General features: G+C 46.6%; 2 protein-coding genes across 2 annotated transcripts; one reads left to right on the top strand and one right to left on the bottom strand.

Annotated features, from left to right (window-relative positions):
• Positions 1-33,885: 33,885 nt before the first annotated feature.
• LOC123347790 (ribonuclease-like) lies at positions 33,886-34,344 on the top strand. The gene has a single exon (XM_044984984.1). The coding sequence runs from the start codon at positions 33,886-33,888 to the stop codon at positions 34,342-34,344; it is 459 nt and encodes a 152-aa protein (XP_044840919.1).
• A 26,203-nt stretch (positions 34,345-60,547) lies between these two features.
• On the bottom strand, positions 60,548-60,982 carry LOC123348031 (ribonuclease-like). The gene has a single exon (XM_044985271.1). It carries the CDS (start codon positions 60,980-60,982, stop codon positions 60,548-60,550), a length of 435 nt encoding a protein of 144 aa, XP_044841206.1.
• Between the last annotated feature and the right edge of the window lie 11,107 nt (positions 60,983-72,089).

The raw sequence follows: 72,089 nt of genomic DNA, 5'->3' as shown, positions 1-72,089 counted from the left end.
ACAGGGCCTAACCAGATCAGCCACACCATCACTGGTTCATTCACCTGCACATCCACCAATGTAATATTCGCCATCATATGCCAGCAATGCCCCTCTGCTATGTACATCGGCCAAACTGGACAGTCTCTAAGGAAAAGGATAAATGGACACAAATCAGATATTAGGAATGGCAATATACAAAAAGCTGTAGGAGAACACTTCAACCTCCCTGGCCACACAATAGCAGATCTTAAGGTAGCCATCCTACAGCAAAAAAACTTCAGGACCAGACTTCAAAGAGAAACTGCTGAGCTTCAGTTCATCTGCAAATTTGACACCATCAGTTTAGGGCTAAACAAAGACTGTGAATGGCTTGCCAACTACAGAACCAGTTTCTCCTCCCTTGGTTTTCACACCTCTACTGCTAAAACAGGGCCTCATCCTCCCTGATTGAACTAACCTCGTTATCTCTAGCTTGCTTCTTGCTTGCATATATATACCTGCCCCTGGAAATTTCCACTACTTGCATCCGAAGAAGTGGGTATTCACCCACGAAAGCTCATGCTGCAAAACATCTGTTAGTCTATAAGGTGCCACAGGATTCTTTGCTGCTGTATTTACAAAACACTCCAAATAAAAAACACTCTGTGCTCTTAAAACATGACTTTTCTTGCTTTAAATTTTGAAACTTCAGTCACTAGTTCTTTTAGATCCAGTTTTCCAGCTATTTCATTCTCTATTGACATTGTGACAAGTCCAACAAGTCTCTCTTGCACCATTGTTGAATGCAGATATGTTATTATCAAATTTAACTTTGAGAAGCTACATTCCCTACTAGCTACGGAAACTGGCAAAGTTAAAAGAATGTGTGGAGCTATAAAAATGTTTGGAAAACTGTCTGTGAGTTTATTTTCACACACAAGTTTCAGTACTTCTGGAGGAGTGGAATGTTTCTTAAGTCGTCTTGAAAAAGCCTGAAGCTCACTACATAAATCTGTAGCGTCAATGTTTTCTGAATTTTCGTGAGTCAATGCCAACTCCAGTTTTATACAAAATTATCTCATTTGTTTTGCTGTTTTCTTTTGCAAGTTGTGGATCTCATATAGAAAGCCAAATACTGACTCTAGCTGCTGCATCTGTTGAAATCTTTCGTCAACCGAGTGAATAGCAGTATCAAGGAGTAAGAAGTAAAAATTCACTTTGAACCTTTGTTTTGGGTTCTGAATGGGTGTGTCTCATCCTTCATACAAAAACTGCTGTTTCTTTTGCAGAATGCAACCTTGCTCTCGTTCAACTTCTGTCGGAAAGTTTATTTCTTCAGCAAGCTCGAGAGAATCTACCAGTGTTCTTTTGAATCCTTCATCACTTCTGAATTCCTCCAGAATATTTTTAAGTTTGCTGCAGTTTGTAAATAGCACAATATATGTTCAAGTTCTTTTCCTGAAACTGCTTACTAGTGAGAAGAACAGGAGTACTTGTGGCACCTTAGAGACTGACAAATTTATTTCAGCATAAGCTTTCATGGGCTACAGCTCACTTCTTCAGATGCATAGAAGGGAACACACAGACAGGAGATATTTATACATACAGAGAACATGAAAAGGTGGAAGTATGCATACCAACTGGAAGAGTCCAATCAATTGAGATGAGCTATCATCAGCAGGAGAAAAAAACCTTTGAAGTGATAATTGAGATGACCCATAGAAGGTGTGAGGAGAACTTAACATAGGGAAATAGATTCAATTAGTGTAATGACCCAACCATTCCCAGTCTCTGTTTAAACCTAAGTTAATTGTATCCAATTTGCATATTAATTTGAGTTCAGCAGTCTCTCTTTGGAGTCTGTTTTTTAAGTTTTTTTGTTGCAAAATTACCACCTTCAAGTCTGTCACTGAGTGGTTAGAGAGGTTGAAGTGTTCTCCCACTGGTTTTTGAATGTTATGATTCCTGATGTCAGATTTGTGTCCATTTATTCTTTTGTGTAGAGACTGTTCGGTTTGGCCAATGTACATGGCAGAGGGGCATTGCTGACACATGATGGCATATATCACATGATGGCATATATCACGTTGGTAACCACTCAGTGACAGACTTCAAGGTGGCACTGTAATGACATTGATGGTCTTTCTTTCTATGCCCAACAAACTCATCTCTCTCTGTCAGCCATTGCTGCTGAGCACTGCAGCATCTGACTACAAGCCTCCTGCCCCACTGCCCATTATACAGTATAGCCCCCTTTCCCCACCCTCACCCTCTGCTGCCTCTAGTGCCCATTATACAGTATAGCCGCCCCTTCCCCACACCCACCTTCTGCTGCCCCTAATGCCCATTATACAGTATACCTGACCTTTACCTATCTTGTACTCCCTGATGTCATCTAAAGGCTACCTGAAAACTAGTCCTTTAATTAAGAAATATCCATCATTTTTTCACCCTTCTGATATTGTGTATTCAGTCTGATAATGGCAAATCCTCATATTCATCACAATTAACTTTTATTTCTCATTGTTCTCTTCATCATATTTAACTATTTCCCCTCTTTCTGAAATTTTCTGTCTTCCCTTAACTCCATAAAACCTGATACCTTCTAAGCTATCACTGGCTTGTTGTGTCACAGTGGGGATAGAAAGAACATCAGCCATTGAACACTTACAGAGCATGCTGGAAACATATTGTGGTTTTCCAGTGAGGTTCTCTATACCTTTAAGCCCAGTATTGACCTTTTCCTATGGATGGGAATTGAACACAGACATCTTAGATTCTGCATTGGGTCCTGCTCTAACTCACTAGAGCCCATATTTCTCCAACATCTGATCAAAGAACTGATAAGTCCTGAAACTTCATCTACTATCTTCTAAGCTACTGGACCCCACTTCCCTCTCATAAAAGCAATACCCCAATGTATGTGCTTGAGCTGCTCTGCCACCTTGCTTTAGAACATTTCAGGAGCACAGGTAATAACGAAAGTTGATCTCTGAAAGCAATAAGTCCCATATGGTGTAAGGAATTTAGTTAGTTGTGCATGCTCTTTGCTTTAAGGAATTTGCCTGACACATCTTGAAGCACCTATTTTGAAGTTCCTGCTCCTTTAGGAAGGAAGGCTTCTAGTTTTGGGGAGAATACATTTTCCTCTTGCTACTGCTTCTTTAATTATTTTTAAGATCCACACAAATTTGTATTTTCCCATTCTGCTTTATAACAGGTACCATCAGTACACACCTTGGCTCAGACATTTTCTCAGTTATGCCATTCTTCTCCATTCTCTTTAACTCAAGTTTCTACTTTGGGAAGTAGCAGGATAGGAATTCTGTGGGCTGTATGTACATTACATGGTTCAAAATTGTGTCTTAAGACTATTTCTACTGGAGCACCTTCTAAAAGTCCAGTATCACCAAATGTCCCATCATCTTTATCCACCTCTCTCACTAGACCCACCAGGCAATCACACTGCAACCAAGGAGACTGGTGGTCTCCCATCCTCTAATCACATATACTTTAAAATTAAAGCCATGCAGTTCAAAATACTTCCGAGGCAATTTAGGACAGTATCTGCTGATTTCAGCTCCAGGAGGGGTTGAAGGTGATTATAAGTCCCTACTGAAATGACTGTTACCTCTGCACCCGAATCTAGTTGAAAGTTAACAGTCTTTCCTCCCTCCACGCCTGCTCTGCTGCATTACACATGATTGAGCCCAGAAAAAACCTCTCTTGACACTCAGTGGTCACTTCACGTACTGCCTTTGCATGGCAGGCAGCAGCAAAATGTCTTATTTTTGTGCATTTATGACATTTGGCTCCTTTCACTGGGCAATCACCTCTTGGACCATGAGCTTTCCTATATTTGTGCACCTAGTTGGAAAAGTGCTCTCTTTTGCCTGGGGCTTACCCCACATTGCCTTTGAGGATTTATTACAATTGTTTTTTTGTAGCTGGGCTATATCCCCTAGTGTGACTCTCTTTATACGTCACTTCCTCTGTGTTTCTGCTTGGCAGCCACTTGTCTCTGTTTTGACTTATAATCATCTCCGATTCTCATGCCATTTCTCCTGCTGTGGGAGGGGTAAAAATCCCTCTTGGTCTGCAGTTTCTTGGACAGTCCTTCCCTAAAATGCCCATCACTACTCTGTATGTAATGTGCACTTCCTTTTTGTCTTCAAAATCACAGTTTTCTGATGTGCCTCACAAACTTCTTATAAAAGATTCCATAGACTCCCCAGGCATTTGGATGTGCTGGTAAAAACACACTTGGTCATAAACCACATTACAACATGGTATAAATTGCTCATCAAATTTAGCCAGCCCCACAGCAAAATTGTTCTTGTGGCTCGCCTTTCCAAAGGATTTCAATATACGTTCAGTATCCCTGCCCATGGCATAGACCAGGGAACTATCTTGCATCTCCCCATTCTCCTTGTGGAGTTTAGTTGCAATGGGAAAAATGTGCAAACTGCTCCTTCCACACAGGCATGTCTGTGGTCTGTTAAAGCTGAAGCTCTCTGGGCTGGGGCATGAAACTTTGGCATTTTGATGAAATTCTGACATTTCTATTCTTTTTCTTCTGATGCTCTGTCAAGTTAGTCACAGAGACAGAGCCAAAATGGGCACCAGTTACAACCACCACTGTAGTGTAAGAAGGAATATAGACTGTATCCACCATATAGTAGAGATGTGCTGTGGTTTTCTTTGCACAGAGTTGCCTATTGCAACTTAAGCTTTCCATCACAGCTCCAGTTTGCAGGCTAAGGGCTCTGGAGGGAAATGTTCAATCTGGTTCTTCTGCAGTCTGTCTGCAGAGAGCCATCCTAGAGTAAGATGGGGTGAGTTGTGCCTTCAGGAGCAGCCTGACTTTAATCTCTGTGGTTTGAGACTCTTGTGTGTTAGGATTCTGGATTGTAAGAAGTAAAGTCATGCATGTTCCATTGCACCTTTCCAGCAAAAGCAACGTATGTTCTTTACGTCAACTTTCTATGTTGTCAACATAACAGAAAGAAAGCACAGTTTCCCCCTGCACTTCCTTTAAATTAACCTGGGCAACCAAAAACCTAAGCAGGTCAGTTGTTATATTCTCCAAGCATCCTGGATAAAAATAATTGTGAGAATCTCTTAAATTCAGTAAAGGAACAGGCAAACTTGTTATGAGTTAACATTCTAACCGAACCCATCATTTTATTGATAGCCCTTTTTGCCTTAGTATTGAAGTTTACACCCTACACTTCCCTACTTCAACTTGATATTCCTGCTGGGGTTGGGTTCAGAGGGAATTTTGCTGCTCTGGCTGCAATCAAAGATTTTACTGCAATTGCAAACTCAGTGAGTGTGTGTCTGGTGCCCTGGTGTGCAGGGTGTGGGTATCTCTGTCTGTCACACACATACCCTGGACAGGCCTAGGATCAGGGCAAGTCTGGCACTCAGAACAGGTCACCTCCTGCTTTCTTGCAGAGCTTTAGAGGAACGATTCACATCTCCAGACAGGGAAGTGTGGATGGGAGCAGGGGCACTCTGATAGGGTTAGCTTACTCAGGAAACCCAGGGACCTAGTACACAGACACTGCAATGGCTGAGCACTACAAATCCCTCCGATTAGATAGGTAGACAGACAGATATAGAGACAGACTATAGCAGAGTGACAGCTCACCTACAGTTGAGACCAATTTTCTATTTTAAACGTGACAATTTTAAGTGCTCTAAAATCTACATTGGGACTCCAATAGCCTTGAAATGTGGTGCACCTAGCAGGGGATATGGGTTTCTATAAGTGGTCCAAATTTGGGGCCATTTACCCAACAGCTTCTTGAGATACAGCCCTTGGAAGAAAAAAAAACCCAAACCTTTTCTTAAGTTCACAGATTCCAGAAGCCTACTTTTGCTCCCAGATTGAGCTCAAACCAGGGGGCGCTGTGCTGCAGAGAGGGAGTTCTAACTTCACAGTCTCGGCTGACCCCAGTGTGGCACCAGGGGGCACAGTGCTGCAGGGAGCAGTGTGCAGCAGGACTGGGGTTGGGACCTGGTGGGGTTTGTTGAGTGTTGACAGGTACTTTACAAGGTATGCCTTGAGAGATATTGTTTGAATATTCATAATCCACTGATCATCATTGTCATGGTAAAATATATGTAACAACATTGTAGGAAGAGTTGTAAGGTTTTACTGCATTACATTGCTGATGACATATTCCAAGTGTAGAAAAGCTGGCACAAACCACTTCCTCAGAGACAAAGGTAGCCAACACCTCAGCCAGGTGTCTACGAGATTACCTGGATTATTACTTAAACAGCCATTCTCTGGCAGGAAAGAGTGTGTGCGTGAAAAATCTACATCCTGACTGGGAGTTTCCCCCTCACTCAGATGCAGGGCCAGCTCTACTGTTTTTGTCGCCCCAAGCAGCGCGCCAAATTGCTGCCGCGGATGGTGGGGGCAGTCCGTGCACCGTTAGGGCGGCATGCGCATTTCCGTGGCGGCGGTAATTTGGCGGCAATTCGGCGGCAGCTTCTGTCTTCAACTAGAAGACAGAAGCTGCGCCGCCGTGGACAGCTGAACATAGAAGCTGCCGCTGAATTGCCGCTGCCGTGGGAACGCGTGAGCCACCCTAACACACACGGACTGCCCCCGCCGTCCGCAGTGGCAATTCAGCGTGCTGCTTGGCGGCAAAAACACACGGACTGCCACCCCTTGCAGATTGCCGCCCCAAGCACCCACTTGGGATGCTGGTGCCTGGAGCTGGCCCTGCTCCGATGGCTTTTACACAGCAGCAGCTGGTACTGACTCTTGCACAAGAGAGAGGGCTCTAAAGGCAGAAAGCAGTGGTCCCAAAGGCCTTCTTCTCCCCCTTTCTATCTGCTCAAAACATCACCAAAGCCTGGAGCACTGGGAGGGGTAATGCATTAAACAGTTGTGTCAGCTCAATCCTGCAACAGCTGATTATTAAAAGCAGGGGCCCAGCAGGCAGGGTGTTGGAGGGAAACAAACAGCACGTGTCCTGACAGAGGCTCCACAGAAACATCAGTAGGTGTGTTTCCCTGCAAGCAAGTGAAGGTGCAATTGTAGCACAGGTGGGCGGTGTCACCAGCTTTCATCTGACAAGTGTGGGTAATAACAGCCAACAGCGCAGACTTCACCGCAGGCTAGCTGGCCCAGTACCAGCCTTCCAGGAACTCTGGGTACCTACCCTGGTTGCCCTCTGTGCTGCTGTCCAGGCCAACATGTCCCCACTGGTGTTGTTTCCTGTGCTAGCAAGATTAAAGCTCACATGGGAACACTCACCCATGCTGCTATCACATCTTTGTTTGCTGTGTGGATGGACCCTGAGTCCTGACTCACTGGCACCTTCCTAATCCAGTCCTAGCCTGGAAACTCACAGCTCTGCCGGTGTCATTCCCGGTTCCCGCCCCCCAGCTGCCTACTATCCCGGGCTGGGCTCTGTTGCAGTCATTTATATGACATATATAGACCCAGAGAGTCAGTGCAGCTAATGTGACCCTGTCCCTGACCAAGTCTGAACCATGTTAAACAAGGTCCGGGATTTGGTATCCAGAAGCTTCGGCCTGCTCAGTCCCCTGGCAAACACATCCTTTCATGGGTTTATTAAGGGTAAAGAAAAGAAGGACAAACAGGTCAATCCTTTTTAATATATTAAGGTTTTTATTTTAACTACATCCCTTGTTCCCTTTTCCTGTAGTTGGGCAGAGGTTTCAGAAGGACGATCTCCCTGTCGGACAGTCTCACAAAAGGTATTAAAGATGCTGGTAACTGTCCCTTGGGGACAAAGAGAAGTAGTTAGTTGTGATGGGCTGGCGCTGTCATTGTTGCTGTTGTATTTACAGTCCAGTCCTGTTTCCTAGAAGACAAAACACGACAGACACACACACGAGAGGGGAAAGAGAAGAACGTCAAAGAGAAAATACAGCTTCTGTCTCTGGTGTGACTCTCCTTCGCAGCCTCACAGCTGGAGTAACCCAGGTCTGGCCACTGATCTTACCAGCCACTCAAGAGATTTGGCAATTTGTAGTAGCCTGGGGTGTTCAGGGCATTGCTTTTGCCTGCCTCTTTGATCACAGGTTTACAGCCATGTTGCAAAATATGCAGACTTGACCGGCTAAGAAACTCTTATTAGATAGAAGGAGAAAAGGAGAGAGAGAGACGAGGAAAAAATCAGGTGAGGAAGGGAAATGACATCCTTGGGGCAGGGGAGGTGTCATAGGTCTTCTCCCCCACTTGGAGCTTTTGGGTTCCAAGATGGGGACCTGCATGGGCTCCTCTAAACTAATCCTAGTCTAGATCCGGTTTTGCTGCCACCAGTTAAGTTTAAAGTGGGTAACACACTGCCTGTCCCCCAAACTTCCCCTGGGGAACCCAGATTCAAACCCCTTGAATCTCACCAGAGAGAGAGAAACAGCCAGTTCCCCTCCCCCCCTTCCCTTTCTCCAGCCTGCTCCAGAGAGATACACACTGAGGCCTGGTCTACACTAGGATCTTAAATCGAATTTAGCAGCGTTAATTCGAACTAATCGCTCAACCGTCCACACCAGGAAGCCATTTAATTCGAACTAGGGGGCTCCTTAGTTCGAATTTGGTACTCCACCCCGACAGGTGGAGTAACGCTAAATTCGCACTTGCTAGCTCGAATTAGGCTAGGTGTGGATGCAAATCGAACTTAGTAGCTCCGGGAGCTATCCCACAGTGCACCACTCTGTTGACGCTCTGGACAGCAGTCGGAGCTTGGATTCTCTGACCAGCCACACAGGAAATGACCCGGGAAAATTTGAATTCATTTTCCTGTCTGGGCACTTTGAATCTGACGTCCTGGCTGGACATCGGGGCGAGCTCCGCAGCACCTGCAACGATGCAGAGCTCTCCAGCAGAGGAGTCAGCCCAATGCAAGAATAGAAAGAGATCCCCAGCATGGACAGACCGGGAAGTCCAGGATCTGATCGCTGTGTGGGGCGAGGAGTCTGTGCTGTCGGAGCTGCGCTCCAACAAGCGTAATGCAAAGACCTTCGAGAAGGTCTCCCAAGCCATGACACAGAAAGGATACAGCCGGGATGCGATGCAGTGCCGCGTGAAAGTCAAGGACCTGAGGCAAGGCTATCAAAAAGTCAGAGCGGCAAACGGACGCTCCGGAGCACAGCCCCAGACATGCCGCTTCTACGAGGCACTGCATGCCATTCTCGGTGGGTCTGCCACCACTGTCCCACCACTGACCGTGGACTCAGTGGATGGCATAGTGAGCCAGGACAGTTCCTACTCGATGTTCGCCGATGGGCAAGACGACGAAGGGTCCGTGGAGGAAGGCGCAGGCGACAGCGAACACAATGCCGCTTTCCCTGACAGCCAGGATCTGTTCCTCACCCTCACAGAGATCCCCTACCAACCCTCACCGGCCGTGAACCCGGACTCAGAGTCAGGGGAAGGATCAGGCGGTAAGTCGTATAAACAAGAAAATATTTATTTGCTCGAAAACATGTATACCAAAAATATAAATTCTATCTATAAATACTATATCTAAAACTTTTTAAAGGGAAACTAAATGAACAGTAGGTCTACACAGATTGGGATGGAACAATAGTCCTCCATGGACAATTCCACAAATGCGTCAAACAGTTCCTCAAATACCCTCCGCAGGAGGTTTCGAGGAAGAGGTGCCCTATTTGGTCCTCCGGTGAAGCTCACTCTTCCACGCCACGACATCCTCAGATACAGGGGAACCATCGCCTCTACCAGCATGGCCGCGTAGGGTCCCGGTCGGTGAAGTGCTTCCCTTAACATCCTTTCTTTCTGCACTCGAGAGACACGCCTCAGGGTAATCTCGTTACTGAAGTGCTGCATCTAATTAGGGCAATTAGCGAATAGTTACTGTTCTTAATGGTTTACTTATACTTTGCATAACAAAGCCCCGCGCTTAGCAGCCACGTGCTGTAGGCCACACAGGAAAAGCATACATTGATCTTTCCCCTGCAGTGTCGGGAGTGGCTGCAAAAGGGTCATAGTATCTGATTTCCAGATTGCCGTTAGCACGACGGCACAGCTATCCGTTAACTGATAAGCATAATGTACTGTAAGGCTTACCAGGACTCTCTGCTAGAGGGATTCTGCTCTCTCTCCCGACTTCTCCGCTCTCCTGTGCAATGGCGCAGCCAATCAGAGCGTAGGCCAAAATGTTGTGCTTCTCTGGAGACCACGTGACACTTGTTGTCCGGTACGGTCTTCTTCATGGAAATTGACTAGACGGTGTTCACTGTTCGCGAAAATGTATCTGTACAAGGAAATCACTAACTTTCCCCATCACACAGCTTCGGGTCCTTCCCGGACTGCCCAGGCATCCCCCTCGCAGAGACTGGCAATGATTAGACGGCGAAAGAAGAAGACTAGGGACGACATGTTCGCTGAACTGATGGTCTGCTCCCGAGCAGAGGCTGCAGAGCAGAAACACTGGAGGGAGACCCTATGTGAGCAGCATCGCACACTCATGGAACGTGAGGATAGGTGGCGGCAGGAAGACCAGCAGACCACCCAAACGCTACTTGGTCTCATGAAGGAACAAACGGACACGCTTCGTCGCCTTGTTGATGTCCTGCAGGACCACAGGCTGGAGGACAGGGCCCCCCTGCAGTGTCTCTGCAATCGCCCTCACCAGCCAAGAAGTCCTGGCCCCCCCTCACCCAAAAGTACAAGACGGAGGGGTGGTAGAGGACGTGAGAACTGTCACTGAACCAGAGCAGAGCGGCCGTGTACCCCGCACTTCTCACGTTAGAAATTTGTAGAAGTGCTTCCCTTATAGGCTCAGCCAGTCCCAAATCCAAGGTTCATCCCCCCACTGTTTATTAGATTAATAAAAGCTGTTTGCTGTTAATCACTGTTTCCGTCATGTCTTTCCTGTCAGAGGATTTTTCGGTGTATGGGGTGGACAGGGGTTTCATACTTGCACGGTATAGCCTACAGTACCAGGGTACAGACTTGGGGAAAGGATCAACTGCGGGGCACACACACACTGCAGTCAGTAGGCACCAGGGTCATTCTGTGTTGTGTATGCTGCCCCTGTTCATTTCGTAATGTGTATAATTGTCCAGGGTCCTAGCGCCTGTCACGCCATTACTGTGAAGGCAGGCTGCCCTTACGATGCACTTGCAACGGATCCACGAGCCTATCCGCTGCCCTGAGCCCCAACAAGAGCCCTCATCCACGGACAGATAGTCACCCTTCTCCCACACCCATCACCCCTTCCCACGCAGAAACCCGCAGCCCACTGCCGTCATCCAAACCCCTATGCAAAGAAGGCACCACTCGCCCCTTCCTGCAAACCCTCCCCTTCATGCAGAACCACTGTCATCCGTCCCCCACCCCAGAGACCTATGTAGGAGCAGGAGGATGTCAGTCCTCTATGGAGGAAGCGGTCTGTACGTCAGTGCACACCGTGCCCAGCACAGTATGCGTCCATGTCTCAACACCAGAACAGAAATGCAAAGTAAAAGAAAGATTTATTAATAATGAGTGTAACAATTACTTTGGTTAAAAACGTGCTTTGGAAGTGGGGGAAACTTGGAGAACAAGGCATGTAGCCGCAGATCCAAATCGACACAAACTGACACAGGCCCAGGGTCAGTTTCTCTTGAAAGCAAGTGGAGAGTCATAGGTTACCCTGATCTCCGAGGAAACTTGCTTTCAAAGCCTCCCGGATACAGAGCGCTTCCCGCTGGGATATTCTCTCGGCACGGGTGTCTGGCTGAGCGTAAACTGCAGCCAGGCGATTTGCCTCAACCTCCCATCCGGACAAAAAGGCCTCGCCCTTGCTCTCACACAGATTGTGCAGCACACAGCAAGCAGCAATAACTACGGGGATATTCTTTTCGCTGATGTCCGAGCGAGTGAGTAAGCTCCGCCATCTCCCCTTGAGACGTCCGAAAGCACACTCCACCACCATTCTGCACTTGCTTAGCCGGTAGTTGAAGAGTTCCTTCTCACTGTCCAGGGCGCCTGTATAGGGCTTCATGAGCCAGGGCATTAGCGGGTAGGCTGGGTCCCCGAGGATCACTGTAGGCATCTGCACATCCCCAACCGTTATTTTGTGGTCCGGGAAGAAAGTACCTGCCTGGAGGAGTCTAAAGAGACCAGAGCTCCTGAACACACGCGCGTCATGAACCTTGCCCGCCCACCCGACGTTGATGTTGGTAAAACGTCCCCTATGGTCCACTAGTCCTTGCAGCACCATGGAAAAGTAGCCCTTTCGGTTAATGTACTCGCTGGCCTGGTGGGCCGGTGCCAGGATAGGGATGTGAGTCCCATCTATAGCCCCACCGCAGTTTGGGAATCCCATCGCGGCGAAGCCGTCTATGATGACCTGAACGTTTCCCAGGTTCACTACCTTTGAGAGCAGTTGCTCAACGATTGCGTGGGCTACTTGCATCACAGCAACCCCCACGGTAGATTTGCCCACGCCAAAGTGGTTCGCTACTGACCGGTAGCTGTCTGGCGTGGCAAGTTTCCAGAGGGCTATGGCCACTCGCTTCTGCACACTCAGGGCTGCTCGCATCCGGGTGTCCTGGCGCTTCAGGGCAGGGGCCAGCAAGTCACAGAGTTCAAGGAAAGTGCCCTTACGCATCCTGAAGTTTCGCAGCCACTGTGATTCATCCCAGACCTGCAGCACTATGCGGTCCCACCAGTCTGTGCTTGTTTCCCGGGCCCAGAATCGCCGTTCCACACCATGAACTTGACCCATTGCCACCATGATCTCCACTGCCCGGCGTACCCTGCTTTCTGAGAGGTCTGCGCCACTCTCCTCACCGCGCTGCCGGAGCCTCCTCGCCCGATTTCTCAGTAGCTGACTGTTGCACAGGTGGACGATAAGGTGCGAGGAGTTGACAACGGCCATAAGTGCAGCGATGATCGCAGCGGGCTCCATGCTCGCAGTGCTGTGGCGTCCGCGCTGTAACCGACCAGAAAAGTGCGCGAACAGATTTCCCGCCGGCGCTTTCAGGGAGGGAGGGCGTTTGTGAGTGACGGTTGAATGATGACAGTTACCCAAAACCACCCTCGACACATTTTTCCCCCAGCAGGCATTGCGAGCTCTACCCAGCATTCCAATGGGCAGCGGGGAGTGCGGGAACTGTGGGATAGCTTCCCACAGTGCACCGCTTCCAAAGTCGACGCTGGCCCCGTGAATGTGGACTCAGAAATTCGAATTAGTGTATTTAGTATGGATACACAAATTCGACTTCATAAGGTCGAATCCACAAATTCGAACTAAGTTGATTCGAAATAGTCTTGTAGTGTAGACAAGGCCTGAGTCAAATCCTTGACTCAACACAAAGAGGGACTCACCTCCCCCTCCCCTTCCCTTGAAGATGCAAACAAGAGAAGAATCAATCAAGTCCTAAAAAGAAAAGAGTTTATTAAAAGAACAAAAAGAAAGTACACTATCTCTGTAATAGCAGGATGGAACAATACACAGGGTCTAACTTATAACCTGGAGAGATTTCCCCCTCCCCTTTTCTTTCTCAGTAAAAGCAAAGTAACGGCAACAGAAATAAAGATATTCTTTCAGCAAAACACACAATTGCAAATGTAGAAATAAACTATAATACTAGTTCGCCTGTTTAACACTTACTAGCCTGAATAGATGAACAATACTGCGGAAATTTTGGAGGACTTGAAAAAGGTGTCTGGACTCCCTTAGCTCCAAAGAGAGACTTAACTAAAAAAAAAAAAACAGAAAAAAAACTTCCCTTCACAGAGATTTGAAATTATCTTGTCCCTGATTGGTCCTCTGGTCAGGTGTTTATCAGGTACTGCTTGTTAACCCTTTACAGGTAAAAGAGACCTTAACCCTTAACTAACTGTTTATGACAGGAGGCAACAAAGTCTCCCACCCCAAGTGGTGGTTGGGGTTTCGCAGGAGCTGGTGGAGATGGCCAAATCAGCGGGGTCCCTCTCTGTTGCCTGGTCTCGTCAAAACATCTGTTGGGATTAGGTTGAAGGTGTCATGTTGGGTCTTGTGCTCCCAGGAGATGGCCAGGTTGGCAGCCATGGTGATAAAGCTCCCTCCTTCCTTGTCATTAGGTCAGCAATTGTTGCATTCGCTTCCTCTCCTCTGCCAGTTTTTCTTACTATCTTGTCCCCTTTGTCAAGGACCCCAAAGGAAGTGTTGGGTGGAATAGCTCCTCTACTCATTGTTTGGGTCAGCAGTGAGGCCTAAATTCCCACACACCAATGTTGGTCCATTGATTTCTGCTCCCTAATTTCTCTTGTTTACCAGGCATGATCTTGACATGGTCCTTGAGTGATGCCACGGTGATCTGTTTGTTTGGACTAATTCAGTCTCTGTCTCACTTTTGCACCTTTCACCATCAACATTTATTGCTGGAAATTTTGTCAACTTTTACTCTGTAGAGTTGATCTTAATATTGGGGTACATTCTCAGGCTCAATTATTACAACAGGTCCTCACCCCATCACAGCTCCGCTAGGGCCCCTCAATCCCCACCCGCATTCCTGTGCAAGGTACGTAAAGGAATTGGATGTCATGAACAGTAGGGAGAAACTGACCGTCTAAATGGCTTCTGTGATTTGAAAGTGGCAGACAGAGCACATCTACCCTTTGGTCTGCTGTGCCATTACAATAGGAGAGAGCAGATTAGACCGATTCTGGTAGATCAAATCGTCCAGCACAAATGAAAAGTGGCCCCTGAAAGGCATGAACTCACACCAGCTGATCACCAGAACTAACGCTTGATCCATGGGGCACCAGAGCCTTATGCAGCTGGTAGCAGTGGAATAATACAACAAGGGGTGATGTCTGTACTGATGTATATTGCACATCCAGGCATCTAAATGATAGGTGCTTCTTTCTCTGCTGGATAAGAGTGATTCTCTGAAGAGAGAAGAACTCCCATGGGATGCCGTTGGGTGTCTGGCCTCCCTCTGAGGGGCAGAAATGTACCCTTGGAATTTTAATATTGAAAGAAGGAGAAAGAGATGGGAAGAACACGATGAGAGGGAGAGAGGGATTGACAGATGAGTGATGTCAATTATTTTCTCTTGGGACCGAAGCCATGTCTGGAGTTTTTCAAGGGATCCGTTTGTTGGGGTGGAATTTTTGGCTTGCTCTCCCATTGGCTCTGGGCAAGGGAAGAAAGGTGCTGTGTGGACAGGGACACAGAGGAATACATGGAGATACACATACAAGACACAAACACACACCAGAGACAACACCAGAGAGAGACGACTCTCTGACTCACACAAGAAAGAGGCACACCCACAAATCACAAACACACACACAAGAAGTATAACCGAGACACGCAAGACTCACAGAAAGCCGAGCATTCAAATACACACAACAAACACACCAAAGCAGGAGACATGGGAAGATGTGACTCCCAAAAGCAGCGGTTTGGGGTTTTCCTTTTTGGGCAGCAAATACCTGTAGAAAGGTGATTGTACCACTATAGCTTGTTGCTGTCAATAGAGAGGAACAAACTTCACTTCTATAAACCATGGCTGTACCAATATACATGAATCCAGGGTTTGTACTGTAAATTGGTACAAAAACTGCTCTCTTTCTACCATCCATCCCCATTCACACTCATTTCTCTCCCTGTCTCCATCCACCTGTCCCCAGACACACCCATCTCGCTCTCTCTCTCTGTTTACATTTCTGTCCATTCCATTGTGGGAGACTCTGAAGACTGGCAGCTGCTACAGGAAAAAGGGAGGTTTGCATTGCCATGAGGACGATTGCCCAAGCGTTCCTGGCAGGTATAACTGGTGGAGACGCCACGCCGAAGATGGGCCCACCAGGTGTTCTTAACATGCAGATTGGGAGTTTTAAAAGCTCCTGAACTAGTTAATGTCCTAGTTTCACTGAGGTTGGCCCCTTTTACTGTCCTTGACTTCAAATTTGTCCCACTCAGCTTCTCACAGGGATTGGGGGCCTGCATGGCAGGGCTGGGGCTCAGGGATCCTGAATTCTATCCCCTGCCTCACGGGGGTGAGGGGGCTCTAGGGGGTCAGAACAGGTGGGGCTATGAGTCAGGGTTCTTGGGTGGGGCTGTGTCTCAGAAGGTAGTGGGTGTAGCCCTTTGAGTATGAGGAATTGGGACTCAGGACACCTGGGTTCTTTCTCCAGTACTACAGCCACTTGGGCACGGAGGTCTCACCTTGAAGGTTCTCTTTGGAATAGAGGTGTCAAGCATTAAGCTGTGATGAAGCGGGGATTTTCCCTTGTTATGTTGTATGTGAGCCTATGTGAGTCTTACTGCTTTGCATGAATGCTGTGTGTGCCTCATTTTCCCTGTGTATTGCACCAATGTCTAGGTGGTGGGAGTAAGATTTTTGTAGGGGTTGCTCCAGATGCCTGCAGGGATGCTATGGCCGCCCCTTCGTAACCTGAGACCCAAGAGGGGAGTGTGACCAGGTGACTCTTGGCCCGGGAAGTGAGACAAAGGCCAGAGAAGGAGCAACGGCCAGGGCAGGGGCGAGGCAACTGAAAGCGAGTCAGTCTTGGCTGGCGTGGGGCACAGGGGGAGGACTAGAGGTCTGGCTCTGGGCTCCCCTCCTCCCAGGATGGACTTGGCTGAAAATCACTGACTTCTGTGCTTGCAAGTTCTGTTCTATGCTGTGTTCCTGTCGACTAATAAACCTTCTGTTTTACTGGCTGGCTGAGAGTCACATCTGACTGCGGAGTTGGGGTGCAGGGCCCTCTGCCTTCCCCAGGAGCCCTGCCCAGGTGGACTTGCTGCGGGAAGCACACAGTGTGGAAAAGGATGCTGAATGCTCCGAGGTCAGACCCAGGAAGGTCAAAACTGTGTAAGCTTCTTGCCCTGAGACAGTCTGCTCAGAGAGAAGAGGCGTCCCCAGAGTCCTGACTGGCTTTGTATGGAATAGGTCCAGAGCCTGGGACAGAGAGAACTGGTGCAGCCTCACTAGATGCAGAGCGACTGTGTGACCTGTGTGAAGGTCCCAGGGATGAAGCCCCTCGCCCTGCCTATGGCCCAGATCCCTGTTCAGACACAGAGGGGTCGGGCTGGCTGGTAGTCAGGATTCTCCAAGATATCGGCTGTGAAGTCCTTTGGGAGGATGACTGTGTCTCTTTGGGACAGGATCCAGGCCCTGCTCCTGTAATGCCTGAGGATTCAAATTTGAATCCAGGGAACCAAATGGCTGAGACTGAAGTGGTCCATGAAAATGTAAATGATCTGGCTGGCAGTGGAACTCATTGTCTCTACATGCGTGTGCCACCATCTTGCAAGATCTTACAACAGAGGAGATGGTTTTCATCCCACATCCATACATTTCTGCATCACCTCTTCTCATCTAGGCAAAAATAAATGAGAGAGAGTATTTTATAAACCATTTAAACCCAGGTCAGGAACCCACAATGCATGGCACTTTAAAAGCAATAAGATACCACAGCCCATTAGAAGAAAGGGAGGAGAAAAGAAATAGAGAAATACATTATCACTCCACCTGTGTCACATCAATAGGAAATGGCAACCTAAGTTCACTTGGCCAGTTGTCTGCCTCTTATGACATACTGTACCTCAAAATAGCACCTTTAAACACCCATATTCACCACTTCAATAAGAACAGGAGTACTTGTGGCACCTTAGAGACTAACAAATAAATTCAGCATGAGCTTTCGTGAGCTACAGCTCACTTCTTCAGATTACAGACTAACACAGCTGCTACTCTGAAACACTTCAATAAGTTTATGATATTTTGTTCAAAGAATACCTTGTAAGGTATCATAGGAAAAGTGATGATTTGCTGAAATTGATTGATCTTTCAAAATATGTATATCATCATTGTATATGGAATAATAAGATCTTCCAATATGGTTGTTATTGAAATATGTTGTGAGTCTGGGAGATGCCCACAGCTATCTCTCCAGTGTCAACAAAGGAGGTGATCGACACCCCGATGGGCATTGAGTGACCATCACCGGCCATTGACCAGTAGGGGAACTGTAAATAAAATATTTACAATTTAACAAGAGACAGTTTCTTGAGCTCCATACAATGCAGATTGCTTAATGCAGTGACTCAGCAAGGCCTGGGGACATTTGGTGCTTGACTCCATGTTTAAGCCAGTGTTTTTCCAGGCACATGAACTGATGGTATAAAATAAGGGACAGTGACATCATGAGATGACCTCTCTCCTCCCATAAATAGATATGGATGATGAAAACTGCTTCTTGCCTTATGACTATCAGGCCGTCATGTTTTTGAAAGCAGAGAACAAAGAGAAGGAAAGAGATTTTTTAATTCAAACACACCAAAGACTGAGATTTTGCAATGTGCCCAAAGAATTTGGACACCATGAAAATAACTGGGAAACTAGGAGTCTAAATCCCTTTGGCTTTTTCAAGGTTGCAGTCCCTGCACATGTAGCCCTTAGGCTGCAGTGCTGTCGGTACTGGAAGAGAGATTAGCCAGCTTCCAGCAGATCATGCTCCTGCAACACTAATTAAAAGTGAAAAGGGAAGTATTATTTACCATTCACATTACACAAAAAACAGGCGTTACCAAATGAAATTAATAGGCAAGGGTTTAATATAAACATAAGGCAGTATTTCTTCATACGACACACACTCAGGCTGTGGAGCTTGTGGCCAGGGGATACTGTAATGGAGAAAAGTTTAACTGGATTCAGAAAATAATTAGATCATTTCATGAAGGATAGGTCCATCAGTGGCTGTGAGCCAAGATGGGCAGAGATGCAATGCCATGCTCTGGGTTTCCTTAAGCCTCCAAGAGCCAGAAGCTGGGACTGGAGGACAAGGGATGGGCCACTCGATAAAATGCTCTGTTCTGTTCATTCCCTCAGAAGCACCTGGCACTGGGCACTGTCAGAAGACAAGGTGCTTGGCTGGAAGGACAATTGGTCTAACTCAGTATGGCTGTTCTTATGGTCTTAAAAATTACCCCAATAAGACTTAAGCTCACAACACCTGATACCATATCTTAGCACTGAAATAGCATGGCATGGGGCTGATGCGTAATCTTCCCTGCAATTTAGAGTGATTATGTGAAGGAAGAAGAACCCCCATTGAATACCCTGGGATATCTGCCCTATTTGTGAAGGGCAGAAATGTGCCCTTGAAAATTTTAATAATGGAAGAAGGGGAGAGAGATGGGGAAGGACACAATGAGAGAGGGGGAGACTGAGTGATGAGTGGTGTAAATGGTTTCCTCTGGGGACTGAAAAGAAGTCTGAACTTCGAGAAAGAAACAGGTTCAATTGGGATTTCAGTTGAGGGTTATGGCTTTGTCCTCCCATTTGCGCCTCGCTATGGAAGGAAGGGGGCTCTGTGAAAAGAGACAGGTGGAGGAATCTGCTGACGTACATACACAAGACAAAAACACACACAGGAAACAACAGCAGAGATAGACAAGACCTGACTCTAACAATTCAGAGGCACAACCTCACAAAACACAAAAATGCACACAAGAAAGATGAGACATGCAAGACTCACACAAGAAAGGACTTTGAATACACAGAATACAAACACACACAAAAATACCTGAAACACACAAAAAATGATTCACATCACATAACCAACCAAACAAGCCTGAATGTGAGACATGGGAAGATGTGACTCACAAAAGCAAGAGTTTGGGGCTTATTCTTTTTGAGCAGTAGAAAGGTGCTTGTAGTGGTATAGTTTATAGAAGCTGGGAATGGGCGACTGGGGATGGATCACTTGATGATGACCTGTTCTGTTCATTCGCTCTGTGACACCTAGCATTGGCCACTGTTGGAAGACAGGATATTGGGCTAGATAGACCTTTGGTCTGGCCCACTATGGCCGTTCTTATGTTCTGATTGGTTATAGTGGTCTATCTGCACCAAACTAGGGGCTGTACCTGGATGATAGTTAAATGAATACAAAAACTTCTCTGTATCTACCCATCAATCCCCATACACACCCATCTCTCTCTCTCTCTCTCTCTCTCTGTATATGTTCGTGGCTATAGAATTGTGGGGGTTTCTGAAGCCTGCCAGATGCTTCAGGAATATGATACGTTGATCCTACCATGAGCATTCCTGGCTGATAGGATAGATGGAGCCTGCAAGCTGGGGAGGAGGCCACCGTGACTCTGGCAAACCAGGTGCCAGCTCATGCCAAGGCCCCAGTGCTCACTGAACACTTGCAAATGCCATAGTCGGAACCTGTCTGGCTCACCTGTGTGGTAGTTTTGTTAAAATAGGTATTAGATTTATATAGAGGTGTTTAGTGTTCAGGCTTTATGAAATTGTGTATATATTAACCTCACTTATAAATACCTGTATCCCATGTGACAAGGTAATATTTAAGTGTTTTCTTTTTAACTAGGAAACCCCAACAGTCAGGAGAGAAGCATCATCGAGCGTGAAATATTAATTTACAACAAGTGTCATCTCCTGTCCAACAAAAAAGTCCCATAGAGACCAGACATCAATGGACAAAAGACCCATGAGTGGGGCGGGGGGGGACGGGACCTGTACAAGCCCTTGTCCCATCACAGTTTGAACTCTGGGGAAATGGAATAAAAATCCCTGACCAGAAGGAACTGTATCACCATGATGCCTGAAATTTGGAGAGGGCAATATTTCTTAGCATAAGCAAGAGATCCCCATGCTGCTTAGCTTGAGTGATCCATAAATGACATGTAGAGCTAGCATATTACAGCAGATTCCATCACCTTTTGACACCCAAGACTGCAACTCATTTGTGGATGAATGTTTACCTGCCTTAACCTCATAAATACCTTTCATTTCTTTTTCGTAGTAAATAAATCTTTAGCTAGTTCAGGATAGTCTACAAGAGTTGTCTTTGGTGTGTGATCCAAGATGTAAAATGACCTGGGGTAAGTGACTGGTCCTTTGGGGCTGGGAGAAACCTGAATATTATTGTGATTTTTGGTGTAAGGGGCTGGCTATCACAAGGACAGATTTGCCTGGGAGGAGAGATAAACCAGAGTATCTAAGGGGATTCTCCGTGACTCCATGTTAAAGCTGTTACAGTGTTTGAGGAGTTCACACTTGATACTTGGTTTGTGAAATCTAGTTATAGTACACACAACCATTGTGGGGTTTGTGCCTTGATTTCTGAATGCATCCTGAAGATTTTTTGTCTATTTACAGGTGGTAAATGGCTATGGAAGGAAGGAAAGAAGGAAGGAAGGAATCATTTACTCATAGATTCTTGAGCAAAACCTGAAGGTTGAGTAGGAGGAGAGGGGTGTGGGAAAAACCTGAGGCCACTGAAATCCCTGTCAGAAGCTCAGATGACTCTCAAAGGGATAGGAATACTGGAAGGAGGGATTTCTGTGCATGTTTGCTTGTATAAGCAGAGTCAGGATGAGCTCTACCCTGACATCTGGTGGTGAGTTGTGGAAAAGAACTTCAGGGGCTGGTCTTGTTTGCATAGGCACACTCACCGCACCTAGCATGAGCCCACAGCTGCCCAAATGGTCACTTTGGCTGCTGTGGGATCCCCAGTTTCTCTGTTTTTGGGGCAGGAAGAATGAAGTGCTGTTACCCTGATTATGTGAATCAAGGCCAGTAGAACTGTTTTATGACAGAGGGACTCACCATCACCTAAGTGGCACTTGCTAGACAAGGGACATGGGTTCCAAAACCCAATGAATTGAGAGAGACTAGGAGTAGTTATTTGTACTTGATGATCTGGGCTGCCTTTTGAGGTACTAATAGCACCTTCTTCTTTCTCCACTGTTGAATTGTAGAGCTGATTTTGAGTCTATTCAGAGTCTAATTATGGACTGCTGTACTGAGTTAACTTTGGACCAATGGTGCACTAGTGCTGGGGCTCTTCTCCTACATGATGAAATCACTAAAGAGCTAAAATTATTAAGAGCTAAGATCACTGAGTGCTGTGTTAACTAGTGGGGGAGCCTGAAGATATATTGCTAAGTAGCTGGCACAGTGCAGCAGTTTGTGGGATGAGTGGAGTGGCCCACGGGATGATGAGGGGAGCTGAGAAGTTTGTGGGATGGTTGGAGCAGTCCATGGGATGGCGAGTGGAGTGAAGCGGGGCAGAGCGGAGCAGTTTGTGGGATGCTGGAAGCGGCTCCTGGGATGGCTGGTGGAGTGGAGCAGCTCGTGGTGAAGGCTGCAGCAGAACCCCATGGAGAGGCTGGGCAGTCGGCCTCGGACCACGTAAGGTGCTCCTTAACACCCCGCACACTCCTCCCCCCTATTTCCATCCAGGCTGGGGGCCTGAGGGTAAAAGTCTGCAGATAAACTTTTGAACTATGGAGCTGCACTGACCACGGACATAGTCTTTTGGGGTGTTGGATTTTTGGGACTTTGGGGTGATCTTTTGGGGTGGTGGATTTAAGACCCTGAGGGGAAAAGGACACTGCCAAACTTACCTGGGGTGGGTCTTTTGCTCATGGTTTGGGTTATGAATCCTGTTTGTGGTGTTTCCCCAACATAATGCCGCATTGTTTCCCTCCTTTATTAAAAGGATTTTGCTACACTCAGACTCTGTGCTTGCAAGAGGGGAAGTATTGCCTCTTAGAGGCACCCGAGAGTAGTATGTAATTGTCCCAGGTCACTGGGTGGGGGCTCGAGCTGGTTTTGCATTGCGTTATTGAAACGCAACCCCTAGATACTGAACCCAGCCCTCGTTGCTGCCAATGCAGAAGGGTTACATTTGTTTTTCCTAATTTCAAACCTAAACCACCCTTGCTGCAATTTAAGCTCATTGCTTCTTGTCCTATCCTCAGAGGATAAGAAGAATAATTTTCCCCTTCTCCTTGTAACAACATTTTATTTTCTTAAAAACTGTTATCATGTCCCCTCTCAGTTTTCTCTTTTCTAGACTAAACAAACAATTTTTTTTCAGTTTTCCCTTATAGGTCATGTTTTCTAGATCTTTAATCATTTTTGTTGCTCTGCTCTGGACTTTCTCCAATTTGTCCACATCTTTCCTGAAATGTGGTGCTCCAACTGGGCACAATATTCCAGTGGAGGCCAAATCAGCATGGAGTAGAGCAGAAGAATGATTTCTCATATCTTGCTTACGACACTCCTGCTAATACATCCCAGAATGATGTTTGGGGTTTTTGCAACAGTGTTACATTGTTGACTCATATTCAGCTTGTGATCCACTATGATCCCTTTCTGCAGTACTCCTTCCTAGCCAGCCATTTCCCATTTTGTATGCATGCAACTGATTGTTCCTTCCCAAGTGGTGAGCTTTGAATTTGTCCATTATGAAATGTTCCTCTCCAGATCACCAAGCCAGCTGTGTATCCAGGTTATTAAAGGAGCTTGCCCATTCTGGGTGCCAACCTTGCCCTGACCCTTGGTATTTCCAGAGCATGTGTGTCAGAGAAAGAAATATATGAACCCTGCACACTAGGACACCAGGACACAGAAACACACTCACAGCCAGTTTGCAACTGCAGTAAAATCTTTTATTGCAGCCAGAGCAGCAAATTTCCTTCTGAATCAAACTCCTGCCAGAATGTTAAGTAGAAGAAGGGAAGTGTAAGGGGTAAACCTCAATGATGAAAAAATGATTTTCAAATATATATATTAGAATGTTAGTCATAACAAACTTGCCTATGCCTTTACTGAATTGGAAAGAGATGCACAATTATTTTTATCTGTGATGTTTGGAGAATATAAAATTTATATGCTCATGTTTTTGCTTTCTCAGGTTAATTAAAGAAATCACAGGAGGATTTCAGTTTCTATCTCATGTTCATGGTATAGACATAGAGACATTAGATTAAGAACATACAGCACTCTTGCTGGAAGACTGAAATGGAACACAACTTCACTTATTAGAATTCAGAATCGTAACACAGACAAACCCAAAAGCAGAGAGAGACAAAGCAGGCTGCTCCCCAAGGCACAACTCACCCCACCTTACTCTATGATGTCTCTCTGCAGACTGATTGCTGAACACCCAGATTGCATGCTTCCCTCCAGAGCCCCTTGCAGGCAAGCAGGACCTGTGATGGAAAGCTTAAGCTACATTATAAAGTTTAGTCACAAGGTGGCACTGTATAAAGAAAACCAGAGCACATCTTTTCAGAATGCTGGATACAGTCTATATTCCTTCTTACACTACAGTTGTGGTTATTACCAGTGTCCATTTGGCCTCTGTCTCTGTGTGAGTATCCTGACAGAGTGTCAGAAGCAAAAGAATAGAAACTGCAGAATTTCATCAAAATGCCTAAGTTTCATGCTTCAGAGAGCTTCAGCTTCAGCAAATCATCAGACGTGCCTGCATGGAAGGAGCGGTTTGCACATTTTGCCATTGCAACTAAACTCCAAGGAGAATGGGGAGGTGCAAGTTAGCTCCCTACTCTGTGCTGGAGGCAGGGAAACTGAATATATCTTTAAAACCTTTGCCTTGGAAAGGAAAGGAGAGCCAGAAGAACAATTCTGTGGAGCAGCTGACTGAGTTTGATGAGTATTTTATGCCTCAGCGTAATGTGGTTAATGAGCGTGCAAGATATACCTGTATGTTCCAAAACCTGGGGAGTCTGTGGAATATTTTATAAGAGGATTTTTTGGCATGGCAGAAAACTGTGATTATGAAGACAAAAAGGAAGAGCACATTAGAGATAGAAGAGTGACTGGAATTTTAGACAAGGGGCTGCCGGATAAACTGCTAAAGAAGAGGGGTTAAACCTCTGAGACAGCAGTAGAAATGGCAATAGCATTGACTATGATTATGAGTCAAAACAGAGACCATTGGCTGCCAGAAAGAAACACAGAGGGAGTGACTTACAACAGAGTCATGCTAGAGGATATAGCACAGCTGCAAAAAACAATTGTATTAAATTCTCAGAGGCAAGATGGGGTAAGCCCCAGGCAAAAGGCAATGCTTTTCCAACTAGATGCACAGGACACGGAGCCAAATGTCTTAAATTCACAAAAAATGGTAATTTTGCTACTGTCTGCCACACAAAGGCAGGACGTGAAGTGACCACTGACAGTCAAGAGACATTTTTTTCTGGGCTCTGTCGTGTGTAATGACACAGAGTCAGCCTGGAAGGTGGAACTGAATGTTTATGGAAAGGTTGTTAATTCTAAGACAGATTTGGATGCAGTTGTAACAGTCATATAAGAAGGGATTTATAATCACCTTCAATCCTTCCCAGAGCTGACAGAAGCAGATGCTATCCTAAATAGCCTCAGAAGTGTTGTGAACTGCATGGCTTTAATTTTAACGTACATGGGATTAGAGTATGGGAGGCAGAAAATCTCCTCAGTCCCAGTGTGACTGCCAGAATGGGTCTAATGAGAAAAGTGGATAAAGATGATGAGACATTTGGTGATAGTGCACTTTTAGAAGGTAATCCAGTAGAACTAATCTTAAGAGAGAATGCTGAACCATACTGTGTACATACATCCCACAGAATTCCTATCCTGTTACTTCCAAAGTAGAAACTGAATTAAAGAGAATGGAAAAGAAAGGCATAATTGAGAAAATGTCAGAGCCATGGTGCATAGCAGTGGTACCTGTTCTAAAGCAAAATTAGAAAATACGAATTTCTGTGGATCTTAAAAAAATTGAAGAAGTGGTAGTGAGAATAAAATATATCCTCCCAGCACTAGAAGACTTTCTCCCTAAAGTGGCAGGAGCTCCAAGGTAGATGCTTCAAGTGGTTTCAGGCAATTCCTTTAAGCAAAGAGAGTGCTCAACTACCTACATTCATTATATGATCTGGGGGATATTGCTTTCAAAGATGACGTTTCAGGATTATCAGAGCTGCTAAAGAACATAAATGTTGGTGGTGTTTTTATGGATGACATTTTAGTAGATGGGTCATCAATGGAAGAACATGACAAAACCCTCATTGCCATTCTCAGCTTCATCAGTGAGTCTGAATGGAAGTTAAATAAAGAAAAATGTTTACTGCCTAAATCAAATTAAATTTTGGGGTCAGGTAATAAACAAGGATGGATTTAGTGCTAGCCCTGAGAAAGTAAAAGCAATTAGAAAATTGAAAGCACAAAGAAATGTACCAGAAATGAGACACATAGTGGATATGGTAAATTATCTTCATCAGTACCTTCAAAACCTTTTGATAGTGACAAACCCACAGAATGAACTGTTCAGGTTCAATGCATCTTGGCTATGGAGGCTGTCAAAGTTAGACTCAGGACTCACAGTTTGTCAGACCACTCTGTTTTATTAGCACAGCGCTCTGCTAATGACACCCAGATAATGTGAGCCCCATGAAAGACACAAACTATCTTATTTATACAGATAAAAGGGTGAGAACGTAACAAGATAACAAAGGAAGCAGAATCAGATAAGTTTACCTGGGCTAGGCATGCAGATCTTATTTCCTTACTATTACCATCTTCTGTTAATGTTTCGCCATTAGCACCCTTGTTTATGCCTAATGTTTCTTTTCCTGGCACCTGTATTTCAACATTTCTTATTTCTCCTTAAAGGTACATACAACATTTCTTTAATCCATTCTTATTTTTACAATATAATTCATTCTACTTTCACAATCCCTCCTTTTGGTCAAGCTCACGCCATGACCAAAATTTTACTGGGTTCCACATATTAACCGTTCTTTATCTCTTTGTTCATCAGCAATATTCAAAATTATCATATTAGCACTCTGTTCTGGGGCAGTCACCTGAGTGGCATGCCTTACACAATTTTGGGTACAATGGGAGACTAACTGCATCTGAAGAAGTGGGTATTCACCCACGAAAGCTCATGCTGCAAAACGTCTGTTAGTCTATAAGGTGCCACAGGATTCTTTGCTGCTTTTTGAAAACATACAAAAATTATTAGGATTCCAAACAGGATAGTCAGAGCTCCCTGAAACAACCAGTTTCCTATGCCAGAGAAATTGAACAGGTTACTTAGCCACTTCCATAAAGAACTTGGCTCTTCATGGGGAAGATATGTGATTTGTTCTAAGTGGCTAGCGTGATCTATTACCTCATTGGTATCGTCAGGTATAAACACACAACACTGTTTTCCAATCAGAGCACAGGTCCCTCCTTTGGCCTCCAGCACTATGTACAATGCCTGATGGTTTTGGAGGGCCACCTGTCGGATCGCCCCTGTTTCTTTGGCCAGAGCTCTTAAACTTTCTTCAGTTTTATTTGCCATTATTTTAACTACTTCTTTTAACCTCAGGAGCCTTTTTTTTGCCTGGTGTATTACCCCCCCAAGTGGGTTAAAGGAACTGCCAATAGTCTCTTCCCAGGTGTCATTACTGTTCCATATTGTGTTAAACGGACAAGGTCCTCCAGTGAGGTCTGGGGAATTGAGTGGGATAGCCAGGACAGGAACATCAGTTTGAGAGTGGGCTGGGATGTGGCTGCAGAAATATTAAGGGTCTGAGCTATCCACACTTGCTGCTGGATAAAAGAATTGTCATTGTGGACTCCCCAGACCTTCAGACACCAACAGCTGAGGAACAGGCACCACCAGAGGCACATGTTGGAGGCAGGGCCCTTCTGGTTCTGACAACCTCAACTGAGGGAACTGTAGTCACAGTTTTATGTCCACCAGGCAGCAGGTGCTAGGCTCACTACTGCTTTTTCTTGGGCCTTGCTTTAGGTAGTCGTCTGCTTCTGGCAACCCTTACGAGAGCGTAGATTGTAAGGTATTGCAGGCTGTTCCTCTACATCTCCTTCTGGAGTCAAAATTGACTCTGCGTGGTCCCAAGGTGATGATTGGGTCACTGGGAGTGGTGCATTCTTACACTGCGAAGCATGTATCCACTCTGCAATGTCAGACAGTTTAACAGCTGTCTGGCTAGTAAGCAGTGCCTGATGATTCTTTGATGTTCTTTAAGTATCTTTACTACTTCTTCCTTGACTCTGGCTATAACATTGGCCTTCACACCTTATCTTTTCCTGATGCATACATTCCTCATTCACACAAACAGATTGAGAATACAAACAGTAGTATTTTATATCCAGCAAAAAGGCATTGCAAATTAAACCTTGCTAAGTTTTACAGTTAATAATCAAGACAATTTATATTGAGACCAAGGCCTTCAATGTTTCTCTAATTTACTTAAACATAGACACAATAGAGAATCCTGTCTCTTACTACCTAAATCTTAAAACAAAGAGTTAGAGAGGGCCCAATTTGTAATGCATATGGGAAAACAGAATCTTATAGTCCCAGAGGGTCATTTCTTTCTGCTATTCAAAAAGGGTGGCTAGCAGGATGAAATCAAATTATACATTATAAAGTCCAGCTCCTACATATCCCCCTTTTGACACTAAGATTATTAATCGCCAGTGTCACTTCTTATTTAGTCCACATAATAGAAAATACTGGGAGGTGATTTGGGCCTGTGGCTCTAGCTTTGCATACATTTGTTTTATCCACCAGCACATTTTAAACATTTCAATTAAACACATACAATTTAAAACCAAAAACAATTAGGGGTAGTAACATTAGTATGCCAGTAGTTGTGGGAGACCATCCAGAAAATATATTATACCAATGGTAAGCTGTTATGTCTTTCTGCAGTGGCAATTCTTAACATGTCCCCATTTTATCCTTTTAAAACACTTCTTTCCAAGAATTAACACACACATTGCCCATTATACAATACTTTGGTCTAATTATTAATTTTATCCCACATACAGGATCCTAGTGAGATGTCTTTACTACAGGGCTTTGGAGCAACAGGCATGGATAAGCATACCCACTTTTGAGGAGTCCACTTGGTACAACCTCTGGTGTCCAATAGTTTCCCTTTCTCCCCAGCCCACTGGCTTGAGGAACAGGACAGCCAGAAAGATCCCAGTTGCAATCTGTGGAGTGGGCTAACCTTCCATATCTTTGCTTCCAGAGCCTGTTGGTGTGCAATTTTAACAACAATTTCTTCACTTAACAAATTTTGTCTTACCGTACTGGAGACATACTGCATCCAGTTATATTGATAGGTATTAAACAATTATCTTTTTCTTTGCTTTAACAGATGTATTAAAACCTTAATATTCTCTGATATTACCCAAAACATCTTATGTTCTAAATATCTGCATTTTAGTACCGTACATTCCATAGCTATTGCAGTATGGTTTTTTTTCACTTTTATTTGTTTTTGTAATAGGTTGTTCTGTAGCTGGTATTAGCTTTTTCTGATTTTCTGAAAGACAAAAATAACATTTTTCTACCCCTTTCAGGGTGGCATTGATTGTCGCTTAAAAGATTCCTTTCTTTTACAAATACCCTTTCTGATTGCAGGCAAAACAGAGGAATTACCCCCATATTTTCCTGTTGTTTTTTTGTTCTATAGGCAGGCCAGGTTTTAATGGCTTCTACTTTTTAAGGGTTATGGGGAAATTATTCCACTCTTTAGTTATTAAATTCATGAGGTGGTGTACCTCAAGTTTTTCTTCTTATATAGCAGACCAAGTTTGTAATGTTTTTCCTGCTGTGTTAAGCTTTAAGTTTATTCACAGGTAATAGCTAAGAAGCATCATTAACATATTACCTTCAAGGATTTTTCCAAAAAGTCATACACACTATACGTTGTTACAGGGGTACTTACTAACATTAAATTTATTTCAATGTTTAATATTAACAATAACATTTAGCATCAAATCTCTTAAAGGGATCTTGTTATACCATGTCTTTAATTTAGGCAATTTCTTTTGTGCTGGCAGTTTTCACCTTCCTTTATCAGTTAGGTAATTTGCATCAACACAGGCTTGGCTTTTGGATTCAAAGCCATCAGCAGAGCTCAGAGACTCTGTCTTAAAAGGGACACAATCAGCTTCCACCAGAGTTTTGATTTCTTTCCACTTTCAACTCCTGCTTACAAAACATACAGAGATCTGAAAAAGAAAACAGTCTATAGGATTTTAATTCAGTAGCATATTTCATTTGTATATCTTTTACCCTTTTTTACAATATACACTGCATATGTCCTAGGGAAAAAGCACATTCCTTCTATACTACATCTTTAAAAAAAAAAAAAACAGTAGCCATATCAATTTTTACATACGATGTAACTGTTTCTTTTTTTCTTAGAGTTTTCATGTACCCTTATCAAAAGTGACAGTCTGATTACACAGAGCCATTTTAAGGCTCAGTGTTTTTAACGTTGCTTCTTTTTGTTTTGTGCACCTCACCTCTGCTGTTGCTTCAGAGGGTCACTGTTAATTTCTTATTCTTCAACTACAGCCCTTATCTGCTATTTTTATTTAAAAAAAACCCAAACAAACAAACAAAAAGACTCCAGAATCTCTCCCTATTCTCCTGATTTTGACTGCCCTATTGCAGCCATGACTTGGTCTTTATTTAAAAAAAACATTTTAAATTTTATAAAGAATCAAGTTACCCCTTAAGGGTTAAATGTTAAATCCCAAAGTCAAACAACACTAATTACCTGTGTCTTGCAAAAAGGTCTGTCAGTTTTGCAACTTTGAATTAAGAGTCAAATGAATTTTTAGTGGCATTAAAAACAAAACCAAAACCAATGTATCTTACACATACAAAACAGGAGTTTTACAAACCAGATGTGCTGGTTTAGATTCCTAGAACTTTACATATTTTCACAGACAAATAGATACATACACATTTTCTTCGACTTAACATTCCTTTACACTGCTTTGTTTTTACATAGCTGTATATATATTTGGATTATTTACAGGCACTCTTTTGGAAAAGGGCCCATTTTCCCTTCAGATTGGCTGCAAAGAAACCAAGAATTCTCTCTCTTTAACATGGTCCTTTTTAACATTTTCAAAGTTTAACTGCTTAATTCTCTCCAGCCTTTGTAGAGTTAACTTTTCACTCTCTTTCCTTAAATCACTTGTTTATCTCCCAAACTAACACCTTTATCACCTCAGATTTCACCATTTTAAGTATTGTTCCAGGGGTTCATGCCTGCACTTACTGCTTTTCTTACTCCTTACACTATGCCCTTAGGGCTTCCAACCTGTTTTTCAGTTTCTTTATCTGTTGCTTGCCTTCTTTTCTGGGCCTAATCCTGCTTTTTTCCAATGAACCATTTGTGAGTGATATTGTGGTCACTTCACAATTTTGAAAGAAATGTTTAAGGAAAGGGACCAGGAAGGGTGGGGCTAGTTGAGAAGCCCACCCTCCTTGCAGAATTGGTAGTGGAACACTAAAGAATCAGTTTTTGAGGCAGACAACAAAGGGGAACAGAACAAGGGGCTTTTTGTCCTTTTTACAATGAGATGGGAGTATTAAGGGGGTTGGATCGATCCAGGGTGGGTTTTTGAGAACGGAGTAAAGGGGAGCGCTCGGTCTGGTGGTGGGAGAGGAGGCTTTTAATAAAGCTTTTAACTTATTATTTGAATATTTGAGAGAGGCGAATTTTGATTTTGTCCAGCTACGATTTGCCTCTTCCCACCACTGAATGAAACAATTAACCTCTTCTTTAGCCAATTTAGTTTTAGGTTGGCCGAGTTTGTCCTTTAAGACGTCCGCTCAGTCTTTGTTCCAAGATTTTAACAGTGGCCACTGAGTTTTGGGATCCCCCTGAATTAACCTAGACCATTTTTCCAGAAATTTACAGGAATCCGGACCCTTCTTACAGGAGTCTGGACCCATCCTAAATACATAAAATGAGCCGGCGTTCGTTTAGGGAACTGTTCCTACTTAGACGTCTGGTTACCCATACAGGAGGACTTCACACACCAATCGCACAAGAAGGAAATTCGGGTTCGTCAGAGCGATGCCTGGTGCAACATACAAAAGGAGCCCTCAGGCTACTGCCTCAATCGCCCTTGCTTTCACACCAGGGGTTTTACCCAAAGTGCGGTGCGGCTGCGATTGTGCAGATTCCACTCACTCAGACCGCGGGGACAGGAACCCCTTGGTCGGCCGATCCCCGGACGGAGATGGCACCCAGACTCAAACACTCCACAGGAGGACGGATAGACACAGAGACAGGACAGTCCTCAGTCTGGACAAAACACAGAAATAATTACCTGACCAGATTCCTGATGTCAGATCCCGGGATCCCTACCAGAACAGAGTGGAAACCAACAGGTTCAATGGCGTAGACTTCACTGTGGTCATGTGCCTTTCCGTTCTGGTGGAGGACCGCTCGGGCCAAATGCCCAGGTGCCGGCTGCCACGGTCAACCTACAAAAAAGGTCAGGAATCACACAGCCCCAGTGAAGACGGTTGCCATCTCGGTGGAACCTCCAAACTGTCAAAGTTAGACTCAGGATTCACAGTTTGTCAGACCACTCTGTTTTATTAGCACAGCGCTCTGCTAACGACACCCAGATAATGTGAGCCCCATGCAAGACACAAACTATCTTATTTATACAGATAAAAGGGTGAGAACTTAACAAGATAACAAAGGAAGCAGAATCAGATAAGTTTACCTGGGCTAGGCATGCAGATCTTATTTCCTTACTATTACCATCTTCTGTTAATGTTTCGCCATTAGCACCCTTGTTTATGCCTAATGTTTCTTTTCCTGGCACCTGTATTTCAACATTTCTTATTTCTCCTTAAAGGTACATACAACATTTCTTTAATCCATTCTTATTTTTACAATATAATTCATTCTACTTTCACACCCTTTTAGTCATCTCTTTTCCAAGCTGATCAATCCCAGTGTTTTTAGTCTCTCCTCCTAAGGAAGCTGTTCCATACCCGTAATCATTTTTGACAGGTTTCAGAGTAGGAGCCATGTTAGTCTGTATCCGCAGAAAGAACAGGAGTACTTGTGGCACCTTAGAAACTAACAAATTTATTTGAGCTCAAATAAATTTGTTAGTCGCTAAGGTGCCACAAGTACTCCTAATCATCTTTGTTGCCTTTTCTGTACCTTTTCCAATTCCAATATGTCACTTCTGAGATGGGGGCGACCAGATATGCACACAGTATTCAAGATGTGGGTGTACCATGGATTTATACAGTGGCAGTAAGATATTTACTGTTTAAACAGCTATCCCTGTCCTAGTGGTTCCTAACATTCTGTTAGCTTTTTTGACAGCTGCTGCACATTGAGCAGATATTTTCAGAGAACTCTTCACACTGACTCCAATAACTCTTTCTTGAGTGGTAACAGATAATTTAGACCCCATCATTTTGTATGTATAGCTGGGGTCATGTTTTCCAGTGTGCATTACTTTGCATTGATCAACACTGAATTTCATCTCTTACTTTGTTACCCAGTCACCCAGTGTTGTGAGATCCCTTTGTAACTCTTCACAGTCTGCTTTGGACTTAACTAGCTTAAATAATTTTATATCATCTGCAATCTTTGCCACCTCACTGTTTACAGATCATTTATGAATATGTTGAACAGCAGTGCCCAACAGATCTCTGGGCAATCTCGCTATTTACCTCTCCATTCTGAAAACTGATCATTTATTCCTACCCTTTGTTTCCTATCATTTAACCAGTTACTGATCCATGAGAGAACCTTCCCTCTTAAACCATGATTGTTTACATTGCTTAAAGGCCTTTGGTGAGGGACCCTTTCAAAGGCTTTCTGATGTCAAAGGCAGCATGTTCTAGTTGTTAGAGCTGTTGGGGTAGGGTGCTGGGAGACAGACTCCTGGGTTCAACCTCCGCCTCTGGGTGGGGAATGGGAAACAGTGGGTTACAGATGGGGGGCTGATTTCCATAGGGGGCTTTGCAGCAGCAGCTGGCCCATTGGAGGTCCCATCTTGGCCAGAGTCTGAAACTCAGGACACCTGAGTTCCACCCCTCGGACTAGGAGGAGAATAGGGAAGAGTAGGTTAGAGGAAGGGGCCTTGATCTCAGTCAGGGTCTGTGAAGCACCGGGCAAAATTGGGTTCATTCAATGGGAGGCCCTGAAGGGTCTGAGTGTGTTTGGAGGTGCTCATGGGAGGGGGTTGGGCCCAGGAGGCTACATGGAGGAAGCCAACCCCACCCCACGCTATCTCCATCCATCTCTCCCTCTCGCCCCACTGCAGGTCAACCCAGTGACATGCACAGTCATGGTCCCAAGCAGACTCCACCCTGCGTTCCTGCTGCCCCTCATCCTGCTGGACGCCTGCCTGGCAGTGGCCAGTGGCAGTGGCAGGCAGCCATGGAAGGATCTGAATGACAAATTCAATAAGAACCACGTGGACAATACAACAGCCACCATGCGTGATGACTACTGTGAAAGGATGATGAGGGCCCGAAAAATATACTGGAATCTGCTCAACACCTTCATCCAGGCATCCATCCCATCCATCAACAACATCTGCTTTGAGGGTGGGATACCCATCCAGGGCGGCCTACGCAAGAGCAAAAATTTTGTCACCATCACCCAATGTTTATTTAAGCCTGATCCAAAATTGCCGACATTCTCTTACTCTGGGAGAGGGGTTTCAAAGCAAATTGTCATTGGCTGCTGGAAGGGGCTCCCTGTGCTCTATGTGGAGGAGGCACTGGGTGCAATCTGGGTGTAGAGAGCAAGCAGGGAATGCTTCCACACCAGCCGTGGCATCCGGCTCCTCACCCACCTCTCAACACTGGTCGCTTTGTTCAGGTGTTTGCCCCTTCCCCACCCCCATCCTCTCCTGCCCCTAGTGCCCATTACACAGTATAGCTGCCCCTTCCCCACCTCCACCATCTGCTGCCCCCTAGTGCCCATTATACAGTATAGCCGCCCCTTCCCCACCTCCACCCTCTGCTGCCCCTAGTGCCCATTATACAGTATAGCCGTCCCTTCCCCACCCCCACCCTCTGGTGCCCATATTTTGTATTATATATTACAGCCAGCAATTACCTATCTTGCACTCCCTGCTGCCACATAGTGGCCAACTAACTCCCCATACTTTAATTAAGGAATATCCATGAGTTCACCCTGCTGGTATCGTGTATTCAATCTGATAATGGATAATCCTCACATTCCTCACAAATACTTGTTATTTCTCATTGTTCTTTTCATCATTTTTGAACATTTCTCCTCAGTCTGCAACTCTCTGAGCTCCCTACACTTAATAAGACCTGATATCGGCATAGCAATCACTGGCTTGTTGTGTGAGATTGGGGATAGCAAGAACATAAGCCACTGAAGATGTAATGAATGTGCTGGATATATTTTGTGGTTTTCCTATGAGATTCTCTGTGCTTGCAAGCCCAAGCTCAACATTTTTCCTAGTGTCGGGAATAGAACCCACAAGTCCTGACTGATTCTTGGTGGGCCTGCTCTAACCCACTACATCCCACTGCCCTCCAAGCATTGGGAAATGGACCCAGGAGTTCTGAATCTTCATCTACTCTCTTCTAACCAATCAGATCCCACTTCTCTCCAAGGATCAGGGCTCAAAACCAGGAGTACTGATTCCCATCCTCCCTTGCTCTATCCCAGTAGACACCACTCCCCTCCCACAATCAGAACCCACACAACAGATATAAACCTTCATTTTTCAGATCATGAGCTAGTCACTAACTGAGGATGGTCAGGAAGAAACAGGAGTTGGGATTCCTAGCTTTACACCTGAGACTTTTAAGGTGGTTGCTGTAGGCTCCAGTTTCTTTAGGGTCACAGCATCCAAGCCCACCACGGGCAATGTCCAAACCTATCAGTCTCTCACAAAACCTCGTGTGAAGAGGACAAGGGGTGAACATAGAGTTTGAGAGTAGGGTGACAAGACTGCAAATGTGAAAAATCGGGATGGGGGTGGGGGCTAATAGGAGCCTATATAAGAAAAAGACCCAAAAATCGGGAGTGTCCCTATAAAATCGGTACATCTGGTCACCCTAGTTTGAGAGGAAGGTGTCACCCCATGAAGCAGGACTCTCTAATGCACTCCATCTTCTGTTTTTCCTGGATACTCCAGTTCTGAACCCCCATTTATGTTTCTCTAATTCACTCCAGCTCTGCCACCCAATTGAGATTTCCAAAAAGCATCCCTCCCAGGACTTTCTAAATCACTCTGACCCTGGGCTCCTTTGACCACAACCCTCTGCTCCTTCTCTCTCTCTCTGCATTTAGGAAGAGGCTGGAAACAATTTGCAATATTGTTCCTCTTTGCAAAAAATCTGCATCCATCAGGGATTTAAACCTAGGCCCTCACACACTGGCTGCAAGAGTCACATGCCTAGACCAACAAGCCTGGGAGTTGGGGCTTCCCCTGGGATCTCTCACCTCCCTGAGATGTCACTCTACGGTCATGCTTCTATGGCTTGCGACCATCTGCTTCATCCCTCCAGACTGTATCACAGGTATCTCTGCTCCTGGGTGTTACGGAACCTGAGAGAACTTGGTCCAGTTCAAGGAAATTTTTTCACATTTACACGGATCATAAGAACATCCTGAGAGAGTTTAAATACCACAAACGATACAGAAAAGATCAGATTCCTCCTGTTCACTGCTAAGTTATGGAATTTAGGGATGAAGTACCCCATGAGCAGGCTACCCCAGAGCCACCCATTATGGGAAGCTCTTGCACCTTCCCTTGAAGTAGCTTGACCAGGCCACCGGCCCTGATATGTTCCCGGGCTAGATGGACCCGCCATCTAGTACAGTGTTGCAACTCCTATTCTCTTAGGCTCATCTCCACTGGTCATTAGTCAATCACAATGTATGTGAGGTACATACAGCTACCTGAATAGGCAGAAAGATACAATAATACAGACTCAGGTAACTATTTCTATAGTGGGAGAGCTATTTTCAAATTGTCAGGAAGAGAGAGCGGGAGATGAATTGGGATAGCTATCTAGATAGACAGACGGGGTATCTGGGGATAGATATAGAACGTTTCTGCCAGGTAGAGCTGGCAGCAACCAGAGCCAGGTTCAATCTCTGGGGGTTCCTTTTTAACAATACAACACTAAACTGGCTTGAGCCCCTACCCAGCAACCAGGAAAAATTACACACCACCCCTTTGCGCCTCTGAAAGGCAATACTTTCAGACCGAGCTGAACTTCGGCGGCGGGTCCCACTTCAGCGGTAATTCACCAGTGGGGGGGGTCTTTCCGCCCCAGAGCGGAAGGACCCCCCGCCGGCGAAGACCGGGAGCGGAAGAAGCTCCTGCGCCCTGCCCCGCGAGAGTTTTCCGGGCCCCCTGGAGCGAGTGAAGGACCCCACTCCAGGGGCCCCAAAAAACTCTCGTGGGAGCCCCTGTGGGGCCTGGGGCAAATTGCCCCTCTGCCCCCCCTCTGGGTGACCCTGTCCAATCCTGACTCACAGCCCCTGCTATCCCAGCCCTGGGCTCTGTTGCAGTAATTTAGATGGCAAATATGGGCCCAGAGAGTTGATGGTGTTAACATGACCCTCTCACTGTCCAGGATTCAACAGTGTTAAATAAGATTCGGGGTTTGGTCTCCAGAGCCCTAGGCCTGCTCAGTCCCATGGCAAATGCACCATTGACAATCCTTTTAATCTGCCATTAAAGATACAGAAAAGATGGAAAAACAGCTCAAACGTATGTGTAACCCTTCTGCCCATCATAGTTGGCAGCAACAAGGGCCGGGTTCAGTATCTAGGGGTTCCGTTCAATAACGCAATACAAAACCAGCTCGAGCTCCGACCCAGTGACATGTGATAGTTACATTACCACCCCCGGGTGCCTCTAGGCGGCAATACTTTCCCTCTCGCAAGCACGGAGTCTGAGTGTAGCAAAATCCTTTTAATAAAGGAGTGAAACAATGCATCCTTATGTTGGGGAAAACCCACAAACAGGATTCATAACACTAACCATGAGCAAAAGATCCACCCCCAAGTAAGTTTGGCAGTGTCCTTTTTCCCTTAGGGTCTTAAGTCCAACCACCAAAAAGATCACCCCAGAGTGCCAAAAGTCCAACACTACAAAGTCTCTTGAGTCCAGCAACCCAAAATTCTCTTGATTCCAGAAACCCCAAAATCCCCAAAAGTCCAACAACCCAAAGGTCTCTGTCCCTGGTCAGTGCAACCCCAGAGTCCAAAAGTTTATCTGCAGAGTTTTACCCTCCCAGCTGGGTGGAAATGGGTGGGGGAGAAAGCAGCACCCAGGGTATTAAGGTGCACCTTACATGGTCCAAGACTGACTGCCCCACCTTTCCGTGGGGTTCTGCTGCAGCCTTCACCACCAGCCGCTCCACTCCACCAGCTGTCCTGTGAGCCGCTCCAGCCATCCCACGAACTGATCCGCTCTGCCAGCCACTTAGCAATACATCATCAGGCTGGACCCCTAGTTAACAGAGCACTCAGTGATCTCAGCATAGTGATTTCAGCTCTTTATGATTTCTGCTTGTAGTAGGGGAGCCCCAGGGCTGGTGCACCCTTGGCCCAAAGTGAATTCAGCTCAGCAGCCTGTAACTAGACTCTTCATGGAATCAAAATTAGCTCGCTATTCAACTGTGCAGAGAGGAAGCGGGGCAATTGGTGTTTCAGGCCCTGAAAAGGGGCCCATACCCTCAGGTACACATGCCTGTCCCCAGCCTCTCTCAATTCACTGGGTTTTGGAACCCAAGTCCCTCTGTCAGAAAACAGTTCCACTGGCCTTGATTCACATAACCAGAGTAACAACACTTCATTCTTCCAGCCTCAATAACAGAGAAACTGGGGATCCCACACCAGCCAAAGTGACCATTTGGGCAGCTGTGGGCTCAGGCTTGGTGGGGTGGGGGTGCCTATGTAAACAAACGAGCCCCTGAAGTTCTTTTCCACAACTCGCCACAATTCACCACCAGATGTCAGGGTAGAGCTCATCCTGACTCTGCTTACATATGAAATGTAAAATATTAAGGGTATGTCTACACTACCATAGTAGTTCGATTTAACTTAACTCGAATTTGTGGAATCGACCTTACAAAGTCGAACGTGTGTATCCACACTAAGGACAGTAATTCGACTTTGTGAGTCCACACTAACGGGGCAAGCGTCGACATTGGAAGCGGTGCACTGTGGGCAGCTATCCCACAGTTCCCGCAGTCCCCGCTGCCCATTGGAATTCTGGGGCGAGCCCCCAATGCCTGCTGGGGAAAAAAATGTGTCGAGGGTGGTTTTGGGTAACTGTCATCATTCAACCGTCAGTCCCGTCCTCCCTCCCTGAAAGCGCCGGCGGGAAATATGTTCGCGCACTTTTCTGGTCAGTGACAGCGCGGACGCCACAGCACTGCGAGCATGGAGCCCGCTGCGATCATCGCTGCACTTATGACCATTGTCAACTCCTCGCATCTTATCGTCCACCTCTTCCACAGTCAGATGCTGAGAAATCGGGCGAAGAGGCTCCGGCAGCGCGGTGAGGACATGAAGTCTGAGAGTGGCACAGACCTCTCACAGAGTATGGGACCCCGCACCGTGGACATCATGGTGGCAATGGGTTATGTTCATGCTGTGGAACGGCGATTCTGGGCTTGGGAAACAAGCACGGACTGGTGGGACCGCATAGTGCTGCAGGTCTGGGATGAAGCACAGTGGCTGCGAAACTTTAGGATGCATAAGGGCACTTTCCTTGAACTCTGTGAGTTGCTGTCCCCTGCCCTGAAGCGCAAGGACACCCGGATGCGAGCAGCCCTGACTGTGCAGAAGCTAGTGGCCATAGCCCTCTGGAAACTTGCAACGCCAGACAGCTACTGGTCAGTAGCGAACCACTTTGGCGTGGGCAAATCTACCGTGGGGGTTGCTGTGATGCAAGTAGCCCACGCAATCGTTGACCTACTGCTCTCAAAGGTAGTGACCCTGGGAAACGTCCAGGTTGTCATAGATGGCTTTGCCGCGATGGGATTCCCAAACTGCGGTGGGGCTATAGATGGAACTCACATCCCTATCCTGGGACCGGACCACCAGGCCAGCCAGTATATTAACCGAAAGGGCTACTTTTCAATGGTGCTGCAAGCACTGGTGGACCATAGGGGAAGTTTTACCAACATCAACGTCGGGTAGCCTGGCAAGGTTCATGACGCGCGTGTTTTCAGGAACTCTGGTCTGTTTAGACGCCTGCAGGAAGGTAGTTTCTTCCCAGACCACAAAATAACTGTTGGGGATGTGCAGATGCCTATAGTGATCCTCGGGGACCCAGCCTACCCGCTAATGCCCTGGCTCATGAAGCCCTATACAGGCGCCTTGGACAGTGACAAGGAACTCTTCAACTACCGGCTGAGCAAGTGCAGAATGGTGGTGGAGTGTGCTTTCGGACGTCTCAAGGGGAGATGGCGAAGCTTACTGACTCGCTCGGATCTCAGCGAAACCAATATCCCCATTGTTATTGCAGCTTGCTGTGTGCTCCACAATCTCTGTGAGAGCAAGGGGGAGACCTTTATGGCAGGATGGGAGGTTGAGGCAATCGCCTGGCTGCTGATTACGCTCAGCCAGACAGCGGTGCAATTAGAAGAGCCCAGCGGGAAGCGCTGTGCATCCGGGAGGCTTTGAAAGCTAGGTTCCTCAGCGAGCAGCGTGACCTGTGACTGTTCAGTTTCTTTACAGAGAAGCTGAACCTGCCCCTGTTTCTTTACCCAGTTACTGTTGACTATCCTCTGCAGTTACATACCCGGTTCACCCCGTTTCCCCCCTTCCAACACACGTGTAAAAATAAAATCCATGTTTCATTGTTACTTAACTACTTTTCTTTATTAATGACTTTGAGTTAAAGGGTTGAAACTGGGACGCAGACTGTGCTGGGTAGGGTGTGTAGTGATGTAAAGACCACTTCTAAACTCGAGGAATGACAGGCTCCTGCTCCTAAAGTGGTCTGCAGTGCCAGACTGGTTGTTTCAACGGAGCCTGCTATCCCTCCTTTTCGGGACTTTGTGTGCGGGGGCTATGTGACCTTGTGGTGGGGTAGGACGGTTACAGATTCCCCTGCTGCGTGGCTCTGTGGTCCAGGACAAGGACCGCTGCATAAGATCTGTAACCGCCCTCCCCCGCCACAAAGTCACGTACCCCCCCACCCACACAGAACATGAAAACCACGTCCCAGACCGATCAGGGTGCTACTGACTGCACTGTGTGTGTGACCTGCTGCGATCCTGCCCCCATGTCTGTAGCCTGGTAAAGGTGACTGTCCTATGCAATTACCAACCCCCTTCCTCCCCCCTTCAAACACAGTCTTCTGTACAAGAACATGACGGAAACAGTAATTAACAGCAAAGTATTTTTAATAATCAACTAGACAGTTAGGGGATGAAACTGGGATTGGGGCTTGGGTGAGTCAGGAAGGGAAGGACTTCTCAAAATTTAGGGAATGAGAGCTTTTGGGTAATTGAGCACTCTGCTGGGGTGGAGTGACAGTTTTCAAGGCCCCTGGCGCCCCTCCTTCTTGTTACTTTGGGTGAGGGGGGTATGGGACTTTGTGGCAGGGGAGGGCGGTTGCAGATACACTGCAGATACACTGTCCTCCTGCCTGCGGTCCTGCAGAACATCCACAAGGCGCCGGAGCGTGTCTGTTTGCTCCCTCATTAGTCCAAGCAGCGTTTGAGTCGCCTGCTGGTCCTCTTGACGCCACCTGTCCTCCCGTTCGCTGTGTGAGCGCTGGTACTGAGAGAGGGTCTCCCTCCACTGGCTCTGCTGGGCCGCCTCGGCTCGGGAGCAGCCCATAAGTTCAGCGAACATCTCATCCCGTGTCCTTTTCTTTCGCCGCCTAATCTGAGCCAGCCTCTGTGAGGGGGATGCTGGGGCAGGTCGGGAGACAGTTGCAGCTGTGTGATGGGAAAAAGGGAATGAATTCCTTACAAAGATACATTTTTGCGAACAATGAACATAGTCTAATCTGTCTCTGTGAACAAGACCATGCACAGCACCTATCTCATGCGCACTCGGGACAAGTTCGAATTTTCGGCCTTCGCTTTCATTGCCTGGGGTCTTGCACTGGAGATCAGAGAAGTGGGGCAGGACAGCAGAATCCGTGGAGCAGGCAGGCATGGTAAGCCGTAGACTTTTGGCTGCTTAAAACTTAATGTATAGCAGTGCCCTCCTGCTGCAGGCAATCCAGAAAGCATGAACTCTGCCCCTGTTCCACCCCCTCACAGCTGTCCCCGGGAAAGATCCCTGTATGCTCCCCCTCTGCAGCCTCCACCACGTGGCTGTAAACCGACGCTTATTGTTATGCAAAGGAACAGTGAAGCATTCCCAATACTAACATTACCCTAATTCACCTAATTCAATGCAGGAGTCGCCGAGCGAGATCACCCTAAGGAGGATCACTGAAGGAGATAGAGAGCGCATGCTGCGTGAAAGCCTGCACAAACCGGGGGCCTATGCTGCCATGCTCGTGGAGGCAATGCTCCCAGAGTACCTGAGGATAGCCTGGCACGGAAAAGTGTGCTACCACGGAGCACCCAATAAGGCAGCTATCCCCAGGAACCTCATGCGGAGGCTTTTCGATTACCTCCAGGAGAGCTTCGTGGAGATCTCCCAAGAGGATTTCTGTTATATCCCCTTATATATAGACCTCCTTTTCACATAGTTCAGTTTCCTGTTACATTAATAATAAAAGTTTACATGTTTAAAGCACTTACCGACTGATCCTTCCCCTGATTCAGGGTCCGGGTTAACGGCCGGGGAGGGTTGGTAGGGGATCTCCGTGAGGGTGATGAAGAGATCCTGTCTGTCGGAGAAATCAGCGCTGTAAGCGCTGTCGACTGCCTCATCCTCCTCATCTGCTTCCTCATCTTCCCCGTCCGCGAACATCCCCGAGGAACCGTCCGTCGACACTATCCCATCCTCAGAGTCCACGGTCACTGGTGGGGCAGTGGTGGCAGACCCACCGAGAATGGCATGCAGTGCCTCGTAGAAGCGGCATGTCTGGGGCTGGGCTCCGGAGCGTCCGTTTGCCGCTTTGATTTTTTGGTAGCCTTGTCTCAGGTCCTTGATTTTCACGCGGCACTGGGTTGTATCCCGGCTGTATCCTCTGTCTGCCATGGCTTTGGAGACCTTCTCGTAGGTCTTTGCATTCCGTTTTTTGGAGCGCAGCTCCGAAAGCACAGACTCATCACCCCACACAACGATCAGATCCAAGACTTCCCGGTCAGTCCATACTGGGGCCCTCTTTCTATTCTGAGATTGCATGGACACGTCTGCTGGAGAGCTCTGCATCGTTGCCAGTGCTGCTGAGCTCTCCCCGATGTCCAAACAGGAAATGAGATTCAAACTGGCCAGACAGGAAAAGGAATTCAAATTTTCCCAGGGCTTTTCCTGTGTGGCTGGTCAGAGCATCCGAGCTCGGACTGCTGTCCAGAGCATCAACAGAGTGGTGCGCTGTGGGATAGCTCCCGGAGCTATTAGCGTCGAATTCCATCCACACCTAGCCTAATTCGACATGGCCATGTCGAATTTAGCGCTACTCCCCTCGTCGGGGAGGAGTACAGAAATCGAACTAAAGAAACGTCTATGTCGAACTAAATAGCTTCGCTGTGTGGATGGGTGCAGGGTTAATTCGAATTAACGCTGCTAAATTTGACATAAACTCCTAGTGTAGACCAGGCCTAACTCTTTTATATGACTACGCACCTTGTTCCCTTCCCCTCAGATCTGGTGACCCATCTCAAAAAGATATACTGGAATTGGAAAAGTTTCAGAAAGGGGCAACAAAAATGATTAGGGGTGTGGAACAGCTTCCATATGAGGCGAGATTAATAAGCCTGGTTTCAGAGTAGCAGCTATGTTAGTCTGTATCTGCAAAAAGAACAAGAGTACTTGTCGCACCTTAGAGACTAACACATTTAATTGAGCGTAAGCTTTCATGGGCTACAGCCCACTTCATCGGATGCATGTAGTGGAAAATACAGTAGGAAGTTATATGAAACATGAGAACATGAAACAATGGGTGAACTCACCTTAACTGATCACTCTCGTTAGAGTGTGTATGATAACACACATTGTTTCATGTTCTCTGTGTGTGTGTGTGTGTGTATATATATATATATATATATATATATATATTATATATATATATATATATATATAGTGGCAGAGCTCTGACCTTGCTCCTGTGGGTCCTGTGCTTCTAGGCGGTTTATGCTTAGCCTCAGTGGCTCACTGTGACCCTCCACGTAGCCCTTCTCTCTCTAGGGCCAGGGTTACAGTCTACTGAGCCCTTTTCATCATAGGCTGCAAGGAGGTTGGTGAGAGAACTCCCACAGTCTCTGTTCAGCCTCCTGTCCTGACAGGGACCTGACTTCCCCTTCCAGGAGCTGTTCCTGTAGTGGTGGGTTGGGGGGAACCCGGGCCCGCCCTCTACTCCGGGTTCCAGCCCAGGGACCCTAAGGGTAGCAGTTGTTGGCAGCCAACCTTTCACTGCCAGAGTTGCTACATTTCCCTGGGGCACTTCCCCACAGCTCTCCTGCTTCTCCCTTCTTCACCCTTACCTTAGGGCTCCTTTAACGATGTTTTAGGGTGTCTTCAGTAACCAGCCCTTCAGCCGCACTTCCTCTCCTCTGGCTCCCTGGCTCCCCTGCCTGACTGGAGTGAGCCCTTTTTATAGTAACAGCAGGGCCTTAATTAGAGTCAGGTGGTCACATTAACTGAATGGCCTCACCTGACTCTTTACAGGTTAATTAGAGTCAGGTGTTCTCATTAGCCTGGAGCAGCCCCTGCTCTGGTCAGTCAGGGAACAGAAAACTGTTAATCCAGTGGCCAGTATATCTGCCTTCAGCTATTCTGCTGTACCCAACTGGCCTGAATCTATCACATATCCCTCCCCCCTGCTCAACACCAAGGGGTTGGGCAGCTTGGGACGCCAGACAGTGTACGCGTGATAAGCCATCGGCATTGCCATGGCGACTCCCTGCTCTGTGCTCTATGCGGAACTGGAAAGGTTGGAGGGATAAGAACCACCTGGTTACCCTTGTGTTCTTTTCCTTGTTCCGTTGCATCCATTGAAGAGGGGCATGGTCAGTCACAAGGACAAATCTGCGCCCCAGCAGGTAGTAACGCAACATTTCCATGGCCCATTTTACAGCGAGGCACTCTCTCTCTACAACTGCATATTTTTGTTCCCTCGGAAGGAGTTTCCTACTGAGGTAGAGAACTGGGTGTTCCTCCTCCCCAACCATCTGCGACAGGACGGCCCCTAACCTACCTCGGATGCATCTGTCTGTAAGATAAAGTCCTTGTTGAAATCTGGGGCTATCAATACGGGGTTACTGCAGAGGGCAGTCCGTAAGTCCGCGAATGCCCTTTCTGCTGCGTCGGACCATCTGACTGGATCAGGACCACGGGCCTTCACTAAGTCCGTTAGGGGACTTGCCCTTGTAACAAAATGGGGGATGAAACGCCGGCAATACCCCACCACCCCTAGAAATGCTCGGACCTGCTTCTTACGACTTGGCCGAGGCCAATTTTGGATGGCCTCTAATTTATTCCGTTGGGTTTTACCAGACCTTTTCCTGTATAAACAAAATGCAGCTGTTGCTTTTTATTGTATGTAACAAAAGATATAAATGCTGCTGTAATTGTTTACCTGTGGAGAGACCTGCTTAGGAGGGGGAAACCCTGTGTCCTAGTGCACTCTCTCCCTCTGTGCAATTGCTTGAGAAATAAAGTATCTGACTTTGCTGCACCCAACCAGAGAGTGAGAACTATGTTTTTCTCACAGTTCCAAGACTGATCCCTGAAGAACTCCACTAGTAACCTCCCTCCAGTCTGACAGTTCACCTTTCAGTATGACCTATTTTAGTTTCCTCTTTAACCAATTCCTTATCCACCTTTCAATTCTCATATCAATCCCTATCATCTCCAATTTAACTAATTATTTCTCATGTGGAACTGTATCAAATGCCTTACTGGCAATTCTACAATTACTTTCTGTTATTTAGGCTACCTACTTTTTGCAGTTTGCCAAGCTTGCAACAGATCATTTCACTTTAGGAAACATCCTAATAGCCCTTTCTTATCTTAATCACCTGTTAATCACTCTGTTTATGAACAAAATTCGGACTCCCTGCCTCAGGGGTGCAAACTGGGAGCAGCTCCTCTCCTGTCTCCTCTGCAGAACTGGTTGCATTGTTTTTTTTGGGGGGAGGGGAAACAACGCTCCCATGTCCTCCCAAAGTCCACCTATGATTGCAACTAAACTCCACGAGGAGAGTGGGGAGATGCAAGATAGTTCCCTAGTTTATCTCATTGGCAGGGAAGCTGTGCATATCTTTAAATTCTTTGCCTTCAGAGAGGAAAGCCACAAGAACAATTTTGCTGTGGGTGCAGCTGGCTAAGTTTGATGAGTATTTCATACCTCCATATAATGTGGTTCATGAGTGAGGTTTTTCCTACCGGCATATCCAAAAAGTTGGGTGGCCTGTGGCATCTTTTATAAGAGGCTTCTGTGGCATGAGAGAAAACTGTGATTGTGAAGATAAAAAGGCAGAGCACATTAGAGATGGAGCTGGAGGAGTGATGGGTATTTTAGCCAAGGGCTGTTAGCAAATCTTCGAATCAAGAGGGATTTAACCCTTCCCAGAGCAGGAGAAATGGCAAGACAATTGGGAATGATTTAAAGTCAAAATAGAGACCAGTGGCTGCCAAGCAAAAACACAGAGGAAGTGACATACAAACAGAGTCACACTAGGGGATATAGCCCAGCTGCAAAAAACAATTGTAATAAATCCTCAAAGGCAAAGTGGGGTAAGCCTCAGGGAAAAGAGAGCACTTTTCCAGCTAGGTGCACAAGATGTGGGAAAGCTCATGATCCAAGAGGTTTCAGAGTAGCCATTTTGCTGCTGTCTGCCATGCAAAGGCAGGACGTGAAGTGACCACTGAGAGTCAAGAGATATTTTTTTTCTGGGCTCAAACATGTGTAATGAGGCAGAGCCAGCCTGGAGGGTGGAACTGAATATTTGTTGAAAGACTGCCAGTTTTCAGCTAGATTCGGGTGCAGATGTAACAGTCCAATCAGAAGGGATTTATTATCAGCTTTATTATCTCTTGTTTACCAGACATGGTCTTAACAGAGGCCTTGAGTGATATCAGGGGGCCTCTTTGTCTGGACAAATTCAGTCTGTCTCTGACTTTTGTACCTTTTCCCATTAACATTTATTGTTATTTGTGACTGGAGATTTCATGAATTTTTAGTCTGCACATTTCATCTTAAAATCAGAATAGATTTTCAGGCCCAGTTATTAAAACAGCTCCCCCAACCCCCACAGCACTGCCAGTGCCCCTCAGTCCCAACCCACAGCTCCTGCTATCCCAGCCCTGGGCTCCCTCATCACCCAGAGCTCTGCTGGTGCCCCTCCAGGCTGACCTGCAACCCCCTCCCAGGTGCCTAAAAGAATTGGATGCTGTGGAAAGAAGTGAGGAACTGGGCATCTAAATTAATTTGTTGATTTGAAGGTGGCAGTCAGAGCACGAGGGCAGCTGTGCTATCAGTATAGGAGGAGGGGTTAGTAGCCAGCTTCGAATAGATCAAACTCCTCCTGCAAGACTGGACCTCACACTACCTGATTGCCAGAGCTAGTGCTTGAATCACTGGGCAGTGGAGCCATGGGTATACGGAATAGCAAGGCAAACAGGTAGAGGTGATGCATGTGGGACATGTGGGGTCACATGCCCTCCCCACTCCTCTGATTTCTGCCAGGGTTTGTCGGCTGGGCCCCCTCTCCATGCAGCAGCTCCTGGAGCTGGCAAGCTGCAAGCTGGGCCACAGGGAGAGGCAGCAGCAAACAGCTGGGAGCTTCAAAGAGGGGCCACTGAGGCTAAGGGGGTGATCATGGGGGGCATGACTCAAGCTGTTGGGGGAGGGAACCTTTAAATTGTCCTCCCCGACTATCGACAGATACCAATCGTCTTTGCGAGGGGGGTGCTGTGCTGACATACATTGCACATCCTGGCATCTAAGTGATATGTTATTCTTTCTCTGTGGGATAAGAGTGATTCTCTGAAAAGAGAACTCCCACTGGATGACATTGGGTCTCTGCCCTACTCTGAGAGGCAGAAAGGTGCCCTTGGAATTTTCATAATGAAAGAAGGAGAGAGAGAGTTGGGGAAGGACAAAGTGAAAGAGAGGCTGTCAGATGAGTGGTATAAATTGTGTCCTGTTGGGACCAAAGCCAGGTTTGAGTTTTCAAAGGGAACAGGTTGTGTTGGTTTAGAATTTTGCTGTGCTCCCCCTTTGGCTCTAGGCAAGAGAAGGAAGGTGGTGTGTGGAATGAGAAACTCAGAGGAACGTGCAAAGATACACACCACACACACACACCACACAAACACACACAGAAAACAACGTCGGAGACAGACAAGGCTCTGACTGACACAACCAAGAGAGGGGCACAACCATGCAAAACAGAAATACGCCGATAAAAGATACAAACACAAACAAGGAGGCCTTGGAGAGGTTCATTCCCACAAATCACAAACACACACACAAGAAACATAACATGGGACACGCAAGACTCACACAAGCAAGGGATGCAATTTCAGGCAACAAACACACGAGCACTAGCATGAGACAAGGGAAGATATGACTCACAACAGCAAGAGTTTGGTCTTTTCCTTTTTGGGCAGGGAATACCAGTAGAAAGGTGTTTATATCAGTATAGCTTGTTTTTAAACAACACAGAGAAATAAACTACACTTCTATCAATGATTGTTCTTCCTCTATACGTGCAGCCACATTAGGGGATATACTGGAAATTGGTACCGAATCTGCTTTCTAACTATCTATCTATCTATCCATCACCAATATACATTCATTTCCATTCTCTCTAGCAATCCATCTGTCCCCAGACACACCATCTCTCTCTCCCTCTCTTTACATTTGTGCCTATCCAGTTGTCAGAGTCTCTGGAGACTGGCAGCTGCTACAGGAACATGGAAGGTTTTGTTTTGTTTTGTTTTGTTTTCCTATCTTTAGAACTGGAAGGGACCTTGAATGGTCATCGAGTCCAACCTCCCTGACAGATAATGAGACAGAAAATATCATAATGCAACGATATAAATCCATGGAATGGCCACATCTGGGATATTGTGTTCAGATCTGGTTGTCCATTCTCAAAAAAAGATATATTAGAATTCGAGAAAGTACATAGAGGGGCAACAAAAGCGATCAGGGATATGAAACAACTTCCATATGAGCAGCAATTTAAAAAATGGGCCTGTTGAGCTTGGAAAAGAGATGACTGAAGAGGGATATGATAGAGGTCTTTAAAATTATGAATGCTGTGGAGAGGGTAAATAAGGAAGTGTCATTTACAGCTTCACAAAATACAAAAAACAGGAATCAATAATTAAATTAATGAACAGCAGGTTTAAAAGAAACATAAGGAAGTACTTCTTCATACAATGCACGTGCAACCTGTGGAACTCATTGTCAGGGTATTTTGTGAAGCCCAAAAGTAAAGCTGGGATTAAAAAAAAGAATAGGATAAGTTCCTGGAGATGCAACCCTATGCTCCGGGTGTCCAGATGTTGGAAGACAGGACACTGGGCCAGATGGACCACTGATCTGACCCCATATGGCTGTTCTTATGTCGAATCATGCAGTTGTCTAGGCATTGAGGTCTCAGCTAGAATGTTCTCTCCAGAATACTGGTACAAGCAGTGCATTAGCCTGGGCCATGTGTAGATTCGCACGTGTGACAGAGAGAATGACTGGCTAGATATTAGAAGAATGTTTCCAACCACCAGTGTGGTGAGGTTCTGGAGCAGCCCCCAATAGGAGCTGGGGGGACAAATGACATAATTAATTTTAAGGATGAGCTGGACAAGTTTCTGAATGGCATTGTAGAACAGGGTTGCTTGAGATGAGAGCAGGAATCAGCACCCCTGTAGCTCACTTCCGGATTGTCTCTTTAATTCCTAAGTCTCATGCGACATGGTTTCAGCCTGTCACCTGCTAGGTCCAGATGGGATTTTCTTCCCCTCCCCCCACATATTCTTTTTTTTTTGAGGGGGGCATGAATTTTTTATTTTGTTTTCTTTTATCTTCTTCCTCTGAAACAACGGGGAGGCCACAGCTGGAGATGGGGTATTGGTCCTGTGTTTGATCAGGAGTTGGGATGTTTTGGGGGAACCTGGGTCCTCCCTCTAATCTGGGTTCCAGCCCAGGGCCCTGTGGACTGCAGCTGTCTAGAGTGCCTCCTGGTACAGTTGTGCGACAGCTACAACTCCCTGGGCTCCTTCCCCATAGCCTCATCCCAACACCCTCTTTGTCCTCACCACCGGACCTTCCTCCTGATGTCTGATAACACTTGTACTTCTCAGTCCTCCAGCAGTATGCCTAGTCACTCTCAGTTTCTTGCACACCTCTTGCTCCCAGTTCCTCGCATGCACTTCCTCTCCTCTGACTCCCTTTGGCCTGAGTGGAGTGAGTCCTTTTCATAGAATCATAGAATATCAGGGTTGGAAGGGACCTCAGGAAGTCATCTAGTCCAACCCCCTGCTCAAAGCCGGACCAATCCCCAGACAGATTTTTACCCCAGTTCCCTAAATGGCCCCCTCAAGGATTGATTTCACAATCCTGGGATTAGCAGGCCAATGGTCAAACCACTGAGTTATCCCTCCCCCCTTTTATAACATCAGAGGAACCTTAAGTAGAGTCAGGTGCTTAACAGCCTCACCTGACTCTTAGCAGGTTAATTGGAGTCAGGTGTTCTCATTAGCCTAGATCAGCCCCTGCTCTGGTCACTCAGGGAACAGAAAACTGCTTATCCAGTGACCAGTATATTTCCCTTCTACTACTCTGCTGTTCCCAGCTGGACTGGGTCTATCATACAAGCTAAAACAAAAGATGCCCTAACACATTTCCTTGCTATTACTTACTATTTCTGTAATATTAGATGTATCATTTCAGTGGGAGCTGGATTACTTGTTTGGTCTCTCCCTTCATCTTTGGGGAGAACACACACAGAGCACAAAACAAATCCTTTCTCCCCAGATTTGAAAGTATCTTCTTTCCCCATTAGTCCTTCTGGTCAAGTGCCAGCCAAGTTATCTGATCTTCTTAACCCTCTACAGATAAGGAGAGATTTTATGATAACCTTAGCTGTATATTTATGACACGCCCCCCGAATCACAAAGGGTGCTGGACAGTCTGCTCCACACTGGCTATGATTTCTTCCTGGAGCCCTAAGACAAAATAGAATTAATAAGACACATGCACCTCTAGATATACGACTGAATATAGAAAACCTAACTATTTCCCACATTTCAAGGATGATTTTAATCAGCTGAGTCTGGAAAACTTTCACGGGAGAGTGCATCAGCTACTTTGTTAGAAGCTCCTGAAATGTGTTGTATTTCAAAATCAAAATCTTGGAGAGCTAAACTCCATCAAATAAGTTATTGTCCTTGATGGTATGAAGCCACTTCAGAGCAGCATGGTTGGTTTCCAGGTGGAAACGCCATCCCCAAACTTATGGGTATAGCTTTTCCAAAGCATACACAATGGCGTTGCATTCCTTTTCGCTGATTGACCAGTGGATTTCTCTCTCAGACAGTTTTGTGCTGAGAAACAGGACAGGATGGAATTCTTAATCCAGTCCTTCCTGCATTAAAACTAATTCCACACCACGCTCGGATGCATCTGTGGTTACTAGGAAAGGTTGGTCAATGTCTGGGGCCCTTAGCACTAGGAGACTATCGACAAGTTTCTGGAAGGTGGCGGATGCATTTTGCAACCCGAAAGGGAGCACATTAAATTCATACACCCCTGCATGTGTGACGAAGGCTGATCTTTCCTTGGCGGATTCATCTAGTGGGTACTTGCCAGTACCCTTGGTTAAGTCTAAGGTAGAGATGAACTGGGCATGTCCCAGTTACTCCAATAGCTCATCTGTGTGTGGCATTGGGTAGTTATCTGGGCAACTGTTCCGGTTTTGGGACTGGCTCTGTCTGGGTCTCTGTGACTGGATCCACTACTGCTGTCGCAGGCATTGGAACCAGCTCAGTCTGGGTCTCTGGTAACACAGATTGGGCCCTTGTAGAAAGCTCAGGAACAGGGATAGGTGTGAAGATTTGCTTAGCCTGGCTGCGAGTGACCATTCCCACCCTCTTGGCTAGCTTCACATGGTTGTCCATGTCTTCCCCCAGCAGCATGGGAAAGGGATAAACATCATAGACTGCAAAAGTCCACATTACTGACCAGCCCTTGTACTGGACAGGCAACTTGGCTGTAGGCAAGTTTAGAGAGTTTGACATGAATGGTTGAATCATCATCTGGGCTTTTGGGTTGATGAATTTGGGGTCCACTAAGGATTGGTGGATAGCTGACACTTGTGCTCCATTGTCCCTCCACGCGATAACCTTCTTCCCGTCCACACTCACATTTTCCCTCTCTCTGAGGGTATCTGGGAGGCATCTGGGCCTGGGGACCCTTGGTGTGATTCTGGTGTAATGAACTGCAGTCTGTTGGGGTTCTTGGGGCAGTTGGCCTTTATATGCCCCGGCTCATTACATTTAAAACATTGCCCAGCTGACTGGTCACTTGGGCAAGGTGGGTTGCTGAAGACTGGTGTGGTGGAATGATAAGGGGTTTGGGGTTTTCCTTTGGATGTAGGTGGAACCTTGGGTTGTCCCCGGTAATAGGATTTTGTTTCAGGTTGCACCTTCTGATATTTGTTCCAACTGTTACTAGTTTTTTTCTTTTCTGCCATCTCTACCCAGTTGGTTCCAATTTCCCACACCTCAATTACAGTTTTGGGCTTCCCATCTAGGATGTACCTAAGGAACACCCTCTAAGAACTGCTCCATTTGCCTTAGGAAAGACAGATCTTCCAGAGATTTAACACTTGCTCCTGATATAGAATCATAGAATCATAGAATTCAAGATCAGAAGGGACCAATATGATCATCTAGTCTGACCTCCTGCAAGATGCAGGCCACATAAGCCGATCCCCCCACTCCTTTAGCAAGCGACCCGTGCCCCATGCTTCGGAAGAAGGCGAAAAACCTCCAGGGCCACAGCCAATCTACCCTGGAGGAAAATTCCTTCCCGACCCCAAATATGGCGGTCAGCTGAACCCCGAGCATGCGAGCAAGACTCTCCAGCCATACCCTCTGGAAAAAGCTTAAGAATATCATATCATTGACCCATTGTACTATTTACCAGTGTGGCACTTAATTAACCTATTGACTAAGCCCGGTATCCTATCATACCATCTCCTCCATAAACTTATCTAGCTTAATCTTAAAGTCATGGAGGTCCTTCGCCCCCACTGTTTCCCTCGGTAGGCTGTTCCCGTATTGCACTCCCCTGATAGTTAGAAACCTTCGTCTAATTTCAAGCCTAAATTTCCTGACTGACAATTTATATCCGTTTGTCCTCGTGTCCACATTAGCACTGAGCTGAAATAATTCCTCTCCTTCCCTGGTATTTATCCCTCTGATATATTTAAAGAGTGCAATCATATCTCCTCTTATCCTTCTTTTGGTTAGGGAAAACAAACCGAGCTCCTCAAGTCTCCTTTCATACGACAGGCCTTCCATTCCTCGGACCATTCTAGTGGCCCTTCTTTGTACCTGTTCCAGTTTGAATTCATCCTTCTTAAACATGGGAGACCAATACTCCAGATGAGGTCTCACCAACGCCTTATATAACGGGACTAGCACCTCCTTATCCCTACTAGAAATACCTCGCCTAATGCATCCCAAGACCGCATTTGCTTTTTTAACGGCCACATCACATTGCCTGCTCATAGTCATCCTACGATCAACCAGGACTCCTAGGTCCTTCTCCTCCTCCGTTACTTGCAACTGGTGCGTCCCTAGCTTATAACTAAAATTTTTGTTAGTCATCCCTAAATGCATAACCTTACACTTCTCACTATTGAATTTCATCCTGTTACTAATACTCCAGTTTACAAGGTCATCCAAATCTCCCTGGAGGATATCCCGATCCTTTTCCGAATTGGCAATACCTCCCAACTTGGTGTCATCCGCAAACTTTATCAGCCCACTCCTACTCTTGGTTCCCATGTCAGCAATAAATAGATTGAATAAAATCGGACCCAAAACCGAACCTTGAGGAACTCCACTGGTAACCCCCCTCCATCCCGACAGTTCCCCCTTCAATACTACCCTCTGCAGTCTCCCCTTTAATCAGCTCCTTATCCACCTCTGGATTTTCTTTTCAATCCCCATCTTTTCAATTTAACCAGTAATTCCTCATGCGGTACCGTATCAAACGCCTTACTGAAATCCAGATATATTAGATCCACTGCATTTCCCTTGTCTAAAAAGTCTGTTACTTTCTCAAAGAAGGAGATTAGGTTGGTTTGGCACGATCTACCTTTCGTAAATCCATGCTGTAAACTATCCCAGTTGCCATCGGCCTCCTGCTCCGTAACCACTCTCTCTTTTAAAATTTTTTCCATGACTTTGCATACTACAGATGTTAAACTAACAGGCCTGTAGTTACCCGGGTCACTTTTTTTCCCCTTCTTGAATATAGGAACTACATTAGCTAATCTCCAGTCAAACGGTACAATCCCCGAATTTAGAGATTTATTAAAAATCATCGCTAACGGGCTAGCAATATCACTCGCTAATTCCCTTAATATTCTAGGATGAAGATTATCCGGGCCCCCCGATTTACTTCCGTTAAGCTGTTCAAGTTTGGCTTCCACCTCCGATACCGTAATGTCTACCCCCATATCCTCATTCCCATCGGTCCCTCTATCACTATTCCTTAGCCCTTCATTAGCCTCATTGAAGACCGAGGCAAAATATTCGTTCAGATATTGTGCCATTCCAAGATTATCCCTAATCTCCACTCCGTTCAAAGTTTTAAGCAGTCCCACTTCTTCTTTCTTGGTTTTCTTCCTATTTATATGGCTAAAAAACCTTTTGCTATTGGTTTTAATCCCCTTCGCTAGGTCCATCTCCACCCGTCGCTTTGCCTTTCTCACTGCTTCCCTACACCCTCTGACCTCAATAAGGTAGGTTTCTTTGCTGATCCCTCCCATTTTCCACTCCTGGTACGCTTTCTGTTTTTTCTTAATGACCCCTCTGAGACGCTTGCTCATCCAGCTCGGTCTAAAACTGCTACCTACGAGCCGTTTTCCCTTTCTCGGGATACATGCCTCTGACATCTCCTGCAACTTCAACCTGAAGTAACCCCAGGCGTCATCCGCCTTTAGATCCCTAAATATGTTAGTCCAGTCCACTTCCCTAGCTATTCGCCTTAGTTTAGTAAAGTTAGCCCTTTTGAAATCGTAAACCCTAGTCTCAGATGCAATATTGATTATCCTCTCATTTATTTTGAAACGAATTAGCTCATGATCACTCGAGCCAAGGTTGTCCCCTACAACTATTTCCTCAACAAGGTCCTCGTTACTCACCAAAACCAGATCTAAAATGGCATCCCCCCTCGTCGGTTCAGCAACCACTTGATGAAGGAATTCATCAGCTATCACGTCTAGGAAAAGCTGAGCCCTATTATTATTACTAGCATTTGTTTCCCAATCTATATCCGGGAAGTTAAAATCCCCCATGATCAAGCAGTTCCTATTAGTGTTTACCTCCTTAAAAACATTAAAGAGCTCTCTATCCGTCTCCAGGCTAGATCCCGGCGGTCTATAGCACACCCCAATCACTATCCCGGGTGAGGCTCTAGTAGTTTTCTTCGCCAATGTGACCATTGCCCAGACAGACTCCGTATTATCCAGGCATCCCAATTTTTTACAATGTGGTAGGCGTGTTGGGAAAATGTCATGCCTGGTTTCCACTATAGGGCTCTGAACCGCCGATGGGAATGCTTGAGTGTTAGCCCCATTTTAATTCTGGCCTTATTTTTAAAAAGTTTGTGCTATTCATGTGTTCCTTAGGCATTTCAGCTGCTACTTCTGCTAAGGGTCTACTGACCTGCAGTCTCAGCTCCACCATATACTGGTCTGTAGAGATTCTGTACTGAAGCAGGGCCAGCTTTAGGCTGATTCCCCTGAATTGGGCCCTGCGCCCCGCACCTAACAGGGCCCCACGCTCCACACCTAACAGGGCCCCGTGCCTAGTGGCCTTTTTAATTTTTACTCACCCGGCGGCGCTCTGAGTCTTCGGCGGCGGGTCCTTCACTCACACCAAAGACCTGGAGCAAGTGAAAGACCCGCCGCCAAAGTGCCGCCGAAGACTCAGAGCGCTGCCCAGTGAGTACAAGCCCCATGAATCAGGCCCCACACTTATTAAATACGGCCCTGTATCCAAGGCAGGCCCTTTCAAAATTTTCTAAGAAGGCCTCGGTATCATTGCCTGCCTTGTAGGTGGGGAACCTTCTGGGATGAGAAGCGACACCTGGGGAAGGATTGCGAGGTTTGTCTGGTATGTTCTGCTTAACCTTTGCCATCTCTAACTCCAGTTCATGCTTCCTCTCTCTTTCTGTATCCTCCAGGGCTCTCTTGTGGGCAGCTCTCTCTGCCTCCATCTCCAAGCGCCTAAGACCACCTGTCTGTCATGTTCTTTTTGTCTCTCTTCAGCTTCAAAACTGGCTAATTCTAATTTCTTTTGGACTTCACTGTCCATGATCCTAGCCTTCCTGTGCTTTAACCTAGTCTAACCCGAGAGCTAGAAAGAAAAAGAAAAACAAAAAAACAAAAAAAACCTTGTGAATTCCCTTGCAGGAAGTTAACTCCAGTTGCTCACAGCTTAAAAAAAAATCCTTAAAAAAACCCCTCCCTGCTTTCCAAAGCAGCCAAAAGGGGGAAAAATGTCCTTTTAAAATCCTGCTGTGCTTTTGGCTCAAAATGATCCCACCTCTGCTACCATGTCAGGGTTCCTTCCCCACTCTGAACTTTGGGGTACAGATGTGGGGATCCACACGAAAGACCCCATAAACTTATTTCTACCAGCTTAGGTTAAAAACTTTCCCAAGGCACAAATTCGATCTTGTCTTTGAACAGTATGCTGCTGTAGAGCTTCCGTTTGTAGCAAAGTCCCTCCAGAGGTAAGAAGCAGGATTGAAGACAAGATGGAGGAGATGCAGCAGCTTTTTATAGTCTCTTGCCATGTGGCCTCTGCTTTTGTCCCAAAGACAAGCTGTCCATCACATAGCCTGGAAAAACCTCAGAGTTCTGTCCATAGGCATGTCCCTGCATACCATGCTGAGTCACGAGGTGTATCTGCCTCCTTTCAATGGGTCAATTGTATAGCTGATGGACCTTAATGGGCCATCAAGCAGGCTAGGCAGAGCTGACACCAGCTTGTTTGGGATGTCACTCACAAGCATAGCATAAATTTAAAATACAGACTGTATAGAGCCAATATTCATAACTTCAGCTACAAAAATTATACACACAGACAGCATAATCATCACCAGCAGCCCATAACCTTGTCTTAGACACCTTATTTGACCCTCCTCTATAGAAGATTTGGTGCCACTATAGGACCTTGGTTGCAACACTGATCTATACGGTCACAGTTCATGTCAGTAATGTCACAGCAGGTCACAGCCAGGGGCCCCCAGCAGCTTGACTGGTGTGTGAGCAGGGCTGGAGTCGAGAGAAGCCCTGCAATGCTGCACCCAACTGCGAGGGGGTACCCAGATGGTGAGTCTCTTTGCCCCGGGTGACCTGCCGGGGATTCTATCTCCCAGGAGACTCTGGTGCCTGGGGAGCTTGTGTGGTCAGTGCCAGGGCTGGGAACAGAATCTGGCTCCCAGGCCCTTCGCCAGATCAGCAGCGGGAGATGAGTGTGGTGTGGGGAGTGTAGGCTGGAGGAAAGGGGGGCATCAAGTAGGGATCCTGTCAGTGGTGGGGGAGGGAGTTTACCCCCCTTCCCAGCGCCCACAGAGCCTCCCCCAGCATCACCCCAGGAGCCCCGTGAATCAGTCTGAAGTGCAGAGACCTCACGTGACACCCCCAGGAAAGAATCACATCAAAACCGAGTGCTGTGCTGGGAGCTGGGCCAGGGGGAGCCCAGCAGGCAAAGGCCGTGTGGCTCAGGGGTTATTGCCCTGCTCTTGTAACCCAGGAGTTGTGAGTTCACATTTCCTTGGGAGTGGGGGGTCATCAGTAAATGAATTAACTTAAAGTCCATTTCAGCCCCTGGTGATTTTGTCTCCCCGACCCTTGGCCAAGCCCTGAGCAAGGATTCTGGCCCCAATTATTTTGTAATCTCAGCCACCCATAGCACTAATTGGGACCAAAGGCTGCTGCAGCCATTTAGCAAGAATGTGGAACACACCTTAAAGGAAGGTGTCATAAACTGACTAACCAATTAACTAACTCATTAACTGCATGGTTAATGTTCCTCCAGGGAACTGGCACAAGGACTTTCCCCAGTTCCAGATTATCTCAGTAAAACTTGCCCCCAGAGGGCAGAAGGTGGAATCTCCCCGTCTGCAGTCTGAGCACCGCTCCCAGCTGCTTTTCGGCCATGGAGCCCGGAAGGACACCTGATCTGTGGTTTGCCCAGAGGGGCTAATGATGGATTCCCACCAGCAGGAGGTGAACTGGTCCGACTTCAGTGCAAAGAGAGCACCTTGTGGTGACAATTAGCATCACTTGTTGTGCATAGTGTGTCACCTTCATGTGGATTGTTGGTCTAGATCAGGCCTGGACAACTTGTAAAGCAGCGAGGGCCATATTACTCCAAAGAAAACAGCTGAGGGCTGACCCACCCCGGCCCTGCGGACCCCCCTCCAGCACTGCCCGCCCCGCAGAAACAAATCCTCCTTTCCCAGCGCTGCCCCACTGAAACAGCAGTATTGAACCTTGGTAATATAAATGGGCCCCTAAGATAGTATAATTAAGGTAAAAGAAAAATGTCTTTTTGCTAGAAGTAGAATAAGATCTTCCCCCAACTTAGTAATCAATTGCCCTGTTGAATGAATGAGGTGTGAATGAGGAAGGCATGGAAGGCAGCACCTCCAGACAGCTGCAACCCTTGGAGAGGGGATGGGAGCCAGACCAGATCAGTAGAACAGGTCAGCCACTGACTCCTCACTTGCCTCCTCAGCCCCACACCTCCTTGGCTTGCCTCCTCACTGCCCGCCCACTCGCCTCCTCAGTCCCCCACCCCCTCGGCTCACCTCCTCACCCTCTGCCACTGCCCAACTGCCTCTTCAGCCCCCCTCCCTCACCCACCACTTGCCTACTCACCCCACACAGGCCGCACAGTGAGCCTATGTGGGCCGCATGCGGCCTCCGGGCTGCATGTTGTGCAAGCCTGGTCTAGATGATCACAATGGTCCCCTGTAGCTTTGGAATCTGTGAATCCCTGACACTGGGCGGGGAGTGGGCTCTAGGACCCGGGGATTTATGTTCCAACCTACCCCAATCTCACACGACAAGACAGATTGCTTTGCAGGTACCAGGTTTAATAAGATTTAGGGAGCTCAGAGAATGGCTCTACTGTATAATGGACACTAGGAGCAGCAGAGGGTGGGGACGGGGAAGGGGCAGCTATACTGTATAATGGGCACTAGGGGGCAGCAGAGGGTGGGGGTGGGGAAGGGGCGGCTATACTGTATAATGGGCACTGGGGGGCAGCAGAGGGTGGGGGTGGGGAAGGGTGGCTATACTGTATAATGGGCACTAGGGCAGCAGAGGGTGGGGGTGGGGAAGGGTGGCTATACTGTATAATGGGCACTAGGGGGCAGCAGAGGGTGAGGGGTGGGAAAAGGGCGGCTGTACTGTAGAATGGGCACTGGGGGGCAGCAGAGGGTGGGGGTGTATTGTACCAATACAATAAAAACCAGCAGGATCTTATTAAGAGGGATAAGGCAAAGATGCCACATTTATTGTAAATACCATAACAAAACAAAAGACAACAGTAAACAATGTTGTTTTACTACTTATTTCTTATACACACACACATATATTCATTCACACAATCATTCATTCAGGTTCTGTATTGATGTTATAGTTACCAGCCTAGATGTTGCTCATGCCAAGTTACTGGCCAGGTATCTTGGTCATGAGTATGGAGCCGAGTCTGTGTCAGATGCATCTGATGCTCCTGGAGGCTGGCAGCAGAACCATAGACTCAAAGTCCTTATTCTTTAGAGTCCAGTTTTATAGGGATTTTTCCCTATGTTAGTTCATAGGAGTTGCTTCATTCTGCTGTTGCTAAATCAATCAGCAGATGGCTGGCTCCATGTTATTAGATGTTTTGTTTTTCCTTCCTTTGAGGTGTGGTGGGTGGATTCCAGTTTGCCCTCCGGGGGTCATCTGGTTGATCCCACTTGACACCTTCTTCAGCCGACACTGAATTCTTCAGGCTGGTGACTCCCTAACCATTCAGTCACATACATTCTCTATCTTAATCACATCTATTTCACTGTCTCTTTACCTTTTGGGGTGTTACCAATTTATGTGAGACTCCCTGTCTTTTAACAAGCAAAGATAAAGTGAGATGAAAACTTACAGAGGGTGGGGGTCTCTATCTATACACTATAACAGCTACTGTTTTGGCTTACTTAGAGATAATTAATGTTTAACAAGTTTTATACAAAGTATTTATTTGAGCTTAACAAGTTTTATACCAAGTATCTCTTTGAGCAGGCTTTACACAGACACAGCTGGTGGCTTGCAGGTTAGAATCACAAATTTACTTTTAACATAAACCTTTAGTTATAAGACATCAATTAACAATAAGTCATTTTTCATATAAACCATGTCTAATATAAATCTTCTTTAATATCCCTACAGGTGGGGGAGGGCGACTATACTGTATCATGGGCACTAGGGGTGGAAACACCTAAATGATCTGACCAGTGTTCAGAGGTGGGTGAGGAGCCGGGTGCCGTGGTCGGTGTGGGAGGGACAGAGCCGGGTTAGAGGAAGCAGCAGGGTCCCCTGCCTGCCCTCCAGGTCCAGCCCCGGGCCCTAGAGCTGCTCCAGGTAGTACGCAGGGTACAAACTCCAGCAGCCAACGATAATTTTCCGCTTCTTCTCTACCCCGACGTAAGAGATTGACAGTGTGTCAGGCTTAAATAAGCACAGAGTGGTGTTGAATTCAACTTTGCTCTCGCGCAGGCCACCTATTATGGGAGTACCACCATCCTTGCAGATGCTGTTGATTTTTGAGACAGGCTCATGAATGAAGGTGTTGACTATTTGCATCCCATACAGTCCCTTAATCTGCATCATCTTGTTACAGTAGGCGTTGGGATTGGGGGCACGAGTCTTTAGATAGTCCACATGCTTGAAAAAAAACTTGAAGTTCGCCTCCACCCAGGGCTGCCCACTGGCCAGGACCAGGCAGGCGGCCAGCAGGGCGAGCGGCAGCAGGAGCGCTGGGCGAGGTCCCCTCAGAGCCATGGCCGTGTCTGTCACTGGATCGAACTGCAGTGGAGAGAGGCGGGAGATGGATGGAGACAGCGCGGGGTGGGGACCTGTCTCCTCCATGGAACCTCCTGGGCCCAACCCCCTCCCACCTCATTCTGTTCCCAAAGCTCCTCAACTTCTTATGATCCCCTCCCACACTGTTCTGCCCCCCGCTGAGCTCCTCCTACTATTTTTGTGCTATTGTGCCAGGCACAGCACTGTCCCCGACCAAGATAGCCTCCCTCCTCCAGCCCACTGATCCCCATTCCCCTCCCAGAGCCAGGTTAGAACCCAGGTGTCCGAGTCTCAGACTCTGACCAAGCTGGGTCCCCACATTTGACAGGTGCTGCACAAACCAGAATTGAAATCAGCCCCTGAGCCCAGAGAGGTGGAGCGTGAACTCAGGAGTCTAGACTCCTAACCCCCCATCCCCCCCGCTCTAAACCCTAGATCATGCTGCCTCCTAGAAACAAACCCTGCAGTTCCAGCCCCATGTGACACTGTTCCCTGCTCTCTCTGGGCTGGTGGAATCTCCTGTAACTTACTCAAGTCTTTGTTCCTTCGCTGTCGTCAAAGCAATTGGTCCCAGCCTCTGTGGAGCTGAACCTCGCCCTGATCCTCCTGCCCATCTCAGAGTGGGTTATATAGAGCCCAGCCGCACGTGGAGGTGGGAGGAGTGGGAGGGGAAATTCCAGTAAACAGTTGGGTCAGTGCAATCCTGTGACAGCTGACAATTAGAAGCAGTGACCCTGTAGTCAGGGTGTGCGTGAGGAACAAACAGCACATGTCATACCAGAAGCATCCTGTGGCGAAATGTTTTTCCACTTTGTTATGTGACATGTGAGTCTTACTGTCCTATACAAATACTGTGTGCCTCAGTTTCGCTGTGCACTGCACCAACGCCTAGGTGGTGGGAATTGGGTGTGTGACTTTTGCTGAGGCGCTCAGGGCAGGTGAAGCTGCCCAGCAGTCTGCACGTAGGTGATGGATGGTGAACTTCGTAACCTGAGACCTAGGAGGGGGATTCAACCAGGTGACACTTTGCCTGGAAAGCAGGACAAAGGCCGGGGGAGGAGCAATGGGCATGTTGGAAGCCAGGCAGTGGGGTCCAGGGCAGTCTGCAATGTGGGACTGGAAGAGGGGGTGTCCAGGGCATTGGGCCCAGGGCCCCCCATGATGGATTTGGCTGAAAGTCACTGATTTTTGTGCTAATGAGTTCTGTTCTATACTGTGTTCATGTTGACTAATAAACCTTCCATTTTACAACACTGTCTGAGAGTCACATCTGACTGCAGAGTTGGGGTGCAGGGCCCTCTGGCTTCCCCAAGATCCCCGCCCAGGTGGACTCACTGTGGGAAGCGCACGGTGTGGAAGGGGATGCTGAATGCTTTGAGGTCAGACCCAGGAAGGTTGAAGCTGTGTAAGCTTCTTGCCCCGGTGACAGTCTGCTCAGAGACAGGAGGCTCCTCCAGTGTTCTGGCTGGCTTTATACAGAGCAATTCCAGAGCATCACCCCAATGAGTCCGTTACACATCTAAAGGTGCATTTACCCTGCAAGCGAAGGTGTGACTGTGGCACAGTTAGGTGGTGCCATGCTAGCTTTCATCTACCCAGTGTGGGTAATAATAGCTGGCAGCACAAACTTCACGGCGAGGTAGCTGCCCCAATACCAGCCTGCCAGGGACCCTGGGTACCTATCCTGCTGTGCTGCTGTCCAGGCCAACGTGTCCCCTTTGCTGGTTGTTTCCTGTGCTAGCTAGATCAACGCTAGCATAGGAACGCCCACCTGTGCTACCATCACACCTTCGTTTGCTGTACACATGCACCCTGAGTCCTGACCCACTGGCACCTTCTGAATCCAGTCCTAGCCTGGAAACTCACAGCTCTGCCAGTGCCCCTCAAGCCTGACCCACAGCCCCTGCTGTCCCAGCCCTGGACTCTGTTGTAGTCATTGAGATGGAATATATGGGCCCAGAGAGTCAATGGTGCTAACGTGACTCTATTGCTGCCCAAGGTTAAACAAGGTTCGGGGTCTGGTGTCCAGGGCCCTCAGCCTGCTCAGTCCCATGGGAAATGCACCATTAACGATCCTTCTAACCTTTCAGTACAGATACAGAAACGGAGGAAAAACAGCTCAAACCGTTGAAATGTGACGTATTAAGGCAAAAGCCTTATTTTTAACTACATCCCTTGTTCCTTTTTCCTGTAGCTGTGGAGAGGTATTTGAAGGAAGCCCTCTTGCTGTGACAGTCTCTTAGATGGTATTAAAGATGGTACTAACTGTCCTCTTGGGGAAAAGAGAAGTTAGTTGTGATGGGCTGGAACTGTTGTTGTTTTTTGTTCAAGGTGAATCCTGTTTCCTAGAAGAAAAAACCTGACAGACACACACATGAGAGGGGAAAGAGAAGAACAGCAAAGAGAGAAAATGCAGCTTCTGTCTCTGGTGTGACTCTCCCTTCCAGCCTCAGCGCTGCAGAAACCCAGGCATGGCCCATGATCTTACCAGCCACTCTGAGACTTGGCAATTTATACTAGTCTGGGCCCGTTTCCTGTTCTGTCTCACTTTTGTCCCTGTCCATCAACCTTGATTGTTATACATGATAGGAGGGTTCGTAACCTTTCACTCTTCACAGCAGAGCTTAAAATTAGGCTAAATTTGTAGGCCCAATTATTACAACAGGTCCTCATTGTCTACAGCTCTTCTGGTGCCCCTCACTCCCAACCCACAGCTCCTGCGATCCCAGCCCTGGGCTCTCACATCCCACAAGCTTCATCTGCAGACCCCTCAAGGTGCCTGAAAGTATTGGATGCCATGAAAATTAGTGAGGAACTGGGCACCCTAATCACTTAGACAACTTCAAGGTGGCAGTCAAAGCACCCAAATCGCTTGGACGGCAGTGCTGTCACTACAGGAAGAGAGCAGATTAGCCAGCCTCTGGTAGATCAAACTCTCCCGGGACGAACGACCCCAGAAAGACTCAATTTTAGAATGTTGGATTGTGATGATTAGCGCACTGGCCACTGAGCAACAGCACTCTAGCCAATAGAACAACATGACAAGGGATGATGTACTGACATACATTACAAATCCTGAAATCTAGGTTACTCATTATAATTTCTTTCTCTGTAGGATAAGAGCAATTCTCTGAAGGAAGGAGAACTGCCATTGGATGTTGTTGCATGTCTGCCCTATTTCTGAGGGATGAAAATGTGCCCTTGGAATTTGAATAATGAAAGAAAGAGAGAAAGATGGGAAAACTCAAAATCAGATGGGAAGAGTGATTGACAGATTATTTCATTTTGGGACCAAAGCCAGGGCTGGAGTCATCGAGGGAACAGGTTGGATTGGAGTTTTGGCTTGCTCCAGGGCTCTAGGCAAGATGTGCTTCACAAAAGCATGAGTTTTTTCCCCCTTTTTTGCCAATAGATATCATTAGAAAGGTGCTTATGTTGTTGTCATTAGTAGTGAGGATTAAACCATGGTTCTACTGGCATACCTGAATCCATAGTAGGGGTTACACTGGAAATTGGTACAAAATCTGCCTTTCTCTCTGTGCATCCAGGCCCATAAACACTAATTTCTCTCTTTTTATCTCTTCATCCATCTAATCCAAGACATACCCATCGCTTTCTATCTATATATAGTTCTACCCATCCCTCTGTGGGAGTCTTTGAGAACTGGCAGATGCTACAGAAACATGAGAGGTTGTTATTGCCATGAGCATCATCTCCATGGGGCATTCTTAAAAGGTATAATTAATGAAGCCTCCCAGCTGGGGATGAAGACACCAGGAATTTTTACCACGCAAATTCAGAGTCTTTAATGCATCAGAGCAAGATAACGTCCTAGTTTCACCTAGCAGGTCACGTTGGTCCTTGTTACCATCTTTCAGTTTCATCAACTTTAAATTTGTCACCTCAGCTTTTTGCTTCTTTTGGGTGAATGGGTTTGGAGTTAGGACTCCTGGCTTCTAATGCTGGCTCTGGAATGAAAGTGAAGTCTAGTGGGTTGGGGCTGGGAGTCTGTATTCCTGGGTTTTGTCTATCCCTTTGTCTGGGGAGAGGTATGTGATAGGTCAGAGTAGGGCAGCCTGGGAGCCAGGACTCCTGATTCTTTTCCTGACTTTCAGTGAGGAGGGGTGTCGTGCTTTGAGCAAAGGGAACTGGGACCCAGGACTCCTGGATTCTTTCTGCAGTGCTGCAGCTGTCTACACAATGAGGTCTCAGATTGAAGAGTCACTCCAGTGTAGTGATGTCAAGCACTCAGGACAGGGGCGAGATCCAGCTGACTGCAGAGGGAAGGGGGCAGAATTGTTCTGTGGTAGTTTGATGGCTACATCGCTGTCCTGTAAACGAGGTGGTGTGAGTTCAAATCTCCCTGGGGCTTTGTATAACCATTTCTTTCACACCGTCTTCAACCCAATGGCTAGCGGTGGGACTGGAGACATCTGCTCAGTGCTAGGTACGTTTTATTGCTCACATGGGCTCAGCTCCATCTCTAAAGTGTCCTGCACAGAGTCCTCTTGAGCTGAGCTCCTTTCCTCCAAGTCCATGGGTCATTAGGAGGTACAAGAAGTGTGGGATTCGAACAATGTTCCTCCAAATCTTTCAACCTCAGGGGAGCTGTAGATACTCAACAAAGCAGCTGCTGTCCCGTTGCACAATGCTCCCTACAGCACAGCACGCCCCAGGGCCAACACTGACCTGCAAGGGAAGCAAACCCTCTACTGAACTCCCACCCTGCTCCCTGCAGTGTAGCACCCCCTGGGGCCTCACTCATGTCAGTTTGGATTTTGAGGTTAGAGCACCCTGTTCTGAGCCCCTCCCTGTGGCACAGCACCCCCGAGATGCGAGGCTGGTACACTGGAGCTAGCACTGCCCACAACAGAGAACCTTGGAGGTTTCTGATTTATTTACAGGTGGTTAATGGCTATGAAAGAAGGAAGTAAATAAAGGAACAAATGGAAGGAAAATCATTCATTCCTAGAGTTCAAAGCCAACAAGGACCATTAGAGCATAGAAATATGGGGCTGGAAGGGACCTCAGGAAGTCATCAAGACTTTAAAAAAAACTTCCAATGACGGGGATTCCACAATCTCCCTTGGAAACCTATTCCAGAGCTTAACTACTCTTACGGCTAGAAACGTTTTCCTCATAACTAACTTAAATCTCCCTTGCTGCAGAGTGAGCCCATTACATCGTGTCCTACCATCGGTAGAGACAGAGAACAATCAATCAGTCCTTTGTAACAGCTCTGAACACAGCTGAAAACTGCTGTCGGGTCCCCGCTCTGTGTTATTTTCTCAAGACTAAACCTGCTCAGTGGTTTTATCCTTTCCTCATAGCTAAGGTTTTCTAACCCTTTTAGTTGCTCTCCCCAGGACATGCTCTAATTTATTCACATCTTTCCTAAAGTTTGGGGCCCGGAACTGGACATGTGACGGGTTGGATCACAGAATCCCCTTGGGAACTGCCAACAGATGTGCTGAGACTACCCCTGAGCCCGTTTTCCCCGACACCTTGGGGCTTCAGTGCCCTGCCTGGTCTGAGCCAGACACGTTAACCTGCTACAAAACCAGATCCTGGTCTGAACCATGTCTCCCAACAGCTGCAGGCTTAACTGAAAGCAGCTTAAGAAGTGTTCCTGTCTCTAACACTCAGATGCCCAACTCCCAATGGGGTCCAAACCCCAAATAAATCCATTTTACCCTGTATAAAGCTTACACAGGATAAACTCATAAATTGTTCACCATCTATAACACTGATATATGCACAGATGTTCCGCTCCTCCCCCACAGGTATTAATACATACTCCGAGTTAATTAATAAGTAAAAAGTGATTTTATTAAATACAAGAAGTAGGATTTAATTGGTTCCAAGTAATAACAGACAGAACAAAGTGAATTACCAAGCAAAATAAAATAAAACATGCAAGCGTATGCCAAATGAAGTAAGAAAACTGAGTACAGATAAAATCTCACCCACAGAGATGTTTCAAGAAGCTTCTATCACACACTGGACACCTTCCTAGTCTGGGCACAATCCTTTCCCCTGGTACAGCCCTTGTTCCAGCTCAGGTGGTAGCTAGGGGATTTCTCATGATTGCAGGTAACAGGTCCTCTGCCTGCCCCTCTTCCTGGGGTGCACTGGCTGCCCCAATAAAGCTCAGAGAGGCTTCTAGTTCTGCAGCACCCATGGCTTTATTTACACCAGGTTCTCCCACCACCACTGATATACTATAAACAGAGCTTGCAGGCCTTACAATCTCCTTTCCTATGCAGAATCTGCCCTCAGCCCGGAGACTGACTGATCTTCCCCTGGCCATTCCCCCTTCTCCTGGCTGCCAGCCAGCCTTTATAGTCCCTGAACCCTCAGGCCTGCAGGTGCAGCCACTTCTAGAGGCCAGGCACCAGATTTCTCCCTAGCCCCAATCTATTTCCCCTGATTGGGGCTGGCTGAACAGCAGCTAATTAGGTGCCTTTGCACCAGCACCTTGCTACAAGCCCCCTTTGTTCTGTTCCACGCCATTCTATAGCTTTGGCACAAGGTGGGAATATTTTGTCTGTCTGCTTTCTCCACCCCTCCTTCTAAATAGAAAAGCACCAGCTGTAAGATGGATTCCAGTACCAGGTGACGTGCATGGGCGCCAACTTATATGGGCTCCTGGGGCTTTAGCCCCAGGAATATTCACAGACAGGGGCTCTGCTCCAGCAATATTTGGAGCTAGGTTCCTCCCCTGCTCTGCGCTGCCCGCAGCCCAGAGCCCTTTAAATCCCAGCTGCGGCCGGGAATCAGAGGGCTCTGGGCTCCCCGCTGCAGCGGGGAGCCCAGAGCCTTTTAAATCCCGGCCGCGGCTGGGATTTAAAAGGCTCTGGGCTCCCCGCCGTTGCAGGCAGCCCAGAGCCCTCTGATTCCCGGCCGCGGCTGGGATTTAAAAGGCTCTGGGCTCCCCGCCGTTGCCCTCAGCCGGGAGACTGACTGATCTTCCCCTGGCCATTCCCCCTTCTCCTGGCTGCCAGCCAGCCTTTATAGTCCCTGAACCCTCAGGCCTGCAGGTGCAGCCACTTCTAGAGGCCAGGCACCAGATTTCTCCCCAGCCCCAATCTATTTCCCCTGATTGGGGCTGGCTGAGCAGCGGCTAATTAGGTGCCTTTGCACCAGCACCTTGCTACAAGCCCCCTTTGTTCTGTTCCACGCCCTTCTATAGCTTTGGCACAAGGTGGGAATATTTTGTCTGTCTGCTTTCTCCACCCCTCCTTCTAAATAGAAAAGCACCATTCCTCCCAGCCTGACTCACAGGAAGGCTGCCTGCAAACAGAGCCATCCACAGTCAATTGTCCTGGTTGATGGGAGCCACCAAGATTCCAAACCACCATTAATGGCCCACACTTGCATAATTAAAATAGGCCCTCAGAGTTATATTTCATATTTCTAGTTTTGGATACAAGAGTGATACATTTATACAACTAGGATGACCACGCTCAGTAGATTATAAGTTTTGTAATGATACCTTACAAGATACCTTTTGCATGAAGCATATTCCAGTTACATTATATTCACACTCATTAGAATATTTTCATAAAATCATATAGAGTGCAACGTTACACTCCAGTTGAGGCCTCGCCAGTGCTGAGTAGAGCAAGAAAATTACCTGCCATGTCTTACATATGACTCTTCTGTTAATACAGTCATGATGATATTAAAATTTTTTACAACTACATCACATTGTTGACTCATTCAGCTTAGGAAGGATTAGATTTTTATTGTTAAGTATTGAATTCACCACACACACAGAAACTGATGGAAAAAATCCATCAATAATAATCAATATTTATGGATAGGCAAAGTAAGAAAAATGCTACCTGAGAGCTTATTCAAAGTTGACTTAAGGACATGTGCTTTATGTGTCTGAAATGTAATGTTGATAATCTCTGTTTTAACAGTTATAAAACTTTAACATTTAGAATGTTAACCTCTAATGTCAATAAATAATTATTTTCTTTTGGAAAGCCTTTGACAAGGTCCCTCACCAAAGGCTTTTAAGCAAAGTAAGCTGTCATGGGATGAGAGGGAAGGTTCTCTCATGGATCAGTAACTGATTAAAAGATAGGAAACAAAGGGTAGGAATTAATGGTCATTTTTCAGCATGGAGAGATGTACAGTGGTGTCCTCCAGAGGTCTGTACTGGGCCCTGTCCTATTTAACACAGTCATAAATGACCTGGAAAAAGGGCTAAACAGCGAGGTGGCAAAATTCTCAGATGATACAAAACTTCTCAAGATAGTTAAGTCCCAGGCAGACCGCGAAGAGCTACAAAAGGATTTCTCAAAACTGGGCGAGTGGGCCCCAAAATGGCAGATGAAATTCATTGTTGATAAATGCAAAGCAATGCACATTGGAAAACATAATCCCAACTCCACATATAAAATAATAGATGCTCAATTAGCTGTTACCACACAAGAAAGAGGTCTTGGCGTCAATGTGGATAGTTCTCTTAAAACATCTGCTCAGTGTGCAGCGGCTGCCAAATATGCTAATCAAATGTTAGGAACCATTAGGAAAGGGAGAGAGAAAAAAACAGCAAATATGATAATGTCGCTATATAAATCCACACTACGCCTACACCTTGAATACTGTGTGCAGTTCTAGTCACCCCATCTCAAAAATATATATTGGAATTGGAAAAGGTACAGAGAAGAGCGACAAAAATGATTAGGGGTATGGAACAGCTTCCATATGAGGAGTGATTAATAAGACTGGGGCAGTTCAGCTTGGAAAAGAGATGACCAAGGGGGATATGATGGAGGTCTATAAAATCTTGAGAGGTGTGGAGAAAGGAAATAAGGAAATATTATTTACTCTTTCTCATAACACAAGAAATTAATAGGCAGCAGGTTTAAAACAAACAAAAGAAAGTATTTCTTCATACAATGCATAGTCAACTTGTGGAACTCTTATGAAGGCCATAACAGTAACAGGGTTCAAAAAAGAATTAGATAAGTTCATGGAGGATAGGTCCATCAGTAGGTATTAGCCAGGATGGGCAGGGATGGTGTCCCTAGCCCCTGTTTGCCAGAAACTGGAAACTGGTGACAGGGGATGGATCACTTGATGGTTACATGTTCTGTTCATTCCCTCTGAAGCACCTGGCATTGACCACTGTCAGATACTGGGCCAGACGGACCTTTGGTCTGACCCAGTATGGCCGTTCTTATGTTATATTCTTATGTCTGACCCCCTTTTGCCTCACCTTCCATAATCTCCCACCACTGTGAAAATTAAAATTGATAAAAAATTAAAAATTGTTTCAAAGTAACTATTGACGCTATTTGTCAAAAATGTAAAAAAAAAAAAAGAATTCTGCCATGCCTATTCATATTCAGTTTGTGCTCCACTTTAACCCCCAGAACATTTTCAGCAATACTACCAATTAACCATCTTCCCCCTCACACTTTCTCATTGTCCATTTGATTTTTCCTTCCCAAGTGCACTTGTCTGTCCTGAATTTCATCTTGTTGATTTCAGATCAATTCTCTAACTTGCCAAGCTCATTTCTAATCCTGTCCTCCAAAGGGCTTGCAACCCTTCCCATATAGGGATTTCTGTCAATCTTATCCTTATCCAAGTCATTAATGAAAATATTCTACGGTATTGGACCCAGGACTGACCCCACGGGACCCCAGCTACATCTTCCCAGTTAGACAGCGAATCAGGGATAACTGCTCTCCAAGTACAGTCTTTCCATCGGATGTGCACCCACCTGGTAGAAATTTCATCTAGACCGGCTTTCCCTAGTTTGCTTTTGAAAATGTCACATGGGACTGTGTCAAAAGCCTCACTAAAACCAAGATCTATCATATGTGCTGCTTTCCCCTATCAACTAGGCTAGTAACTCTGTCAAAGAAGGAAATTAAGTTGGTTTGCCAGGATTTGTACTTTACCAAGCCATGCCGGCTGTCCCTGTTATCCCTCTAGGTGTTTACAAATCCATTGTTGAATCATTTGTTCCAGTATCTTTCCAGGTATCAAAGTTAGCCTGACTGGTCTATAATTCCTTCTGTCTTCTTTGTTCCCCTTTTCAAAAATAGGTATTACATTTGCCCTTCTCTATTCCTTTGGGACAGGGGTGGGAAAACAACAGCCCGTGGGCCGTGTCCAGCCCGTCAGACATTTTAATCCGGCCCTTAAGCTCCTGTTGGGGGCTTGCCCCACTCCATGCATGCTGATGCCGTGGCTCCGCGCAGCTCCCAGAAGCAGCCGGCATGTCCCCACTCTGGCTCCTATGCGTAGGGGCAGCCAGGGGGCTCTGTACGCTGCTTCTGCCCCAAGCGCTACCCCCACAGCTCCTATTGGCCAGAAACCACAGCCAGTTGGAACTGCAAGGGTGACATCTGTGCATGAGGTAGTGTGCAGAGCTACCTGGCAGCGTCTCCACATAGGAGGTGGATGAGGGATATGCCACTGCTTCTGGGAGCTGCTTGAGGCAAGCACCGCCCAGAACCTGCATCCCTGACCCCTTCCCGGGGCCCAAACCCAGCCCTGATTCCCATTCCACCCTCCAAACCTCTCCACTGCAGACCGGAGCACGCTCCTGCACCCCAAACCCCTCATCCCCACCCCAGAGTCTGCACCACCAGCCAGAGCCCTCACCCCCCTTCACCCCACCACCCTACAGATCCTCCTTCCTTGATATCATCAGTTATTTCCTCTCTTTCCCTGCTAAGTAGAGGACCTACATTTTCCTTCATCTTTCTATTGCTTCTAAAATATTTAAAGAACCTCTTCTTATCACCTTTTCATGTTCCTTGCTAGGTGTAACTCATTTTATGCCTTAGCCCTTCTGATTTTGTCCCTATATGCTTGTGTTATCACCTTCCAACATCTTACCACAGAGACTATATTCTGTCGTCTCAAATCCATCAGTTTCCGGATCACCGCTTCTCATCCAGCTGGAAAGAAATGTGAGACTGTATTTTACAAACCACTGAAAACTGTTGGTGACTGTTATGGGGCATCTACCCCACACTCACCCTGCAGGCCAGGGGGGCCAATGAACTCTTTGGGCAGCTGATTAAGAGGGATAAGCAGGGCAGGAATAGGT

Source organism: Mauremys mutica, chromosome 13 (assembly GCF_020497125.1).
Source record: "Mauremys mutica isolate MM-2020 ecotype Southern chromosome 13, ASM2049712v1, whole genome shotgun sequence".
Lineage (NCBI taxonomy): Eukaryota > Metazoa > Chordata > Testudines > Geoemydidae > Mauremys > Mauremys mutica.
The sequence above is the reverse complement of the archived record's forward strand: the minus strand, read 5'-3'. Positions and strand labels throughout refer to the sequence as shown.

Bases quoted from the DNA above. Each gene is read 5' to 3' on its own strand.
- LOC123348031 (XM_044985271.1), bottom strand. From the start codon at position 60,982: ATGGCTCTGAGGGGACCTCGCCCAGCGCTCCTGCTGCCGCTCGCCCTG.
- LOC123347790 (XM_044984984.1), top strand. From the start codon at position 33,886: ATGGTCCCAAGCAGACTCCACCCTGCGTTCCTGCTGCCCCTCATCCTG.